The 59,021-nt window shown below is 37.9% G+C and overlaps 1 long non-coding RNA gene across 1 annotated transcript; it reads left to right on the top strand.

Moving 5' to 3' along the window:
• Positions 1-18,254: 18,254 nt before the first annotated feature.
• Positions 18,255-25,988, top strand: LOC110292001. Its single transcript, XR_002377631.1, has 3 exons — positions 18,255-18,351; positions 22,487-22,565; positions 25,698-25,988. It is a non-coding gene; the product is annotated as an uncharacterized LOC110292001 (long non-coding RNA).
• Positions 25,989-59,021: the final 33,033 nt, after the last annotated feature.

Genomic DNA, 59,021 nt, shown 5'->3' with positions numbered 1-59,021 from the left:
CGGGGATTTCCAGCACAGGATGTTTACGAGTTGTTATTGAGGAAATGACTCAGCACAGGATGTTTACGAGATAGTACTGAGGAAATGACTCAGCACAGGATGTTTACGAGATAGTACTGAGGAAATGACTCAGCACAGGATGTTTACGAGATAGCAGCGCTCCACACAGATGTATCATCTTTAAATGAAAAAATGAAAAAGGCAAACTATCAACTATTGGCTCTTCAAAACCACAAAATATGGCTGACAGGGACAAGCTCCCTCTTCTTTTCCTTAGTCCTCTGTGAAAACGAATACAAGAGACTTTGGCAGCAGAAATAACAAAGGAGGATCAACGTGTCTGTCACGTGTCTTCAGTTCCCTGTTCTTCTAAGTTTATGAGGAAAATGCAAACCCAAACACTCAGTTCAGAAAAGCTGTGGCTGTAGAGTAATGCAGACTGTCCACTAAGCTAAAGGATGTTTCCCAAAGCTAAAGAAAAAACGAGGGTGGAAGACCACATTACAATGCAAAATTGCAAAAGAAATAATAACACCACAAATTTGTTTTCTTTAAATGTAGTTTTATTATATATTTAAAATCATGTGCTTGCCATTCAAAAACATTATTTGAGGTATTGTTTTATATTTGTTTAAGATTTTCACAAAAATATTTCACTGATATAAAGTCTACTCCTCTTCCTTTTCCAATTCCTGCAAAGACCCCCTTGCTTCATAAATCCATGACATCTTCTTTATGTTTTCTTTTCTTTAATTAATCATTTTTTGTATACTCTATATTTAATTCCCCTCACCCCAGTCCACCCTCCAACTGTTCCACATCCTACACCTCCTCCCCACCCCCTGTCTCTGGGTGAATGTCCATACCCGACCTGACCTCTAAACTCCCCGAGGCCTCCAGTCTCTTGAGGGTTAGGTACATCATCTCTTAATGAACACAGATCCAGCAGTCTTCTACTGTATGTGTATTGGGGGGCCTCATATCAGCTGGTGTATGCTGCCTGTTTGGGGGTCCAGTGTTTGTGAGATCTCGGGGGTCCAGGTTAATTGAGACTGCTGGTCCCCCTACAAGATCGCCTTTCAGGTTCTTCCAGCTTTTCCTAATTCAACAACAGTGGTCAGCTGCTTCTGTCCATTGGTTGGGTGCAACTACCTGCAAATGACACTTTCAGCTGCTTCTTGGATCTTCCTGAGTACAGTCATGCTAGTTCCCTTTTTGAGAGTGCTCCATAGCCTCAGTAATAGTGTCAGGTCTTGGGACCTCCCCTTGAGCTGGATCCCACTTTGGGCCTCTCCCTGGACCTTCTGTCCCTCAGGCTCCTCTCCATTTCCATCCCTATAATTCTTTTGGGGAGGAACAATTATGGGTCAGAGTTGTGACTGTGGGATGCCCTTCCCTCCCTCATTTGATGCCCTGTCTTCCTGCTGGAGGTGGGCTCTATAAGTTGCCTCTCACTACTGTCAGGCATTTCATCTAAGGCCCCTCCCTTTGAGTCCGGAGATTCTCTCACATCACAGGTCTCTGGTGCATTCTGGAGGGTTTCTGCAACCCCCTATCTCCCGAGGTTGGCTGTTTCCATTCTTTTTGCTGGCTCTCAGGGTTTCAGTACTTTTTCCTCAATGGTGTCAGCGTTCAGAAACTGATTATGGGATATATCCACGGGCATGGCAGTCTCTAGATGGTCCATCCTTTCGTCTCAGCTCCAAACTTTGTCTCTGTAATTCCTTCCATGGGAGTTTTGTTCCCAATTCTAAGAAGGGGCAAAGTGTCCACACCTCACACCAGTCAGAATGGCTAAGAATAAAAAATTCAGGTGACAGCAGATGCTGGGGAGTATGTGGAGAAAGAGGAACACTCCTCCATTGTTGGTGGGATTGCAAGCTTGTACAACCACTCTGGAAATCAGCCTGGCGGTTTCTCAGAAAATTGGACATAGTACTACTGGAGGATCCAGCAATACCTCTCCTGGGCATATATCCAGAAGATGTTGCAACCGGTAAGAAGGACACATGCTCCACTATGTTCATAGCAGCCTTATTTATAATAGCCAAAAGCTGGAAAGAATCCAGATGCCCCTCAACAGAGGAATGGATACAGAAAATGTGGTACACAATGGGGGAGTGGGTGGGGGAGCATGTGGGGGACTTTTGGGATAGCATTGGAAATGTAAATGAAATAAATACCTAATAAAAAAAATTGGAAAAAAAGAAATCTCAGTTTAGTTTTATACCCCATTTTTTGATTGGGTTGTTTGAATTTTTTGATGATTAGCTTCTAGAGTTCTTTATATATTTTGGATATTAGCCCTCTATTGGATGTGAGGTTAGTGAAGATTTTTTTTTCTCAATCTGTAGGTGGCCAAAGTGAAAGGATAGAAGCTTTGAAAACCATTTCCTAATTTTAAGGTTTCCTGATGAGGTTGAAGAGATTTCAGCATGGAAGGAGACAAAAGACCAAGCTGACCTGGACATAAAATATTGTCTTCTACGCAACAATAATTTTTACCTTTTATCTTGTCAAAAATGAAGTATTGAAAATCCTCTTTATTCCCAGAAGACATACATAAGAGAGGATCCCTGCCTCATGTTCAAACAGTTACAGGAGGACAAAGTCAGGGCCAGGGCATCCATTAACTGCATCAGGCATTTTTTATGGTAATTAATAATCACCTTGTTTGTGTGCTGAGGGGAGGGGCAGTATTTAGAGGTTTTGTGAAATCTTATATATTAATTTTTGCAATTTTTAAAAGAATTTATCCCCAAATTTTGAAGTCAGTAAGTAATAAACTACGATTAAAATGGACATAGAAGCCCCTATCTACAGACATAATATTGTACAATAAATTTGGGGAAAAAAAGAGTGTCTTATTGTTGAGTGACACAAAATGATTTAATGTTTCCAGGCAGTGAGTCTATTCTTTCTATCAGGTGTCCATCTGTGTGAGCAATTCTTGCTGACTTCAGCTCAATCCTCTATGCATTGGAGACTAAGTTTTTCTCAGATAATGTGAGAAACCAACAGAGTAGAAACAGCATGCTCATTTATGTGTGAATGGCATCTGTAAGGAAGCATCTTTTAAATGATAACAGCAACAAACTTGGGACAACAGGAAGGCAAAAAGTCTATGCTTAACTCCAATACATTGAAGGCGTAGAAACACAACCACAACCCCCTTAAGTATTGGCTTAAGGGTAGGGTTTAATTAATAATACTTATGGTGGGATTTTAGGTAGAGTTGAGTGCATCTGCTTTAAAGCTTATGTGTTTCAACCTATGTCTATAGCTGCTATGGGTTGCATCCTCGCACAGTGGCAAGAGCTGTAGGGAAATTGCTCTGTGCTGATCCCTTCTGAAGTAGAAGTCATCTCCATCTGTTGGCCAGATCCAGAGTCCCTGCATATGTTCTACTTACCAGGGCTGATCCCAGAGGCTTCAGCTAAAGTGGCTGAGCATGGGGACACAGAGGAGCTGGGGAGGGCTCAGCAGGGGGGATTTTGGGGGTGGGGGCTGTACTTTGAATTCCAGGTCAGCTGGAATGTCTGAAAAATGGATTCCATCTGTTTTCCTGGCTGGATAAGGGAGAAAGGCTGTCACTGTGCACAGACCTGTGAATCAGACCTAAACAAACCCCACAGTTGAGGAAATAAACACTGTTTGGAGAGAAATAGAAGTCCTAGGGAAAATGATAACAAGTGGGGTGAGCTCTCACCAGGAAGCAGGGGACAAGAAAGGGGAACCTGACAGAAATCAGTTCACTTGGTATATTTCAAAGTGAGTGTGTGAGGTCGCAGACCACAGACTCTTTGCTTCTCTAGTCATCCCTCACCAGCAGAGCATGCTGAGTGAGCCATCTCCTGTAGACATTGGGGGAGGGGGTTTCAAATGAGGCCCTGGTTGAGCCTAGGCTGCTTGTTCCATTCCCGGTCCATTCTAAGTCTAGTCTTAGTCATTGTAAAATAGGCTAAGTTTCGCCTTTATTGGGACACATCGTTACTGACTCCTATTACATATGGTGATGGATTCTCATCCACACAAAACCAATATTATCAACAGACCATTCACTTATAACATTCTTGAACATATCTGTCTTAAAACTCATAGGTTAAAGCCCATTTGTAGGATGACACATTAAGAGGCATGGTTTTTTGGAGGTCATGCGCATAAGCCCCATGAAGGTGATTAATGATGATATAAAAGGGACTCAGTATATAAGGACACACCTCAAAATTAGGACAAATATGTGCTGCTTCTGCAGAACAAGAAACTGTTCCTCATATGACATTGTACTGAAGGTGGACATGATGAAGATAAATTTCTATCCATTGTAAGATGTGTGTGTATGTCTCTGAGTATATTTGTGTGTGTGTGCATGTATGTGTGTATGTGTGTGCATTTGTGTGTGTGTTTGTGTGTATGTGTTTATAGAAATCTGTACCATCTAATAATGGTGATTATTAGAATTTTTTCAATGAAATCTCAGTTTAATTTGCATAAATGTGTTCATGCAGTCAAAGTTTGTAGAATAAATATGTCAGCCTTAAAAAAAAATCTGTAGGCAGCATCCTATCATAGACCCACTCTGAGCAGTAGGGAAAGAGGCTTAATGTTTCTTACAAAAGCAAGTGTCTTAGTATGCCATCATTAAATTGCAGAAATGAATACACAAAGCAGACTTCCATTACATACCAGTGACACTTCAGTGAACACAAGGACATCCAGAACAGGGTCAAGAAAGATCTGATGCTTGAGTGAGAAAAATCTAAATTAGGGACACTTCCCCCAAAGCACCTTCTCAGATTATGAAATGAAGGCCAAATCAACATGGGAGAGCTGTCACAGAAGCAAAAGTAGTCAGGGTCAAGAAGCTGTGGAGGCTAGATCTTCACATCTGACAAAGTTATATTTTTATGTTTTATTTTGGTTGCATAAACACTCTGTGCGTGTGGAGCACTAGCATGGTATCCAGTTAGATCAATAGCTGCTTAGTGATGCTGTACATCTGGAACATGCACTTGGGTTAGTCAAGGGCTGCAGCTTTCAGGGCTATCTAGATTCAGATCTGGGTGCTGCATTTACCTAAGGCTGAAAAACACAGGGCTAACCCCAGCTGTTCTCTCATGTGCACCAAAATACGGTGGTTCATGCAGGGACAACTCTGAGCCAGAAGCCAAAGTCTCAGGTATTTAGGTTAAATCCAAATCACTTTAGCCATTAAGTTTGTAGTTGAAATTTAAGATGAAACCATATGAGAATCAACAGTGAATAATCATGGGGAGAAGTGGCTTCTCTGGCTGATAGCTCATCTTCTGTGATGACTGTGTACTCAGGTGCATTGAGTATTACATAGCAAAGCAGATCTCTTGGAGTTTATTAACAGTGATGCTTGTCAAAAGTGGAACTGTTATATTAATGTAGAATCATTGAATATAGCTGTTTATGTAGATATCTTTAATTCATCTTACAATGAGCTTGTGCCAACTGCAAATATTCACCAGATCAGGCTTTGAGGAGTGTGCTGGAACTTTGACTAGCTTAGTCTTGAACAGTCTTCTACAGGCAACCACAGTTGTGTTTACTTATTGCATGAAATAGCCACCTTTTATCCAGAAGTTAACATTTTACAGCTCTCTTCTTACAGTCTTCTCATATCCTCCACTGAGTAGCTGATTGAGTTGTGACTGGTGGGAGGTTGATATACTAGACCCACCCATAGCTGCACACTCAGAGTCCTTTACACTCGGCACTTTGGTCAACTGTCATTCTGTGTGTTAGCCTCCCATTCCTGCTAAGTTCTTTCTCTTACTAGGATATTGGGGATTCCTCCAAATGTTTCTAAGATTTTATGAAACCCTTTACTACAGCAATGAGCAGTTCCCAAATCTAGATGGCCTGAATCTTGTCTTGTTTATAATCTCATGTGCAATAGTGACTATGAGAGATTGGTGACTTTAATCCTTTTCCTGCAGTTGGATTCAACCATTCAGACCAAATTCAAATGCAGATTCACAAGGTTGGTTGTCATCAAACTAAGAAATTAGTGAACAGAGTGATCCCAAAAGAGAACAGTACCCCTGAAAATAGAAGATCCCAGTCTCCTTGAGTAAGCTGGTAAGGAAGTCAATTGCTTCAGACCTTAGGTTAAGTTGCCCAGAACAACTTTACATGGACCCATTACATTTTATTTCCAAACCTTTACTTACTCTTTCTAAGCATTTTCTGCCATTGAGGAGTGAGAATGGCTGATTTGTGAATAACAAATGAAACAATTACATCTGTAGCTAAAGTTATTGCAATTTTGATTTCTGGCATAGGTTGCAAAATGGAAAATCCAGAGCACTACAATTAAGAGGAAACAAGATAACGATTGATCTAAAATGTACTGAGCTGAAATTTAGAAGAAATGCTCTCCATCACTTGTGTTCTTCCTTAAGAGTGCTGACTTTCTCCTGTATAGGAACTTAAATCCAGCACATACGGAGTTAAAGTTTGAAAGAAGCTGAAATTGTCCAAGATAGATTAGCTCATATCCTAGCCTCAGTCCTGCTCTGCCTGGATGAAATCTAGCTGCATTCTAAATAGGACAGTTTTCTCTATTTCTATTTTTCTTTCTAATTTTACAGGAAATTTATGATATGTGTGTATATGCATATACATATATGTATATAAATGATAAATTACATATGCATGTCTAGAAGCCAAGTAAAACTAAATCTTTATGTTATTTTCCTTTAAAAATTACACAATTTATCTGTTATTTTCTCTATCAATCACTCTTATAAACAGACAGGTAGTTAGTAGCAGAAATTGTTTTTGATATATAAAATTTGACTTCATTTTTGGGGATGATTATAATATAAATAAAGAGTAACATAAGATGAGAAATTTATAATTTTATCTTCTTTATTTATACTTAATCGTTACAAACACTGGCTATGTTAGCAATGGCCACTATGGAGAAAGTTAGTATCACTTTGAGCTGTGCATCCAAAGTCCTGTTTTATACTGCATGATTTGTCTTTTTTGAGATTATGGAATATCACTAGGTGCTGATTGTGAAGTAAGCTAGAAAGGATTGCCAAAAATAACCCTGCTTTGACTTTTTCATCCTTTCTCTGATGTCTTTGGCTTACTGTGCCAGGTGATGTGGCCTGGACCCATGGTCAGAGTAAAGACTAATGATTCTTCTCCATGTAAGGGTACTATTGTTCTCATAGGAATGACAGTGTTCCCAGAAAAAAGGGAAGCAGGTTATCAAACTGTTGGGCCAAATTTAATTCTTATACAAACTTCAAAAAAGTATAGCTAGAGACTAATATTTTGTTTGTTCCCACTGCTTAACAAGGACGTGTACTTGGTAGCACTTTGTGTACACGGTGTACACCATGCATATTAGGCTGTATTTATTTCATTGTGAGTCATCCTTTCAAGAAGCTGAAATCAACTCCCTTGATAGTGAATATAGAAGATATTTTACTGAAATAGAACAAACTTATATATGTAAAGATATCAAAATATTTAAATGTAAAATAAGCACTCTGGTGTTTGTTATAATTTTGTGAGAGGTTTAACTTTGAAATAAGCTTCCTATTTTCTTCTATTCTTATATCATTTAGGATTCCTATCTATCATATCTTTTCTCCACCCATCTATATATCAGTCATATGCCTAATAATCACCTGTTGTTATTATCTATGATCTATTTTTATAACAATTTATTAATCCACTATATGTCTATTTATGATCTATCAATTATCTGTTGTCTACCATAACCATCTACCATCTACCATCTATGTACTACCTGTATCATCTATCTATCTATCTATCTATCTATCTATCTATCTATCTATCTACTAACTCTCTACCTATTAATATTCACCTACATATATATCTATCATCTGTCAGTACTTCTGTGTTCCAACTCTCTATCACATTTTATTTCTGTGCCATCTGTACACATATATGTATCCACTATCTAAAATTGTATATATTGATATAAATTGTATTTATCAATTGTCCTTCTATCAGGAAAATCTACAAGAAATATAGTATCATCAAACACATTTTACATATGAACGAAGCAAGGTCCTTAAGATTAAAAGACTTATTAAATGTTGAAAGTATAGTTTAAAAAGTTTGAATTCTAACCCCCAGAAGCCAATTTGATTAACTCCATTCATAATTGTGTGTGGGTAAATTCTTAGAAAGACATAAACATTAAAATTGGTGTTTCATTTATCCCAAATTCCTTGGAAATATTATTAACAGGGACTTAAGAAATTAAGGCAATAGACAAATTAGACATAGAAATTTAAATAAGCATAGACAGAAAATATTTTGGACCTATACAGGACAGAAGAGATTAGAAATGGTCCCTCCAATATAGAGAATAATTATAATCAATAAAGCTCAACATTAAGCATGTTGCATAACAGGTAAATATAGAAAAAGATAAGCTTAGTCCTCTCCTCATCAATAAAATTTCTTTTTGCAACAGATAAAGATCACTACAGAGAAGCACAATTAGTCAAAATGCAGTTTTAGATCCCAGTCCAAATGGACATATCTGTAAAACAATCCCACACCTAAGTCTCAGGGAATATTTTAGAAGAGGGTACAGAAAAAATTTAAGAGCCAGAGGATCAGGGACTTTGCAGTGATATTGTGTCCACCCTAATGTGAGCTAAACAGGAAGGATGTCAGTGAACAAGCCAAACTTCAAGGGGTAAAGTTCAAGATATCTCAACCTTATACAAATAACTACAGGCAATGGAGAAAGGGTGAGAGTGGGAGATGAGGGCCTTTGCAAAGAACACACTAGCTGGTTGTCCAGACCCAAATGGTCAGCCCTGAATATATGCACAGAGATAACATTAGATGGATAAACAGGTCATATTTATGAATGTGCGCGCGCACACACACACACACACACACAGAGTAAGCAAAAAAGAAGAGGCCATAAATTTGAAGGAGAGTAGACAGGAATGTAAGGGATGATTTGGAGACAGGAAAGGGATGGAAAACCACAATTAAATGATAACTTCAAAAATAAATTTAAAAAGAGAGCAAAAGAAAAATGCCAGATTATAAAAATCTATTAAAAATGAATAACTTTCTTTGGTGTTCTGATAATCAGATTTTTTTCAAGGCAATAAAGGGAGCATTCTTCAGAATGTCAGTTGAAATTGACATTGAATCCCTACTTTACAAATGGTGCCTCCATGATAAGGACAGGGTGAAGACACATCAAGGAAAGACAATACTGTGAGCTTTCCTACTGGGAAAATACAGTGGTAATATCTTTTTCAGCCTTGTTCTCAGAAGGAAACATTTTCTGGAGCTGTAGGCTTTCAGACTGGGTAATGCAGAGGGCAGAGAGTGATCTTCCAAAGAGACAGTGACTGTTAAGAGTCTACCTAAATTGACCTTCATTCACACTGGGTGGGAAGGCTTGCATTGTGTACTTTTAATAAATTATCTTTGATTTTGTTATATGTTCAAAATCTTTTGATAGATATAGTTTAGAATAAAACATGAATAAATTAACATGAAAACGAATGAATAAATAATAGTGAAGAACAGAACTGAGGACTTATTTTCCTTCAGTTCAGAAAACTCTCCAAGAAACTGAACCGTTAACCTGGAAAAAAATCAAACTTCTTTCAATGTCAACTTCTCCTACTGGTCTTTAAATGTATGATGCCTTGAAACCACTTGGTTTCAATTTGGTGAAATCAAGGCATTTGGAGCTCTTGGTTCTTATTTGGTTTATAATTAAAGAATGACACAGATTAAGATTGACACCCAAACACAATTTCATATTTGCATAGTTGTTTCATCTCCACCATCAGAGGAGAAGATATTCAAATCAAAGTTGACTCATGCATTCTGAACATGCCAATTTCCTCATTAATGTATGAAGGCAGTGACTTGAGTACATGCCATGGAAAGTGAACAGCTAAGATACAAACAGGAGAGGGATTGGGTTTTGCTTGTCTCTTCTGAGAGGTGCTTTTGGTTTGTGCTTTTGTTGTGATATAACATAGTCATTGTGACTTCACCTTCAGCTGTCATGAAGTCCAGTTCAGCTGTCATGAAGTCCAGTTCAGGAGACCTTTACAATTCCCTTCTCCATCTCATTTACTGTAGAGCCAGAGGTGACCTCATTGCCTATTGCCTTCTTAAGTTAGTCTCAGCTAATGTTTAAAACGTACGCAAGCACTTAGCTGTTAATATATGCATTTACCGTAAAATTTGTTGAAACATAAGGAAAACATATTTCAGTCAGGAAGACATTGCAAACGCATTAGTGTATACACATTCACTTCTGTATGTTTCATGTCTTAATGTTATTGATGTAAAATAAAAACTGAATATATGGCTAGACTTAATATTTAGTAAAAGTACACAAAAATTCTGAAAAGAATGAAGAGTATAAGTTTCACATTATAAAATGAGAAGCAGTGGACCATGCCAGGCAACTTGGTAAGGTCAAGTGGGTTCAGAGACTTCCAGCAAACATCTGAAGACAGTAGGAGTTTCCCTGCTTCCTACCAAACTCCTGGCCTGAAACACGTGACCACACTCTCTACATAGAGATAGGACCAATGGTCAAGTAGTAGGGGTCAGAGTTCTCCATGTTAACGAGGTATCTAGATGGGCTCTGAGGGTTTAGCCAATAAACTTCCTTTCCCAGACATTCCTTCCTGCAAAAGGGATTTGAGCTCTGGTCCACCCTGAAGAAGTTGTATGCACTAATTTTCTACAATAAACAATTAAACAGTTTGGAACCAGGGACTGTCTCTCTCATCAAGAACCACAGTAGGGAACATGGAAGAAGCTATCATCTACAGAGTCTTACAGCCTAAATCTCACACAGAAGGTCCCTCTATGCTCCTGGACAATCCCTGCTAAGCTAAGGACAATCACCAATTTTCAATTTAGCTGGAGTGCTCCCCCTGTTCCGCCCCACCCCCACCCCCAGGCTCATCCTCACATGGCCCTTCCATTCCCAACTTCTCCATGTGTTTTTCAGTACTGTCTAGATACCTGGGAGTTAGGGAACCCCACCTTCAGCCTCAGCCTGTGTTAATTCTCACTTGAGCTGAAGTCTACATCTTAGGCTGCATTTCCCCATCCCCCTGAGGGGTGTATCGGCCCTTCCTGGAAGCCCAAAACTCTATGGTGGCAGAGGGTAAATGCAGTCGAACATTCCTGTTTTGTAAGCCGGGCAGAGTTTGGCTTCAAGGTACAATATGGAACCACAAGACAATCTCCTTTTCTGTTACGTGTCAAAGTTTATTTTCTGTTACCAAATCTCTTTATGATTAGCTCACCTGCCCACATACCTGCTCATGCCAAAGATACCCTTTAGTCTACACTTCAGAAGGAAAGAACTTCATGTAGGTGTTTACATTCAGGTGGAAGCATCCCTGTGTTCAAGGACAATCTTGTACTTGATAATCAAATCCTAGCAAAGGAAAGCATGGGATGTAGCCCTGAAATTTCTGTAAAGCAAGAGAAAATAATGCCAAGACACAAGACTCAAGCATTGCTTGAAGTGCGCTACCACTATCTATCGAGGTGAAGTTTTAGGAGATGTTAAGACAACACAGAGCTCTTGAGTGTAACCTTTTCTCCCATTCAAGAAATGGAAATTATACTTATCAACTTCAAAAATTAACTGACCATCCTCTTGAAGAGCTTACTTGTTATCACCTCAAAAACCAGAGAATAGCCATCCCTCTGCCTGGTCATATAAGGGTAAACAGGGTCATTCTGATGACCTTCAACTGGAGCCAGTTAGTTGGCAGGTACGATGACCTTGTGGTCACATCATTCTGTGCTGATCAACGTATTAGTGACAGGGCATTGAATGGGGTACTGCAGAGACATCTAGTTTCCTATCTCCAAGCCCCAACTTTCTGGCTTACTCTTAAGTGGCACACATGAGCTGTCTCATCTGTTGGCTTATTACAGACAGAAGTCCAAGTAGGAAATTGAGTGGAGGTTCTTTAAGTGGGGGATTGTGTAAACATGTATTGCGGTTTCATGTGAGTCAGACAGCTAAGCTCACCTGCTTTTGCAGGGATCGTATAAAAGAACACAAGGCAATAATTGTGCCTGGAAGCAATGGCTCCAGCTGTCTTTAAGATCTCATTCCCACTGGATTTGTGTGGAACGTGCTGGTGGCTGGGATCAGCCATACACACTGGAACTTGATTAAAGCTGTGGATGGAATAACAAGGCCTTCTGGATCTGCAAAACTGACCCACGGAAGACATAGCAGACTCCTCCACGGAAGGTATACGCTGCCCACTCAGCCTGGATCAGAGTGTGCCTGCATTTCTCCCTTTTTTCATACCATTTTAACAGACTCTTTCTCAAGTCTGTTTCTTTGCTTTTTGGGTTTGGAAATTCGGCTTGTATTACTGAGCTACTGCCTCCTGGCCTGTAAAACAACGGTATTGTTTATCTCCGCAGTATTCCAGTGAGGACAGAGTAGCTCATATAAAATCTAACTGTAGTCTGGAAGCACAGCAGGCCCCTCAACACAGGTGCCTTCTTCACTCTCTTCCTTATGACCAGGATGCCTAACTCAAATTATCCACTAACTTTATCAGAGAGAGATGGGTTCGTATTTAGTCAAAACGTTAACATTAATGGTGAACAAAAATTCTGACCTCCCCATGAACTCGTACCTACATTTCATTTTGAGCTTAGATTTTTATAACTCACATTCAGCTAAGACTATAAATTCCCCTAAAGGTAGCTAATCCAGAGGAAAAGAAATTGATATCTGAGAGTAAAACTAATCATTATAGAAGATTGTTTCTAAATTTTTGCTAAGGAACATTTCTCATCACTGGTGTAAGATACCAGTTTTGGATCTAGGAGCGGGATGAAATCACTGACATTTCTAAGCACATTCTGAGGTTTTACACTCTGGTGACTTTTATTCCTTCTGTTTTCTCTCTCCAATGAGGTGCTAAGTACTACCTCATTAGTACATCTTATCTGTGTTACAGACCTGCTTAGCCTAACTTCCCCCTTTCTCTTTCTTAGTCTATCTACAATAGTAATTGAGTTATCTCCCTCAAGGTCCTGGCTGTGTCCGGCTCTTCCTTACAGGATTATAGGTAGGTCTACACTTGCAGTTACTTCATTCAGGGCCACCCTTTGTTATGACAAAGGAGAATTTTCTAATGAGTACAAAATCCATATTTAGCTCATTATTTTAACATCTATTCCAAATGAGATACTCTGGCTTTTCTAAATTGTCAAAACAAAGAACAAAAACAAAAACAAACAAACAAACAAAAACCCAAAACAAAACAAAAACAAAACAAAACAAAAAAAACAAAAAGCATCTACGTCCCCACATTTTACACTAAGGCCAAGCCAGAATTTCCTGGGGACACATACATCAGGACATAGACACTCATTACTCTGGATCCTGGACTATGAGACTGAGCTGGAATCCTATGATCCTTGATGCCACTCTCTCTGCTTAATCCAGGGATGCTGCTGCTTTCTCCCTGCTCCTATGGGTAGACTTGTTTTGCCATTCTCAGCATTGATGCAAATAGCCCACTGGTTTTCCCAGAATCTCTTGCTGTTAAACCAGTGGTTCTCAACCTTCCAAATGCTGTGACCCTTAATACAGTTTCTCATGCTGTGGTGATCCCCAACTGTAAAATTATTTTGTAACTACTTTATAGCTATATCTGCTACTGTTATAAGTCTTAGTGTAAATATCTGATGGTATTTTCAGAATCTCGAGCACACACACACACACACACACACATGCCTGTCTCTAACCCATCTTTCTTTCTGCTGCAAGTTTAGTATCTTAATATTACTCTATTTTCATGTTTATATTGTCTTGATCTTTAAATATAAACAGATGATAGAGAAAATAATAAACTAGATGTAGCAAATGGAAAGATCTGCTGAGCTTGTGCTCTGTGATTTAATTGCTGTGCACACTTGGTAGAGGGGCTCTCCAGGAGGAGGTGTTGGTCACTGCAGGCTGAGTCTGCAAGCATGCGTTTCTGCCTTTCTCTCTGGACTTAATTTAAGCTATCACAGGATGCTGCTCCTCCAGAGTGATCTATTTTAAAGCCATGTCTTTGCCTTGTGTTTTCTCTTTACACATGTGCCTACCTCTCTTCCTCTTTACTAAGGTAAAGAAACAGGAAGGTTTGATTAGAAGCAGAAAAATTGCTACTGTCATCATTCCAGGCCCAGCATCATGAGCCAAAGGGACCTTTTTTTATTATAAACCACTGCTTCACAAATATTTTCTGATAGTTACAGGGAATGGACAAACACAGGATCCAATGCTGATTTATTAAAATTCAAAGTGCATTTTTTGTGGGGTATTGGTACATTGTAAATCAAGAAATAAGCGAACTCAAAGTAGAATGGACACAGGTGCTCTGTGGTTGATCTGATGGTCACTTATACAAATCAGGCCACTCTACTCTGAGGACAGTTTTCTTCTAAAGAAGGTTTCCAAGGCAGTTTGACAATACAAGAAATGACACAATGAGAAAGGCCTGTAGTTAGACACTTCTGTTGCTCCAGGAAACACTTAAATGACTTCACATTGGGTGGAGCTGTAGATAGCAAGCCCTCCCCAAATGGCTGGTTAAATGTGGTAGGAGATTATTTCTCACTAAAAACTCCGATGGCAAACAGCCCTTGGTCTGGATGAGTGTTGGCTGCCAAGGGGAACGCCCTCACTTCCAACATTCCTTTTTGTCATTCTGAGGCAGCCTTTCTTTCATCCATGCACACCAAATGATTTCAAGCCATTGCCTGTGGCAGAGCTGGTTAAGTAATTTGGAGAGCATGACATGAAATGAACATCCAGGAAACGTCTTTCACAAAGCAAGGGAGAAAATGCAGTTGAAAATACCAAATTTTTGCTTTTCTGGGTAAGATTTGTTGTTATGTCCTCATAAGTAAATGAAAGTCAAAAGTAAGAATGATTACAGCTGAGAAAAAGACAAATTCTCAGTGTTTTTTTTTTTTCACCAGTTTCTAGACTATATTGTTCTTGCTTTAATTGAAATGGTAACTTTTACTTGTGTACCCAACTCATTCAAATCACATAATGCATAGTTTATAGTTCCTAGCTCCTACAACTGGAAACACAGGACACACTGCATAGATCTTAATTGGTTTATTCCACATTTCCAAGGACACAGTGTACTCTACTTTCTTTCTCACTACTGAACAAGGAGAGGCAGGATGGAAAAAGAAAACAAAACCCTGGATTCCTTGCTCTTTGTCTTGCCTCACAGATTATCATTTTCACTTCAGTGTGTGGCTAATAGCATAGGAAAGTGAGTTATGAGGAATATCATGAGGTTCTCTGGTACCCTAAACTTCTTCTAATGCTATGACTTTTTGAATTGGAAACACTCTTAGAATTATGTACCCTCCCAGAGATGCTGGACTCATTTATTCATTAGAACACGATGTAATATGTTGACCTTGCACTCATCCCCTACAAATTGCCCCAGTGGCTTTCAGAAGACTGTGCACGAGATGAGGATGTCCAAAACACATGCAGCATGTTTTTCCTCTACTTAAACACATGTGCTTTGTCACACAGATCCTCATTAAAAGAAACCAAGTTTGAAAATAAAATTAGTAAGAACTTCAATAAAGCTACAACATAGACTGGGGTATATAGTAAAACCATTGGGTTTTATTAAATGTGTTTCATACCTAGGGAGTATGGATGCATAGAGAAGGACAGAGGAACCCCTTCATATCATGCCATAAAGCACCATGTAATACTGTATTCGATCTTCATAAAAATTGTTAATATGTTGTAATTACCTCTAATAGATTGTAGGAATTTGCCTTAACCTAGATGATAAAAATGTTAGGAATACAAAAAAGATAAAGCTATGCCAGAAGAAGTCTTATTTCAAGTGTTACAAGAAAGGGAAAAACACTGGTCAAAAGTTAGTTTTAGATTTTTGCAAATTATTAATTTTTAGATTCTCACTAAAAAGTAATCTATGGGATATTGACTTCCTATTTCAAGTAATCATGCCCATATAAACAAGAAGTTAGTCATTAAATTTTAATATTTTAAATGCTAATTCCTGTAATGTTAACAGAAAACATCGTAAGTCTGATAAAGTTTCAAAGTAACATCATGCCTAGACAAAATACAGAGAGAACACGTGAGCATGGGGTTCTTAGTCCCAACAAATCTATCTTCAGTACAACTTCTGCATTTAAGGCTCACGGGATGTCACAGAAGAGTGAGTGCTCAGAAACACGGTAAGAGCCAGAAGGTAGGGAAGTCTACTGTGAGATTTTCCCCCCTAGAAAAGACAGAAAACTCATGATACCACACCAATATGGTTGCCTAAACAAGACCTGAACAAAGACAACATCAATATACAACGTAATGCAGAAAGAGGGATATTCGGGGAGCTCATTTCTAGACAAAGAACAATGTAGACAATTTGACAGAATGATTACAGCTGAGAAAAAGATAATTAATCTTTCCTAGAGATGTGCCCTAACTCTTTATCAAATGCCAAGTCATCAGCACTAAAATTCTGCACATATAACCAACACTGACTGTATACAAACAGTTTTACATCAGGAAGTACAATGTCCTCTGGTGATACTGAGGAAGGATGAGGAGAGAGGAGCTTGCGAAAGAAACTTAGGAAAGTAAATCCTTACAAGATCAATTTTATTTATTTGTAAGTGAAAGGGTCAATGTGTATTGTACACATGTGACTAAATTCTCCTTCTCTCCTTTATACTATCTGGTCTAATGGACTCATTTATCAGTAATATGCCACATCTTAGAGAACTACTGCCTTGGCCAGTAGCAGGTATATTGTCTTACAAGACTCAAAGTATATGGCCAGGCTTTGCTCCAGCTTGGGTAGTATTATTTTCCTTCAAGTATTCCTAATCCTGCTTGGCATAAGACCACCCCATGAGCCCTGACAGCTTCTGTCAGATTATTAATACTTCCTGTGTATTCTCAGTGGGAGATTTTAAAATCTGCAGAAGATCCTGGCACACATGTGTCAGTTCATTTCAATTTCCCCACTCTGTGTAGTAACTGTGCATTCCTTTCCAGGCCCATAATTGAACATAATTCTGCCAGAATGTCTTAGCAAATTATTATTTACAGGATGGATTTTTTTTTGAAAGTTCTACACCAACATCTTTTCAGAGTGAAAATCCAGGAAGGTGTCTGAGTCACTGTGAATACAAAAGCATCCTGAATTCTAGCACATCAAAGTAGATGAAATAGATGTTCCTATCTAGGCAGAGAAAAAACATTTTTATATCCAGCTGGTTCCTAAATCACTGTGAAATTCTCCTGTCTACTCCCTAAAGATGCAAATTGTCTCCTGAAGAGAACAGCAGGTAATACAGCTATAAATAAAGGCCACAGAATACTCACACTATTGGTAGAAGCTAATGACAATTTAGAAGAAATAATCACAAGTAAACTGGGGAAATTAAGATGTTGATAAGAATTTAGTTACAGACAAAAGCATTTGCTTTGTACTTCCTTCGTCCTCAGCCCCACACTGATTGATTGCCAATCTTGCCAGGATGCTATTTTGATTATGCTAGATGGTATTCAGTGTGAGCACTCTCTTAAGTTTTAGTTTCTGGTTCATGATCTACAAGCTTGAAAGTTGTCAGCCCATCAATAGGAGAACATAAAAGTTGGACAAACTGATAGAAAAAAAACCCTTTTAGACTAATTAAGTAATTTATCTTGGAAGGAATAATGTTTTCCTCATCATGGTAAAACAGGCCGTTGAGGATCAAGAATGACTGCTTAGAGGTAAGGTGTAGAAGGATAAGGCAGAACTGAACAGCTGAAGCCAATTTTGGTAAGAATGCCAAGACTTACTTGATGCATTGCTAGAGGCTTAGCACATCCTAAGCCTATGGCATCTCCCTTCTTAGGGATCCCTGTGCTTCCCCATGCCTCATCTCTAGGCATCCTACCAGGCCCTCACTGTGGATATCTAAGACAAGCCTCCTACTTTCATTAAAGGGCTTCAGTTTGAATGTGAATTGTCCCCATAGGATCTTGTATTTGAAATCTTGGTCGCTAACTCATATGAATGTTTAGAAGGCTGTAGAACTTTTAGGATGTGGAACTTCACTGGAGGAAGTGGTTCACTGAGTGATGGTTCCAGAATTCCAGGAAACAAGAACATCACTTTCAGTTTGGCTGTCATTCATGTCTCCATGGTGATGGATTGTGTTCCTTCTCCAACTGTGGCCCAGAATCAACCCTGACTTCCTGAAGTTGATTTTGTCATTTTACTGATAAAGGTAACTAGTTTGTCAGGAGAGAAAAATCTTGAAATAATATAATTTTCCTTATTATTTTAAAAGGTCTTTTGTTAAGGTTAACAATTTTATGAAAGCCTAAGCAACTGAAATTTTACAGAACCCTAACCAATGTAGAGAGTAGGAGAAATTACAGATTCTTCTATCCCAAGTCTACTGAGAACCCAAGACATATTTGTGAAACTCCTGGACACCACTCATCTTCACACACACACACACACACACACACACATACACACACACACACATTTCAGTACTGTATCCATGTGAGGTTACAAGTGTGGGTCCCATAGCCTTCAGACCATGTGAGAGGTATCAGGTATGGGTGTCAAAGCCTCTTAGTCTGTGTTAGAAACATCAAAACAAATGCATGGCAAATTTTCCACAAAAACTCACCAGGGGACAGGAAGCCCTTAACTCTATAGTCACAGTGGGTAGAAAGTAGTCTGAAGTTGAATCAAATAATGTGAAACCACTGTGCAGCTGTTCTCATGAGTTCCAACTCTCATTTAGTCCATTTGTTGTCTGACCTCTGCAAAATGAAGAGAAACAGTAAACAAAGCATGATGAAAGGCAAAACAGTGTAGGCTGAAGAGACAGAGCAACAGCCAGAAACAATTTCATATGGGACAGGAGTAGGAAGTGGGAATTCTGAAAATAGCTGTGATTAATAAGATGAGAAGAATAACATGGAAAATACGCAACATCAAGAAGAGTGAGCCAGGAGGGTGGAAACTAATAAGGGAATCAGAATAACATACAAAAAAAAATTAAAAAAAAGAAACCTTAAAACTTTGTAACAAAACAAGGGACATATTTTTTGAGCTAAGACTGTGACTCATTCATCTTGAAGGTGTGTTGCCAGAAGCCACCATGATAAGAATGTACATTAAAAAGTGACAGTATGTAAAGCATAAACTAGAATATACATCCCTCAGTCCTGGGTGGATAATGGACCATTCATCACTGATTTAGTGAGAATATCAAAAGAAGAAAGCACACTTGGAACTGAACAGAATGATACTGATGGCTTAGGATGACTCAGAACTTAAAGACAGAGACTCTCTTCAGACCCAGAAAGCTCAGAGAATGCTAAGTAGAACATCCTGGCAAACTCAGTCTGTATACCTCTTGCATGAAAGCAGCCACTTCCTTTTTGTGTGCATTCTGTCAAATGGAGAAGTCTTTCATTTATCATGTTATTAAAAGGCATAAATGAGTTAATGCATAAAGGAGTGAAGGTACTCAGGAGCACAGCCTATTATTCTGAATTCTGTACCGACCGACCATGCCATCTGATAATGTGTGATGTTCTCCTCAAATTTAACAGATAAGCAAAAACTTTTCCATTCTACTATCTCAGTGAGCCTCTAGAAGGGATAAAGGTCAAACTGAATTACACTCAAATATTTGCTCTTGGTTTTCTATGTGTAAGTACGGAAAAATTCTATAAGATTGCCACATTAAAAGATGTTGAAATGCTTTAAAGAGGTGACTCCTAAGAGCAGAAGACGAGAAAAAAGAAAAGCAACATAAACACAGATATAGAGACAACAGACAGACAGACACAGACAGACAGACAGACACAGACAGACAGACAGACAGACACAGACAGACAGACACATAAACCCGGAGACACAGCCAGAAACACACACACATAAACACACACCTGAACAGACACACAAAGACACATATACTTTTCCACACAGAGAGAAACAGATAGACAAGCAAACACACACAACCATTCACTGCAAGTATTTTTCCAAGTTCTGAATCTGATTCCTGGATTTTTTCTACAATATGATATAAATGTATTGTGTTCTCCCAGATGGAAATCTTAGATAAGGTAACTCTACATTTTTTCAAAGTTTTTCAAGAGAGCTAAAAACAATGTAGGATTATGAGGGTTAGTAATGTATGACAGAGGTAGTTGATGGATGGCTTGTAACTAGTTATTCACACCTAAGTGGGAACAAAAGGGCCGGAAATGAATTTTGAAGATTTACAAGATAAATTCACAAACCATTGAAATTGGACCATAGGATATACTAAGGAAAAATAGTCGATTTCACTGATGTAGTAACTGTCATTAATATTCTTCATAAAAATCTGGAGAAACTCGATGACATTAGACTTAGTTTTATGAAAAAGAAAAAAGTTTAGAAAGTCCATCTTTGATTTCTAGGCTTCCTGTTTGTGGTTTCTGAGATTCCAAAGTGTCACAGAGAGTTTCTGCCACCCCTGAAATTGAGCAGATGGTGGCAGGTTCATGCAGTTCAACAAAAAGTTTGAATGCATTAATGCATGATCATTTTTTAAAAATACAATGCATACCCCCAAACTCTGGCCTGAGGCGTCCTTAGTGTTGGAGGTGGGAACATGGGAACCCTGTGTTGACTGCTTGCTCTGTAAATGCTGTCATCTACCATGGAGCTACCACTTTTGATCATTACTTGGCTCCCATGGCATCTTGATATACTGAGTGTACCACAGTCATGCTGTTATAGACCAACACAGACTTTCTGGTGCCAATATATTTTGCTGCTACTGTAGGATGCATGTGCCTTTGATCTACAAAGGTGAAAACAGGGTCTCTGCACCTGGCATCTGAAAAATGTGAAGAATTTGTTATTGTTGCTATTTTCAGCCTTTTGCCTAAAAGCAAAGGGGAAGAAAAATTAAGTCTTGGGTCCTGTTAATTGACAGGCCATCTGATGAGGGACAATATGCTCTCAAAATATTTTTCTTGGTCTCGTTTTCAATGTCTTTTTAGAATACATATGCAGGTTAAACATTAAGCAAGAAATAGAGAGCAAAGTATGTCAAGTACAGATAATTAAATGAAAGTAACAAATTTTCTCTAATTTAAAATAATCTGTATTATGATTATTTCATTTGAAACACCATCCAGTGACTTAGTAAAACTAACAACCTTGGGCATATAATTGAATGGAAATTTGCCCCATTATTCTACCAGAAATTCTTGATCCCCTGTATAATTCAAAATCCTGTACAAAGTTTGAAGATGTAAATCAAATTGAATGAAAGATGTCCCTATAAGAAATAAGCATGCAGTTCATTAAACAAATTTAAAGTAAGTCTACAAAGAGGGTTGCTTCAAGATAGATTATATTAATGCTGTGAGTGAATGGAATAATGATACACATGCCCTCAGATCCTCTGCAATGTTGCTTTCTGTAGTGGGGGAAATGGTGACTTAATGGTAATGGGAAGAATGAGAGAAAGTTATAAAAATGAATATAGGAAAGGCACATTTAAGGTAGGACAAGGCAGCAAACACCATGCTAGAAAAATAGGACAGGAAGAGTGTGGGGTTTTAAAAGATCTTACACAAACTCACTTTCTTATCATGCAGATAGCAAGCAGAAAAATGAATGAAGGGTTTATGAATCAGTGCCACCTGTACTGAAGAAATACACAGAATTCTTCAAATTCATTGAGGCTAAGACTTTTTCAAATAGAATAATAAGCACCTATGATATATCTTTTAAAAATTTTACATGTTGGTGCTTTAAGGGAAAAAATGGGTAAATGTGTGGTTTATAAGTCCAAGCTGACTAACCAAAGAAACAACCAGAGAAGAAATTGGAGACTCATTTAAGTTATCCAGATGAGAAATTATAATTATTAGAATTTGAGTCACGGTTTCAGCTCAGATACAAAAAGAAATAAATTCAATGGGTATCCTGGAGTTTGCTTAGATAGAGGGCACATATACAGTGTCAGTTGTATCAAAATGTATAGGGAAGAAAGGGAAGAGAAAACAAAGGTAGAAACAATCTAAGTTTTATATTCCAGAATGTTTAAGAAACATTTAGTTTATAAAGATATTTAAATATGGAAGGGAAATGCACAGGTGGGCAGAGGTTAAATGTCTTAACTGAACCCTGTTCAAATAAAGTTCTGAAGCACATAGAAAAAAATGTAAGAATGTTTTCAGGGATGAGAGTCATCAATTACCTTGAGTACTGTGTTCCTGGAACACAGACAAGGGGGGGTTCTTAATTACCAGGGTGGCCAGTGTCTCCTGTAGGTAAAATCAAGTGCAGATCATGAAGTGTAAATCTGTCATCACATGCTTTTCTCACTCATGAAGCAGGGAGCCTCTCCCTCCGAAGACCACACCAGGTCACGACTGTAAAGGAAATGAAAACCCATGACACCACCTTGAACAGGTAACTCTGCCGGATACCTCACCACCTCCTGAACACGGGAAAATGACAAATCATTGTCTCTGATGACCACTGGGCAATTTTCAGCTTCAAGCACTCATTGGGTTTGCTTCTCTGCTCAGCTCTTTGTCATCTAACATCTTCATAGATACAACCTAGCATGACTTAGACTTGATGTCTACCATGAAGCACCTGGGTGGCATCCAGGAACCTGGGTGGCATGGACTTTTCCTTTAGATCTCTTGAGAGCTGACCTATCTGCCCTGGCACTGGCTGATGCCTGAGCTACAGGTTGCCTCCCCTCAACCCCCCCCCCTTCCCACGTAGGGAATAGTATTATGCTACAGTTCAGGTCTACAGAATGAAGGGGGATAAGAGCTTACCACACAGGAGAACATACAAAACTCTCACTTATGCTTCCCACATGTGAACTCTCCTTGAAAGAACTCGCTTAGTGCACATGTTTGTATTGTTTAAGTCATGACATTCACCCCTCTATTTTCTCTCAGTTCTGGAAACCAGCATACGGATGTGATAATGTACCATGTGTGCGTTATTACCCTCGCTGTAGGTGTCTATTGATAGTGTGCATTCTTCTATGATTCTAGAATGGAACAGAAATATTGTGGTTAGTCTATAACTTACTTGTAACCGAGGAAAATATTGTAAAAAGATTTTATATTCTTCATCTGCAGATTAATGTTTCCTGTGTTTTAAAAGACAAGTTACCCAAGAGCAGATGAATGGCATAAAACATTTAATTAAAGTCAGCCATAGCCTGCTGGCAAGAAATGACCTTACCTTCAACTCAAGGCTGGGACCAAAAGTATCTATTGTTTTCATTTGAAAGGAATTTAGTGAAGAATACTGTTACTTAGTCCAATTCAGACAACAGTTATTGTGGAGTGGGGTGTTTCTAGGCAAGGCAAGGGATTCCTAGTGTGACTATGAAAGAATTGTGCCTAACAGAGTCCTATGGTCCAGACAAGCCTGTGCCACTGGCCATGACGCATGCCATAGGGGAAAATGGTAGCTGAGGACTAGGTGTCATGTTAAAGAGATATTTGGAAGACTTTAGGCAGGCTTCAAAGGGCAGGCCACATTTTAGCTGGGATGTAAAGAATGGGTTTTATTTCTAGCGGGAAGTAGAACAGTTACTTTCAGCAAGTCCAGGAAATATGTCTAGCTGTGGAGTTCCATTTCCACGTGAGTGAGTACCCCACTTCCTCCTTGCACACATCCTGGTTCAAATGATGGTCTCACTAAGGGAGAGCCCCGATTCTTCCATACTGCTTGTGCCCTCTTCTTTGAATCATTTTTCTCCCACAAAACTTCCTATTAGTAAGCTCAGTCAGTGGCATCTTCAGCCATGCTTCACATCTATCCCCTCTTTTGAAACCTCACCATCTGCTGCAGGCTCACTTTAGTCAGTTCTAATTTCATGCTATATGGCATGAACAATCTCATAAGCCATGTGTCTCTCTTCTAAGCTGCAATTTATTTACTAAATTTGATGGAAACTAGAAGCCTTTCACGCACAAGTATATCTGTGTCCGTGTCCCATCAAAGTCCTTAAATTTGCTTCACAGCTCCATTTCTAACTCTCAGATAGAAAGGGTCCTCTGTGGTCTGGTCTGACTTGTCACCTTCAGGTCTTTCACTCTGTTCCTGTCTACTTATGATCCAGTGTTATTAGTTTTTGCACTGTGATCCTCTTCTTTAGCACACACACACACACACACACACACTCACTTTTGCACACACATATACACATAATTACACATAATTATGTACACAGCTATGCATATACAGGCACACAATTATGCTTAGACACAACTATGAATACACAGACACATACAACTATGTACACAAAGACAAACATACAACTTTGATCACACACATACATACACACATATATACACACAATCATGCATACACACAGATGACATGAACATACATACATGCATATACCCTATACTCACACAAACCTACACACATAGAAACACACATACATACATGCACATACATATACATAACATACTCATGCATGCACATGCAGAGATTAAGACACAATAGACACACACACACACACACATATATACATACATACATACATACATACATACATACATATACATAAGCACACAGACATGCACATGCACACTCAAACATGGTCACATACATTGCACATATATATGAATACACTAATTAACACATAGGTATGAAAGCATATACATTATGTCACACAGTCACATAGATATATGCACACACACATATGTACATTCACATACTCATGCCTAAGCACACATGCACACACATACTCTGTACATGTGTATGCATGTGCACAGGCTCATACAATGCCTTACAACTCCTGCTTGCCATTTCACTGAGCTGACTTCTCTGACTTCTTAAGACTTGCCTGTTCGCGATAAGATAGTTCAAGCAGGCCGAAGGAGAAGAGGGCCATTTATGTGGAAAGATGTTTATATCTTTGATGTCACTTATCCAAGGTGACAGCCACCTTGAGATAAGGCATACTGTCCTTAGCAAGATCCACATATGTGTCCACATATATGATTATTATGTTAAGGGGCAGACATGCTCAACCAGAGCCCCTAAAGCTGGGATGCTTTCTCATGAGACAAATTGTTCTTTGTGCCCCAAGTGGAGAAGGTGGACTTTCATATTACCTGATATGATTCAGAATATTGACTTATTTGTAGAAGTGAAGCTGAAAACACATTTAATTGAGGGCTTCATTATTTTTTCTTTGGTGAGTGAGACAACAAGTGAAGCCACTGGAGTGTTTGGGTAACCTTAAAAGTTATCAAAATGCAGTTACATTTTGAAAGAATCAAATAAAACCAAAGTAAAAGGTAGCTATGAGGCAGCCAGCTCATACTCTCTCAGTGACTGTAGAGAGTAATAGATGACTGTTTTTATGTGCCTTGCATTGGGAGTCTGTGGGAGACTCAGAAGAGAGATATCAGACTGACCCTATGTGTCATTCACACAGTGTCATTCACACAGTGAGGGGGGATTCAATGCACCTCACATTGTCCTGTATTTGTTGAGAATAAAAAGTCAGCACTGTTGACTCAGGTTAACTTGACAATTTTAATTCCATTCTTCAAGCCCAGAAGGACCCATGAAGGCAGTGACATTCCTGTGGTAATCCCCACTGATCCCACATGTGAAACTCTCTCAGTAACCACACGGCATTAACTGACTCTCTGAGGAAGTCAACAGGAAGCAATGTGTTGCTGTCATGATATTAAATATTTCAATTATGAAGACACCAAAATTTTAAATCACTGTGAAGAACAACTGTGGAATGTGTTAAAGCTCTTCTGCATGTCCTGGGCCCCACTGACTAATTCTTAAATAAACAAATGTGCTTCTTTATTTTCTCCCCATCCCATAATAAAAATCATTATTTAGCCTCCATAGAGATTGTTGCAGCATGTGTCAAGACTATAATTGTTTTAAAAATCTCTCTGAGACTTCTCATCAACTGGAATTTAACCTGGAATGTCATCCTATGCACTTCAGATTCTGATTTGGTAAATTAGGTCTATAGTAGACACTAAATAAATCCCAGTCAATGGGCAGAGTGGGAAAAGCTGGAATAGGTGGAAAACCAAATGAAATGGGGAGAATCCACCCATGCTGATATGCTCATTGTGAATGTTGATTGAAAAAAAAAAGTATACATATTTAAGAGTAATTTTTGTGCACTAATTTTCATTTTCAATCAATATAAAACAAGGGTTGTTATTGCACTGTTTTAATACTTGTTTTATGAGTAGAATAAGACCAAGTATTTATTAACCTTTTCTGTGCCCAGAGATAACAGCATCATAGCAGCTTGTAATGGGAACATATCAACATTGTTCTAACTGGCAAAATTGTGTGGGGTAAACTGTGACTCAGTTCATCTTACAGCAGTCGCCAGAGCTGATGAGATCACACATGCATTCTGCTGTCCTGTCTATCCTGGCATGATCTTGCCAACATTAAAGGCACGGGAGGATAGGACAGTGCAGAGGCCCATTATAAATATTCTGTTGCCTCTGCACTCACTCCTTCCCCTCCTGGTAGACTTTGCTGGACAGCATTCTTTGGTAGCCTAGTTGACACTAGATTGCTGACCCCTGCTACTCGAAAAGTCTTTAATGGAAACTTCACCTCATGCTAAGATGAAATGGATTTTTGGCAGCTGTGGTAGATTTTGAAGAATAAGAACAATCACAGTTGGAAGAAGAAGAAAAGAAGTATTCTATACCTTACCTCCCCAGCTGCTTTTCATTATCCACCAAGCCTACATTTATTACAAAGAGGGTAGCCAGGAGACAGACATTGATAGGTCTCTGTGCTCAGAAAGAGAAAGCTTGTACTTGATAAATTCTACTTTTCATCTTGATTGGAGTTCAAATGACCCTTAAATCAGTTTGAATTAAATGACATAGATCTAGGAGTCAACTCAGAAAGACCTCTGACCTTTCTCCTTATCAGATTGTTCTGCCCTTACGTCTATCCTGAGCCTAATGAAATTGTGGGTTTTTCCCCCTACCTCATTAAAAGAAATGAACAGTTCCATGAATCCCTAAAGTTTTATAAATAAAATTTATTTCAAACTGTTTTCATGCTATGACTTACATATTTATATTTAACAAGGTTTGGTCTAATGTCCTGAGAATTTAAAGTGTGTCTAAACAAAGAAAGAGGCCATACCTATGGGCCTGACCTAGGAGCAGTTCTATGTGAGTTTGGTTTTAAAGTTTTCATAGGTAGGAAATAATTGTATTAGAATTCTTTAGCTCATTTATTGTTTCTTTTTTGTGTAGTTTGAGGTACGCTTTCAGCACTGAGGAGATAGATGAAATCCTTGTTGTCATGATTTTCTGAGAACATTCATGTCAACACAAGAGGAAATATTAAACAACAGCAGAAGGGTGGGAGGCCCCTTTCCACATACATACATCAAGGAACTTGAGCAACCATAGACAAATACTGCTGATAAATATCCAACCCCAAAATGTTTCATATTATCAAAATATATAAACATGCTGGGTGATCAGCAAATTTACATAAAAATGCTACACAAATAGTTGTGCAGGCATGGCATATTTGAGTTTAGACATGAATACAAAGGCTAGCTTGTTTGTATGACCCATTAGTATTCAAAGGAAGAAAGCAGTTTTTCAAGGGGGAAGACCCACAGACATTTTGGGTTATGTTGAGAAATTAGTAACACAGAGTAAAGATTAATAGCATTGGGTAAAAAAAAAATTCTATTTATGAAGAAAATGGTAAGGAAACTCTAGATACCTGTCAAGGGACTGTGAAATGTGGTCATATTTGTGCATATGTCAAAAATGTTGATGAATAATTCTATCAAAATTATCTGCCTATCCTTATATTCTACCACATAGAAGCCCATTGTAAAGATAAAACCTCAGGTATTTAGAAGAGTAGAGTAGCTGAAGAGATGTCTCACCAGGTTAAGAGTTGTACAGGGCTGGAAAGATGGCTTAGTGTTAAAGAGAACTTACTGTTCTGGCTGAGGACCTGAGTTCAGTTCCCAGTACTCGTCAGTGGTCAGCTCAAAATTACCTATAATGTCAACTCCTGGCTAATCTAATGCTCTCTTCTGGCCTCTGCACACATCTTCACATAGCTGTGCTCATATACTCACATATGTATGTACATACACATAAATAGTAAAATAATGAATATGCATATCAAAAATAAATGAAAGGATAAAGTATGTTTAAACTTGTATGATTAATTAGTTAATTGTATAGTTAATTGTATGCTTAATACAACATAGATGTGAATAAATAAAACAACAATAGATCCATGAAATGGAAAAGTACAGCAAGAAAAATACAAACCATGAAGTCTCTGTCCTTAAAGCTAGAAACATTTTCTACAACTTTTAGAACAAAACAACCAAAATGTGTATCTATTTTCATCACTGATGAATACTGGAAAGTCATGTCCAGCTACATTAGTTTTATGAAAGCAACACTGGGAGCATTCTGTTTGCATTTTACTTACTAGATCTGAAATGGAATACCAGTCCCATCCATGGAAATCTGTGTGCATGTTACCCATGAGCAAATGCTAGCTGTCTATTATTTCACACACTCAACAGATTCATTTGAAATGCTCCTAACATGGCAGCCAGAGTTGCAGATGCTGAAAAACAGAAGGAGGAATGTGTTAGTAGACTGTTTCCTAGTGAAGCTGAACACAGTTCAGGATGGAAGGGAACAAGAGGTAGAGTGTATGCAAGCATGTTGAAAAAACAAACCAAGGAAGATGTAGATAGCTAACAGAATGATGATAGTTTGAGATTTTAGAAAATTAACAAGGGTCACAGGCAATAATGTCAGATGGTGAGAGATGTAAACATTGGGAATTAATACTACACACAGAGGAGAAGGATACTAAACAAACAAACAAACAAACCAAATAAAAAGAACCTACCTTGATGTAGGGACCATTGGCAGAGGGACATCTCTCAAGACCATAGGCTTCCCAGGTCTTTCTAATCACTCTCACTTTCAGCAAATGCTCACATTGTAACTGAAATAATGGTGAATTTACAGCACACATTGGGAGAGTTGTCTTACCACAGAGGTGTATGTTCTGTACAAGATTAGATTCATCTTTCTGTCATCTTTGCCTAGTGCTTTGTAAGTTTTCACTGTACTACTTGTTAGCTTTTGTGACAATGTTACCAGCTGTGTGTGATGGATGATCAGATTCTCTATGCCATTGTGTCTGCTGGCTTGCCATTGATTGCATATGTTTATTTCTATTAATCAATTTTGCAAGAATGTGTTTACTTCAATCGCTTTGCTCTTGTTTTGCTATGTAATTATTTAGCATTTTCCTATACATATCTCTGCCACCCAAAAATAGTGGCAGTTCACTTTTATTTTTTCCTTTTTAAATTTGTGTTTCTTCTTCTCTCCATTGATCTTTTGACACAAAATTAATTTATCAGAAGACTATCTCATTCTCATAGCTGACTCTTTTGCAGATTCATCCAGTCTGCTGCATGAGGCACATTGCTAAACATTTGGGTAGAACTTAGTGTATTTGATCATTGTAAGGATAAATGTGTCCTTCTCTATTTAATTGATTATTTTACTATAATAAAAGTAATGCTGACTTTCATTAAAATTGTTGAGCATCTCTGAACATTTTCCTGTTCTCTATGCTTCTAACACATTACAGTTGCTTGGTTCCGTTGCTGAAGGTGCTTCTTCCAGTTGTCCACCAAAGGGGTTTTCTGTTTGAGTTCCAGCCATCCCTGCAGAGCACTGCCCTCTGAACCCCAACAGTTTCTGCAGCTCTCAAATTCTAGCCTGACTTTGATGGTTGTCTGATGCTTGCCTTTTCTGAGTCTCACAGGAAGTGCCAACAGGAGGCTTCAAACAAGCAAAGGCAAAGGTTGAGAGTCCTCTGTCAGTTGTTCTTTAATTTGTTCATTTAAACAGAGGAACTTCTCTCACTTAATAGATACAGAAAAATGTTCAAGGCAGTATCTGTGGTTATTTTTGAAGTAGTGGAGCTCATGAATTCAGAGATGTCAACTATTCCTAAGTCCCTAACCTATTGTAATTTTCAGACTTAGACTAATTTAAATAAAATGTAAAAGCCTGTGTGTCTGATATTCAGAAGAGCACATAATCAGGGTTCTTGGCCTCAGAACTTCATGCAAAAAGCAGTTATGAGTGTAGAAGGCAATGCCTTGTTATTCTCACCCTTGTATCCATTACATTCACCTCCATTGTCTGCTGCAAAAGTGTCACACACTCCTACTCTTAGTGATGAAGAGACAATTAGTAGACTTCCATAGAAGGACTGGGTGCAGAAGAATGATCTAGAGTCTGTACCTTGGCTTAGCTATTGTTAAACTTTTGAGTCTTTCAGTGAAGGAAATATGAGATAAGCACTATACAAATCTGTGTATACAATTATATATTTGTATATGTAGGTGCGATGGATGGCAAGGAAGAGTGTGTGTTGGTGTGGGAGAAGGGCATGGGTAGCTCTGGAAATGAATCAGGACCTTGCTCATGCTTATCAAGGTCTCTACCTCTGAGCTACAGTACAATATCCACCACAGTAACTCATATTAAAACTCAGATAATTTCCATTTGAATTTCACATTGATGTGTCAAACATTGTGGGATCTGGTCTTTGTGAATTATACCATTCCTAATTTAATTTTTTTCTTTGTGTGTGTGTGTATGTGTGTGTGTGTGCACATTTACACGAGAGCACATACATGCACACTTATACTCCTTTTTATGAGTAGGGGAATGTATTGGTATGGCATGGATGTAGAGGTCAGACAACAGCTACAGTTGAAGGTCATGACTTTCTGTCTTGTGGGAGACAGGTATAATTTCCTCTGTAGTGTATACCAGATGCCTGGGAATGCTGTGTCTATCTCTTCTTTCCTATAGAAACAATAGGATTAAAGGATGCTATCGGGGAAATATCCCATCACTGAAGCTTCCCCATATGAGGACAATGGTAGAAACAAGAGAAAATAAGTGAGACAATAAATGATCCCATTGAAATTAAGAGAAAAGCATGATGGTTTGTGGTCAAAGATATTGTAACTCTAGAAATATAATAACTAATGAAAGTAAACTGACTGACACTAAACACACACACACACTTAAAATAAGTATTTTAAAAAGGAGCAAAGACCTTCATGAATTCTACCATAATTAAGCCTGTGTTCTTGAAGAAGGAAAACAGAAACTAAACAAATAAGCAAAATCTCCTGATTATTATAACATTTTGGTGTCCCACAAGATACAGATATTATGGCTATCTTAAAATCCTCCCAGACATCCCAACCTGAAATGTATGATAAAATCAACTGCCATTTATCTGCAGCGGATGCTGCCTAGGTCAACCCTAGTGAATATATCATGTCACTTGGGGCAGATGGAAAATCTCCAGATGGTGGGCATGTCGTCTGTGCAATTTCAGGTCCTGAAAAACCATTTATTTTTTAAATGTTTGACATGGTAACTGGTTTGCAGAAATTTCATGTGGATTTTAATTTAATGTCAGTTTGACTTGTGTGTCTGCCTGTTGGTCTCTGAATAAAATTGGCAAGCATTTTCTGTTTAGGAAACTTGTCATATAAAATTATACTTGGAATATAATATATTTCAGCAATCAGAATACATGTACATCTTTACCTCCATTCAAGATTCTTTCATTTCAGTATATCTTAATTCTTCAAGCATGAGGTATTTGACCAAACTGAACAAGAATCACTCTTCAAAGTCTCTACTGTAAGATTTCATCTAAGCCCCAAGTGAAAACTAACAAGCAGGACACTCTAGTGTCCTTTCTTAACAAATAGAAACAGTGTCTCAGCTACTGTAGCTTTTATTTTTCTCCATTTCTTCTAGAAACAAAAGTTGCATGCTCCAAGTTTACTAAATCACTGAGAAGTATAGTGGTACAGATTAAACTTGTTCTTTGGATGTGGAGAGTAAATAGCAGAAATAATTTCTACTGGGTTCCTTAGAAGGGGGAAAAGTAAACTAGGAAATTAAACCACAAAGATCCACACAATACTTGAAAAGTAGACTTGGTAATAAAATAGTCTAAGAAAGAACATTTATCATCAGACATCTTAACAAGCTCATTTTCAAAGATCCAGATTTTTTTTTTAAATTTACAGTGTTTAGGACCATAACCTATACATCAGCCTCAGCTTCTAGAGGCCCCAGCTACCGCAGTACAGTACAGGTTATCAGGCATGTGCAGAAACAAAGAAGAGAAGCCTCAATGCAGTCCTGTGGCAGAATGAATGTAGCTGTAGGTTTTGACAAACTTTTCAGCTATTGGTTACACTAACTCAAAAAACTTTTAAGTAAAAGAATTTCTAAGTCATTACATGTAGTCTATAATTCTTACTACCCCACTTTAAGCTCGGGGTAGACTGTGCTACCAGCCCCACCAAGGTTTCTGTTTGCTATCTCAACACTACTGAACTGAACTGCTGATTTCCTGACCACACAGGTAGGATTTGCTTCAAAGAACAATTTCTAAAGAAGCTCACTTACTCATATCCAAATAGTTTTTCTTTTTCACTACTTCTAGTGGGTGGTGGGCTAGAAGAGAGGTTAAAGCATTTAAGAACCATTTAAGAACTGTTATCAAAATTAGGGTTGAGAAAAATAGAAGAACACACACCTGTAAATCACTTTCATTTTGAATTGAACTAAAAATGATGGGGCAATGAAAGCTGAGCTCATACAATTATCATATAGACACAACGGTTGAAGCAGGCCTGAGATTCCATAAGTGACTAAATGTTCTTTCTTCTTAGATAACTTATACAGGTTGTTTCCATCCTATTTCTCAAAAAATACTGTGCCCCCAAATATCTCTAATTTAGATTTTTAGAAAACAGAGAACTGTAACTGCAGTGTCTCTGGAGGTCTGTGTGGTGCTGCAAACATCTGCATCCTCTCCCCAAAGAAGAGCTGGATAAAACACTCCAGCTATGCTCTAAATAAATCTCTGTGCTGACAAAAATGACAACATTTAAGCTATAAACCCACAAATGTCAGTAATTGCACTGCATATAAACAGAAAATATAGTCAACTGTAGGACAATGCATTTCTACTTAAAATTCAAGAGTGAGAAATTGTGCAGCCACAGCACCTCATTCTGTGCTTGTTCAAGCAGCATGGGTACGGTGGAGGGGAGCGTACTTATCAGGCACGATTGTGGCTCTGGGTTTCATCCCCAGCACCACAGAAAACAAGGAAGAGAAAAGGTCAATGAAAAAGTTGAAGTAAAGTAGGGAGGGTCAAATCTTATCTACTCACACTCAGATCTGAAATGTAAGATCACAAACTTGAAATAACTGACATGGAAAGCTAGTGTTCAAGCAAGAGTTTGTATTATTTTCAAGCATATAAGAAGCCTTCAACCAAACAGATTCAATGCTTTGGTTGAAAGGAAATCTCAACCAATTTCAACGTGAAGCATTAGGGAAAGTCTTTTCTCTGATGACTGTAGACAGATCTAAAAAAAAAAAAAAAAAATAAGAAAAAACGAAAAACTAAATCAAATTTAATGTTAAGTGTTCAAATACTTTGGTATTTTGATTCTTAGAAAAACTTGTAAAAAAAAGAATAGGAAGATATATATATATATATATATATATATATAATTAAATAAAGAATAGGAAGAAATATTTATATATTATTAAATAAAGAATAGGAATATATATGTGTGTGTGTATATATATATATTATATATATTTATATATAATAGAGCAAATGTCAAGATTGCATGATGCCAAGTAGAAGGTACATTTAACAAAGACATTCATAAATGAAACAATCTGCAATCAAAAAATTAGAAAACTGCATAAGTCACAGTTCCCCAGAGAAACAGAACCAAAAGAATAAATCTCTGTGCATTAAAGAGGGATTTATTAGAATGTCTTGCAGGCTTTGGTCTGGCTACTTCAATAAATGGCTGATCCCATAGGGAAAGACTACGAATCCACTAGTTGTTCAGTCCATAAGACTGGATGTCTCAGCTAATCATGAAGACATGTTGGAATTCTGAAGAAGCAGGTTGTTACAACCAGTGAAGAAATTGACTTGCTAGGGAGCATGAGGTCAAGTAGGTAAAAACAGCAAAAGCCTCCTTTCTCCATGTCTATTTATATGAGCTACCACCAGAAATTTTAGCCCATATTTAGTCCATATCTTCCAACTTCAAAGGATTCAATCAAGAAAAAATCGTTGATGTCAAAACAAAAAGAAAAGAAGGAAGGGAGGAAAGAAGGAAGGAAGGAGAGATGGAGGGAAGGAGGGAGAAAGAGAAAAAAAGGAGGAGAGGAAAGAGGAGGAGAGGAAAGAGGAGGGCAAAAAATAAAACATCAAATATTATTAAATTTTAAAAAAGAATTTTCCAGGCAGGACAGCATTGCAGAACAAAGGATTTGTATCTGAGTGCTATTTGTGTTTGTCTTTTGGTATCCTGCAGAGTACCTTCCCATACCAAAGAAGAGAACACAAGGATAGTTTTGACTTGCATTTCCTTGATAGCTAAGGATGTTGAACATTCCTTTAAGTGTGAATAAGCCATTTGAGTTTTCTCTTTTGAGAATTCTGTTTAGATTTGTACTCTAGTTTTTATTTGATTATTTGTTTTGTTTCTTAAATTTTTTAGTGGATATTTTCTTTATTTACATGTCAAATGCTATCTCCTTTGCTGGTCCCCTTATACCATCCCTTTTCCCCTGCTTCTATGAGGGTGTTCCCCTACCTCACCCACCCACCAACTCCTACCTCCCTGCACTCCAATTCCTCTACCCTGGGGGTATCCATCTAGCCTTCACAGGATTTCTTTGTAGGCATCAGCTAAATCTCTCCATGTTCAATGAGATCTCTGGGTTTTGTCCTCTGTATTTGTGCCCCACTGTCAGTTTGTGAAGAGCAACCATTGTCTTGGCAACAGTCTCAGTTGTTTGGGAATTTCCATGGGATCTCTGGCCAGCAACTCAAATGGATATAACCCAGTTCTGATCCTGGAAGTTTCATTTGGTAACAAGAGATGGCCAGTTGGTGCTTTGTCTCCTATTATTTGGAGGCTTCATTAGGATTGCCTTCATATAGCTTAGGAAGTTTCCATTGCACTGGGTTTTGATAGCATGCTTCCAAATCCTCTGAGTTCTATTCTCTCTCCACAAATGCCCCTCTCAGTTTCATCTATCCTACTGTTCCCCACTTGATCCTCCTGTTCCCATCCACCTATCCTAGTTAACCCATAAGATGGATTCTATTTCCCACTCTCATGGAGATCAATGCATATAGTCTAGTCCCTTTCTCTATACCTAACCACTCTGGGTGGATTGTAGCTTGGTTATCTTTTACTTCTTGGATAATATACACATGTAAGTGACTACATATCAAATTTATCTTTCTGAATCTGGACTACCTCACTCAGGATGATTTATTTGTAGTTCCTTCCATCTGCCTATGAATTTCATGATAGCATTTTTTAACAGCTAAGTAATACTCCATCCATTATGTAAATGCACCACATTCTCTTTATCCCTTCTTCTGTCGAAGAACACTTAAGTTGTTTCCAATTTCTGGATATTATGAATAAGGAGCAATGTACATGGTTGAGAAAGTGTCCTAGTGAAAGGATGAAGCATCCCCTGAGTGTACAATTAAGAATGGTATAGTGGGATCTTGGAGTATATTGATTCCCTTCATTCAGAGGAACCATCACACTGACTTCTATAGTAACTAAATTTTGTACTCCCATCAGCAATGAATTAGTACTTGACTTATTCCATATCCTTGCTATCATGAGCTATCACTCTTACTTATTCTTATAGACATATGATGAAACCTCAAAGTATCTGAAAATGTCTTCAAGGAAACCATAAAAGAAAACTTTCCTGAGCTAAAGAAAGAGATGGACATAAAGGTACAAGAAGCCTATAGAACACCAAGTAAATGGGATCAGAAAAGAAAATCTTCTTATCACATAATTATCAAAACACTAAATACACAGAGCAAAGAAAGAATATTAAAAGCTGCAAGTAGCATACAAAGGTGGACCTATCAGAATTACACTAGACATCACAACAGAGACTATGAAAGCCAGAAGAACCTGGTCAGAGGTCATGCAAACTCTAAAAGAAAACAAATGCCAGCCCAGACTACTATACCCAGCAAAACTTTCAATCAACATAAATGGAGAAACCAAAACATTACAGGACAAAACCAAATTCAAACATTATCTATCTACTAATCCAGCCCTACAGAGGATCCTAAAAGGAAAACTCAGACACAAGGAAGATACCTGTACCAAAGAAAAGACAATATATTAAGCATCTCACAACAAAGTCAAAAGCAGAGAGCCATAACAGTCATATCTCTTTAATATCTCTCAATATTAATGGACTCAACTCACCTATAAAAAGGCATAAGGTAACAGTCTGGATATACACACAAGACCCAGCATTTTGCTGCATACAATAAACACACCTCAACAGCAAAGACAAAACTATATCAGAGTAAAAGGATGGAAAAAGGTCTTCCAAGCAAATGGTCCCAGGAAACAAGCAGAAGTTGCTAGCCTAATATCCAATAGAGTAGACTGTCAACAAAAAGTTATCAAGCATGATGAAGAAGAACACTTCATATTCATCAAGGGGAAAATTCACCAAGAGAAAGTCTCAATTCTGAACATCTATGCCCCAAATGCAAGAGCACCCAAATTCATAAAAAAAAAATTCTACTAAAGTTCAAAACATTCATTGAACCCCACACAATAATAGTGAAAGATTTCAACACCCCACTCTCACCAATGAACAGGTCATTGAAACAGAAACTAAACAGAGACACAGTGGAACTAAGAGAGGTTATGAATCAAATTGATTTAACAGATATCTACAGAACACTTCACCCTAAAACAAAAGAATACACCTTCTTCTCAGCACTTCCTGGTATCTTCTCCAAAATCGAACATATAATTGGTCAAAAAACAATTCTCAACAGATATAAGAAGATTGGAATAATACCATGCATTCTATCAGATCACCATGGCCTAATGCTGGTCTTCAATAAGAGCAAAAACCACAGAAAGCCCACATACAGGTGGAAACTGAAAAAGTCTTTACTCAATGATAACTTGGTCAGGGAAGAAATAAAAAAAGAAATGAAAGACCTCCTGAAATTTAATGAAAATGACACATTGTACCCAAACTTACAGGACACAATGAAAGCAGTTCTAAGAGGAAAGCTCATAGCACTAAGTGCCCTGGTAAAGAAGCTGGTGAGATTTTGCACTAACAACTTAACAGCACACCTGAGAGCTCTAGAATAAAAAGAAGCAAATTCACCCAGTAGGAGTAGAAGGCAGGAAGTATTCAAACTCAGGGCTGAAACCAACTAAATAGAAACAAAGTAAACAATACAAAGAATCAGCAAAACAAAAGCTGGTTCTTGGAAAGAATCAACAAGATAGATAAATCCCTAGTCAAAATAAAGGGCCAAGAGGCAGTATCCAAATTAATAAAATCAAAAATGAAAAGGGGAAATAACAGAAATGGGGGAAATTTGAAAAAATCATCAGATCCCTCTATAAAAGCCTATACTCAACAAAACTGGAAAATCTAGATGAAATGGATGGTTTTCTAAATAGATGCCATATACCAAAGTTAAATCAAAAGCAGATAAACTATCTAAGCAGGCCCATATCATACAAAGAAATAGAAAAATTCTTTAAAACCCTCCCAACCAAAAAATCCCAGGGCCAGATGGACTAAGTGCAGAATTCTACCAGACATTCAATGAAGACCCGATACCAATTTTCCTTGAACTATTCCATAAAACAGAAACAGAAGAAATACTACCCAACTCATTCTATGAAGCCACAATTACTCTGATACTTAAACCAAAAAAAGGACCAAACCAAAAAAGAGAACTTCAGACCAATCTTGCTTATGAATATTGATGCATGTGGAGAGCCGTAGTTGCAAATGCTACAATCGCCATTACAAGATGGCGCCAATTTCCACTGTGCCCTTGAAAGCTTAACTGATAAACAAGCAATGTGCGAATGTGCGAAAAGGTGTTCGCGCCAAGTCACAGCCCGTCCTGGGGCGTGGTAATGAGGTGATGAGTGAGCGACCAATCAGGCATGGACACGCCATGCTAGGGTGTATATAAGCAGTGCCTTTCTGGGGCTTGGGGTCGTCCTCCTCTTCATCGTGCTGAAGCTAGCGTAATAAAGATTGACTGCAGAAGGATCCGGTTGTCCGCGTGTGTTCTTGCTGGCGAGACGATAGTTCGTGTGACAGATGCAAAAAATACTAAATAAAATTCTTGCAAACCGAATCCAAGAACACATCAAAACCATCATTCACTGCGATCAAGTAGGCTTTATCCCAGGGATGCAAGGTTGATTTAATATATGAAAATCCATTAATGTAAACCACTATATAAACAAACTCAAAGAAAAAAAATCATATGATCATCTGCTTAGATGCAGAAAAGCATTTGACAAAATACAAGACCCCTTCATGTTAAAAGTATTGGAGAGATGAGGAATTCAAGGCCCATACCTAAACGTAATAAAAACAATTTACTGCAAACCAATCACTAATATTAAATGGAGACATACTTGATGCAATCCCACTGAACTTGGAGACAAGACAGGGATGGCCACTCTCCCCATTTTTATCCAGTGCCACCTAGAACAATAAGACAACAAAAATAGATCAAGTAGATACAAATTGGTAAAGAAGAAATAAAGGTATCACTATTTGCAGATGAATTGATAGTATACCTAAGAGACCCCAAAAATTCTATCAGAGAACTTCTCCAGCTGATAAACATCTTCAGCAAAGTAGCCAGATATAAAATTAAGTCAAATAAATCAGTAGCCTTCCTTTATACAATGGATAAACAGGCTGAGAAAGAAATTAGGGAAACAATTCCCTTCATAATAGCCAGAAGAAAATGGAGATATCGCCCATGCTCATGGATTGGCATAATTAACATACTAAAAATGGCCATCCTACCAAAGGCAATCTATAAATTCAATGCAATCCCCATCAAAATCCCGACAAAATCCTTCAAAGACATGGAAAGAGCAATTCTCAAATTCATCTGGAAAGGCAAAAAAAAAAAAAAAAAAAAAAAAACAGAATAGCAAAAACAATTTTTAACAATAAAAGACCTTATTTTTGATAGCCAGAATCTGGAAACAACCTAGATAGATGTCCCACAACAGAAGAATGAATACAGAAAATATGGTTCATTTACATGATGGACTATTACTCAGCTATTAAGAACGAGGACATCCCGAGTTTTACAGGCAAATGGATGGAACTAGAAAATATCATTCTGAGTGAGGTAACTCAAACAGACGCAATAGGACATGCATGGTATGTCCTCACTAATAAGTGGTTATTAGTTTTTTTTTTTTTAAAGTACAGAATACTCAAGATACAGTCCACAGAACTCACAAACCTAAACAAGCTGAAGTGACCAAATGAGAACACCTCAGTCCCACTTGAGAGAGAGAGAGAAGAAAGCAACCATAATGGGTGAGGGAAAGAACCCGGGAGAGGGGGAAAAGTGGATGGGATGGGGGGTAGTGGGGGTATTAGGTGAGGGAAAAGGACTGAAGCCCTGAGGGCCAGAAGAGAGAATTGAAACTGACAACCTCGGGAGATAGGAGGTTGGGGGGACCCTACAGAATGCACCAGAGACCTGGTTGGTGAGAGACTCTCAGGACTCAAAGGGAGGGACCTTAGATGAAATGCCTGAAGTAAGGAGAGGGAACTTATAGAGCCTACCTCTAGCAGGAAGACAGGGCCATGTCAATGGCCTTTTCAAGTCAGAATCAGGAATCAGATGCCCCTGTCTGTGGGGAGGAGATTACTGTGACTCACATTGCTTAGTGGAGAGAAAATTCACTCTTCCTCTGTCTTTGGGTCTCCTTTGCCTGCATTGCCCTGGACTGTTCCTCCCTACTTAAGGAGGGAAATCTGTTTTATTTGGTCCACTAACTCATGTTATAATCATTATAGGAATATTGGGCAGTATTTCTACAGAGTTCTGGGTCTAGTCAGTAAGACACTTCACATTAGGTATTACAGCCAAGAGTATGTGAAGATTTCTGAGATAAGATGCATTAAACATTTTCCCATATATAGTCATAAAGTAGATAGTAGCCCCAAATTCAAACAAACTAAAATAAAAATTCTCATTAAAAACAGAAAATAAATGGCAAGACCAGATACTAGAGAAATGGCCATAAAACAAGTGTCGGTACAGAGCATTGTCTGGAGCACTGGTCTTTTAACAGCAGAAATACAATGTGTATAATGATAAAATGATCCCTCACATATAGAGTATGGCATTTTATGTAAGATGATGGAACAGGACTGTAGAGAAATTTTAATCCAACCATATGGATGTTCTGATCACATCCAAAGACCTACAAGGTCTTTGTGAACTGGCAAAAATGCATACATGCCCTAGTACACATTGTTATCCCTTTGGCTAGAATCCTTAGGTGCACACTTTTAATCTCAAAGAATGCCATCTAAATGAGCAGCACACTAAGTGATGAGCCAGAGAAAGATTTGACCAATTGAATCCGAGATAGAATGTTCCCAACTTTCAGAAGAACACCTATTTAAGAGCAGCACAGGGAGAGAGAGTCCATACATTCAATTCAGTTGAGTTTGGTAAGGTGAGTTGGGAGTCGGTTAGGTAGGAGACATTGCAGTTAGTGCAGTGCAGTGGAGTTGAGTTCTTCCATAGCTTCATACAGTTCAGTGCAAGTCACCAATGGTGCACATGAAGCCAGAGCATGAGAAGGAACCAGAAAATTAGAGCAAATTTCCATTGCAGAGCAATTCAGTGAGAAACCAAGAGAAGCCAGATTGAATCAGTCATCTTAAAGAGAAATGTGAGCCAGAACAGCTAAGTTCAACCAGCCAAACAGAATTTAGAAAGAGCTAGAAGGGTGAGCTTATCCAACAGTAATCCTCTGAGACAGTATTATTACTCTGTCAAATCAAATTACTTTTACACAGGGCAAACCATAGCACTTTGTAAGCCAATATTGATGGGCATAAAAACCCAGCACATACTCCTTTTGATAGCTAAAGCTGATGATGAGAAGTCTGAGGATTTGGGACCAACAGCTTATATTGTGGGAGAGAAACCAAGTGTGTACTATAAAACATGTTCTTCCAACAGCAGCACCTGTGCACTAGGTCAGGCAGCCATTGAGATTCACTCACCTACTGAGAAGAACAAATAGTTCTGGGGACATGACTCATAAAGCACTGCCAAGAGGCTTGCTCCAGTGTGCCAGTGCAGGCTTGGACACCAAGACAGGAGAATTACTGCAAGTTTGAGGTCAGCTTGTTCCACACAGCATGTTTCAGGCCAACCAAGATTACACTGTGGCTTTTGCATGAAAATAAAAACAAAATAACGAAACAAAACCAGGATTATTTAAAAATAAACAAACAAGAAACAAGTCCCAATGTACATTAGTAAATATTCTCTGAAAGATCTTTGTGATAAGACAACTAAACCTCATTGAGAAGTAATTGAATCATCTAATTAAATCAATTATAAAACTTAATCTCAGATCATATGGCCAGTATATACTGCATGAATACACAGGTTTTGCTGTGTTTGTTTGCATTTACAAAGAGTGGAATGTATAAGGAGAATAAGAGGACTTGTGTGGATGGTTGGACAGGGTGGAGACTCTGAGTTGGGTGGTAAAGCCAGGAGGAATTTCTCGTATGTCAAGTGCACCACAGGTGTGTGCACTGGTCAACATGTGCATTGTTTAATGGCAAATAGACCTATGCAGGGAAGTTATTGTGGGCATTTTATTGTTTTTTTAAAGTTCTCCTATAACAATGTGATTAAAATATGTATACTATTTTACTATTTACTATATTTAAATTGCAAAACAAACTCAGTAAATGGATGTATAAGGAATATTAGATTGGGCTAAATTGCTTACAGATATGTATAAGCTGTTAATTGACACTTTTTCTCCACTTAAAAATTATCACAGTACAATATTAACTATTGTGGACAGAGTGAATGATATTTGCAGCATTGAATTATTTCTGATACAACCGAGGGTGACAAAGGACAGAAACCAATGTAATGTACACAAAGGAAGAAAGCAAATTTCAAGAGTCTATATATCGGGATATAGAGGAAAAACACTACAGGTATTGATAAGTGAATTCAGTAAAGTTGTTTACAGAAAACCTGCATAAGTAACTATGCTTTCATGAACCACTCTAAAAGTGTCAGAGAAAATATACAGTATCTACAAAAATATATCAAGCTTATGTAGTCTTTCATAAACTCAACAACATTTAATAGTTAAGGTAGAGACCTTTGGAAATGCCACAGGAAAGGTGTCTACTCACTTGAGTCTCTCTGCGAAGGGACCAGTGTCTCAGCCAAAAATCACAGGTTGATTTCTGAGAAAACTGAGAAGCTGATTTTAAAATTAATATGGAAATATAAAATACTATGGTTTTTAATAGCCCTGATGACAAAGCCATTGAAACTGAAGCACTAGGCATTGGGGTTTATTTTAAAGTTGCAGTAATCAAATTATTATGATAAAGCACAAGCTTGGGCCATTTGATTTATGGTTAAGTATGGATACCAAATTACACAAATCATATGTGACTTAGAACAACATGAATGTTATAAAGAACTGAGTAAAATATGGTCCTTTCATACAAGGCCCACAGTCATGGAGAGAAACCATAAATCTTGAAGGGTACATAGCAACATACAAAACTTTTGGTAACAGATGGGTTGTATCTCTAAGTAAAAGGATAAATACAAAGTTCTACAGACTAAACCAAACACTTCTGCCCTTTTGAGGCATGCTGGGCCATCTTAATATGAACAGCACTGTTGGTCGTCATTACAAATGTGAAGTCTGGGATGATCTTCTGCATCAATTACACTAAGAACTCTGGTTCTCAGAAGCAGCCCTGAAGTCATTGCCTGTATATTATGTGTTTCGTGTGTGCATTCTTTGTGTATATACTTTCTGTCTGTGTATAGCATGTGCAAGTTCTGTGCATATATATCCACATATAAATATATGTATGTATAGGTTTAATGTGTGCATAAGTATATAGTGTGTGTTAAGTGTGGAGTGTTTTATGGAGTATATTTTTATGTTGTGTGTTCAGTGTGTATTTGTAGTGTGTGAAGCAGGTTGATGTGTGTATAGTGAGTCTATGTATGTATATATTTAGTATATACATATATTGTGATGTGTATAGAGTGTGTTTGTTGTGTGTGATGTGTAAAGTGTGTTTGTTTATGTAGTGCATATATATATATATACATTGTGATGTGTATAGAGTATGTATGTACAGTGTGTTTGTATGTTGTGTGTGGTGTATGAAGTGTGTTTGCTTATGTAGTGCATATATGTATGTAGGTATGTAACTATATTGTGTGTATTATATATATTTTATGTAGTGTTTATGAATATATATGTACTGTGTTTATTATGTGTGTAGGACATCATATAGTATGTCTGTAGTATGTGTGTGCAGTATTCATGATTTGTATGTGCCTCTGTGTGTGCAGTATGCGTATGTGTGTTTTTAAGACTCATGGACACAATGAATACTGAACTGGTCTTGGTGTTGAGTCTTGGGAGAAAGTATCTTATGGCCAAAGAGAAGGGTTTGGACTCTGCCCTTGGAGTCAGTCATTCCAAGGAAACAATCATGCCTAAGCTCAATGAGACAAAACTCAGTGTTTAGAAGGTGCCCTTGGACGTGAAAGAACAAAATAGAAGAGAGGGAGGTAACATTAAGGCACATGATGTGAAGTCACTGCCATCCTGGAAGCAAAGAGGAGGGCCAAGCCTCTGTCCTGGACAGAGAGCTTTGCCCATAGAAAATTATTCTTTGTAAAACCCAGCCTTTTCTCACATTAACCAAAGGATGTGCCCCCTCCTCCCACACACTGCTCATTCAGGAGTTCTCTGGGAGGTTGTGCTTGTAATTTCCATAATTACTGTTTTCATTCATTTCTGCCAATTGAGTCAAGCACCATCACAGAGAATAAAACATACAGTATTTGGACACAGAAAACATTGTGCTACATAAATTTAGTGGCATAGCTTATTTTTTGATTTTCCATTATTTTGAGAATCAGTTAATTATAATGAAGTTACAACAGCTGAGAAAACAAACTTGTAATTTCTTTATGCAAATTGTCTTATATCAGACACTGTAGATTAGCCTCTGCAGATGGAACTCACAAGATCTGGTCTCAAGTGGATTATCTTCTCTGATCCTTATCCTAACAAACTACTGCCTTCAACAACTGCACACTGAATGAATAAAAAAGTTGGTCTATCACTTGATGGATTTATATACTTTCTATATTTCTATGCAGTTTCTACTTTTCAGTGAATCTCAGAAGGAATGGGGCTACTTACCACAGGGTCATTTTAGTAATAACACAAAAATCTTAAGGGCTAAATGTACATCTTCATTTATCTTTATTTCTCCCATCAATCCTAAATGCAGAGAGACTCATGGAATAGGTTGTGTCTAAAGATAGTTTCAATGCAGGGAAGCTGTAGGATTATTACATGAGGGTGTCTACCAACTGCAACTAGAAGAACCTGAAAATTGCACTTTGCATTTAACAAGAGCAAAGGAACCAAAGAGTGCATTTTAAAAATCCATTAAGTCATGCTGGAAAAGGCAGTAAACACAGCCACAGATGCAAGAACCCATTTGGCTATCAGTAGCACTTGTGATAATGTTTCCGTCAATGTACACATTGGCACTCTGCTCTGCAGCCTCTGCATGAAACATAACTCACACAAAGCACTCTGCTTCGTTCCTAAGGAGATGCTTGAGAGGATCTGATGTGACAACCCACTCAGCATTCAGAGCAGCAACCTTTCCTATCAGCATCCCTTGGGGATGTACTCCTGTTCTGCACTGGCTAGAAACTGGTTTACAGCCATGAGTCTATGGGAGGATCTTAAGAAAACCAAATCACACTTGTCTTGCTTAGGGTTTTACTGCTGTGAAGGGATATCATAACCAAGATAAGTCTTATAAAAGACACCATTTAACCTGGACTGGCTTGCAGTTTCTGAGGTTTAGTCCATTATCATCATGAAGAAACATGGCAGAATACAGGCCATCATAGCGCTAGAAATGGAGCTGAGACACCCAGACAGCAAAGAGAGACTGTGTTCCATGTTGGGCATTGTTGAGCATAGGAGACTTTAAAGCCCATTCACACAGTGATGCACTTTCTCCAGCAAGGCTCCAACTGCTCCAACAAGGAGCCTCCTAACAATCCCACTCCTTATGGCCAAGCATTCAAGCACATGGGTCTATGGGGTCCATACCTATTCAAACCACCAGGGCGCTACAATGATTCAGCTTCATGCCAGGCCTTTCAGAGCAGCTACTTACAAAAAGATAGGATATAGCATCGGTAATTTCTATGCATAATGATACATAGAATTTGAAACCATATGCGGTTACTGAAATTTTTACTGAAATCACCTGGATCCTAAACATACATCTCATTAAACAGAAATGACTGTTCTGGTAACACATTCTTTCTGGGCATATTATTTCTCAACCCATAATAAGATGACCTTAACAATACTAACAAGATTTTAAATTGCCTTAATTTGATCATAAAGTAACTCAGTAAATGTTTTAAATTTTTACAAGCAATAATGGCCTGTGGTCTGAATGAAGCATGTCTGACATTCCAGAGTGTGTGTTGCTTACTGAAAAAATTGCTTCCACATGATTTAAGTCTTAAAGCCTAACTTAATAGTCATTTTTGTCAAATGGAAATTTATTTTCTGAAATTTTCATTTCTGGTTCTAAAAATGTCAGTTTCTCGTGTCCCAAAAAAGCAGTGATTCTGATGGCTTTGCTGAGATTAATATGGCACTGGGGAGGAACCCACTACAAACTTGTGCAATTCTGTAAAGTCTCAAACGTGATGAAATGCAGCCATGCAGGCCACAGTTAGTACACAAACATTCACCAGGAAAGGTGTTAGTTACTTCGTAAAGGCTCAGGCTTTCCTTTGCTCCACAGGAACAGAGGCAGGGATTGAGTAAAAATAACAATCTAATGTAACATGAAGTCTTACTGCATTGTATAGACTTCTAGAGATGAAAGCATAAAACAGAACAAAATAATTATGTTCTGCATCTTAAAGGGCATAGCCCATTTATTCTAATTTGGGGTTAATAGTGATATACGTATGAGTAAACAATATATACATGGTCCACAAATCAGCCAGCATTGTAAATGGCTTCTGATATCTTTTGATGTAATATAAATCACATCTTATGTATGTATCCTATATAATTCCTCTCTGTATTTTGCATTTAAGTCAACCATTCATCTTATTTATTTACTAATACTTTTATAACCTTTTGAGTCAATGAGAACTGACACCTGTTAGGGTAAGCACCCATTATACCACATTGGAATATAGTGTGTGTGAGTGTGTGTGTGTGTGTGTGTGTGTGTGTGTGTGTGTGTGCGTGTGTGTGTGTGTGTTAGAGCATTTACTATTTGAATCTATGCTGATATGTTATCTATGTTTTATGTAAGTTTTTAGTTTATATGAAAACATTATTTTTATTATTGTGAATATAATTTCTTTTTAAACTTTCATTCAATTAAACATAGAGGATAAATAACAAAAATCTCTCCCTAACTAATCAGATGCTTTTGATACGTGAAAGCTCATTCTATATGAATTCATAAAAACTGTATTTATTAAATTAATAAATTACTGATGAGAGGAATGAAAACATTTGGCTTTACAGTGAATATTAGTAAACAGGGCAGATACTATGTAAATATAAAAAAATCATTATTCTAACAAATAGTTATTACCTTCATGAGTAGTTAGAAATTTTTCTATTGTGGATTTAATTTTTATATATTTACTTAATTAACTTTATCCAAGAAAAGAGATTAGTTGCCTGAAGAGATTTGAAGATTATATTATGGAATAAAGATAGAAAGCACAGATATTTGTATTTGTATTTTATTATATAATATTTTCATTTTCCAACTCCATCATTAAAGTTAGCATCTATCATGTGAACTGCTGAGATGAAAATGGTAGATGTGCTACATTTGATGTCAATAATTTATTCCCAATACAATGCGTCTCAGAGCATGAGCTGAGATAAACCATGCGGTTTTCTTAAAAGAAGTAGGCTGGCTATGAGAAGGAATACAGCCTTGAATCCCAAGGTGTTACTCTCTCATGTATCCTTTGTAGTTTGCATATAACCTGACAGACTTGCCTGTGAGATGATATTAGACATGGAGCCATGGGGACACAAAAGAAACTTTAAAGGATACAGAAATCTTCAGTTCTGGGCCTGGAGTCATGAGTCCAGGCTCTAAAGTTCTGACTCAAACCACTTCTCAAACAGATAATTTTCAGTTGACAAATCACACAGCTTCTGGACTGTCCCAGTGACTGTGCATCAGCATGTATGAATGTGTGGAGCCTGTGATAATATGAGCCAGTGTATATTGATGTGTGTGTGTGTCTGTGTATGTGTGTGTGTGTATGTCTGTGTATGTGCATATGTGTGTGCATGTGTGTGTGCATTCATGTATGTGTGAGCATATATATGTGTGTTGGATAACAAATTATTCATAATACTATGGATTACAATGTTATTTAATGAAAATATTCATGACTTTTAAAAGTGTGTCACTATTTAACATGAAACAATAGCAAGGAATATCAATTTCATGGTAAAAGTAAATAATCTTTCTACATATAGGATTGATTGTGCTCATAAAATGATGAACTTCTACACTCAACTTCAGAGTGACTGATTTTTAAACTTATGCCTATTTTTTAGGATTCATTTATTTTTGTTTCATGTATATGGTTGTTTGCCACATATGGCTACACATCATGTCGATGTAGTGATATCAAAGGCAGCAAGAAGGCATTGGGTGCCCTGGAACTGGGTTATGGACAGTTGGGAGCCTCCATATGGCAGTTGGAAACCAAACCCTGGTCCTCCGTAAGAAGAGCCATTGCTCTTAATTGCTAAGGCATCAATCCAGCCTCATACATCCATTATTTTGTATTCATCTGTTGATGTCTATCTGACAAGGAATTCCAAAGAACAGTAGATTAGGTGGCAACAATATCTCACTCAAATGTAAAACTGAAGCACAGGATGGAATACTTTTTGTCACTCCTGGTGACCTCAGGCTTCAAAGACTCTGTGAATTAGAATGATCTTGGAGGGGGGGAAAAAAAAAGAAAAACAATGTTTGTTAAGTACTCTTTTGCATCAATCACCCCAAAATAAATAAATGATAAGCAAGGAAGAAGATGTTAAATAGATAAGCACCTAATCATTTGGGTTTTCACGCAACTGTTCATTGCTGTAACACAGAAAATTCTCACCTTAATAGAGGTAATTAAATAAATCTTAATAGAGATCATAATAAAATATTTTTCCCAACCAGATATGTGGCATTCTGGAATGCAGTCTCATGGGAAGGCTTGTATGGCATGCAGTAATTTGCCTATGACAGAATGTAAGTGGTTCTGATGTGGCCTCACCTTCAGAAGCAGATCTGCCATCTGTTTCTGCTTTCTCTGTGGCTCCTGTACAAAGATGACCTCACAGGATCACTAGCAGAGACACTCTCCCTGCTCACTTTAAGCACCTCAGCCACTATCATTCCTTTTGCTCTTCCAATTTCATGGATTGTTAAAAAGGGTAAGCAGTCCTGGGCATGTGGTGGGGGCGTTTGCTTAAGGATGATATTCCATAAATGAGAAGAACTCTAGGTTCATAGTGAGTATGTAAGTCTTCTTGTGTGGACTTTCATGCTGGAGAAAAATATTAATTCTTTTTTAATACAACATTTGTCTTGTTTCTCTGTACTACATGGCCTAAACTTTAGTTCAAATAGCTCAAAATCCACATTTTATTGGCAAAATATTCATCATCATCTTGCATGTCTTACTCACATTTTATTGGATGCAAATTTTAAAATATATTGAGATAGTAAATTCGATCTCTCAAATTTCAGGAGCAACATCCCAACAGCATGAAAAATTGTGAAACTCATGACAATTATTATTTTAAAGACAAGCAAGATTTTGCTGAAAGGACCCAGATATAGCTGTATCTTGTGAGACTATGCTGGGGCCTAGCAAACACAGAAGTGGATGCTCACAGTCAGCTATTGGATGGATCACAGGGGCCCCAATGGAGAAGCTAGAGAAAGTACCCAAGGAGCTAAAGGGGTCTGCAACCCTATAGGGGGAACAACATGATGAACTAACCAGTACCCTGGAGCTCTTGACTCTAGCTGCATATGTATCAAAAGATGGCCTAGTCGGCTATCACTGGAAAGAGAGGCCCATTGGACTTGCAAACTTTATATGCCCCAGTACAGGGGAACACCAGGGCCAAAAAGTGGGAGTGGGTGGGTAGGGGAGTTGGGGGGGAGTGTATGGGGGACTTTTGGGATAGCATTGGAAATGTAAATGAGGAAAATACCTAATAAAAAATATTTTTAAAAATCATTATTTTAGTGGAAACCATGTTAATTCCCTAATGTGTTAATTTCTTTTTTACTGGATAAAAAGAAAATCAGATAACCAAACTGATTTTGAGCTGACCTCTTCCTGTTAGTTTTCTTGAATCTGAAAACTTGGTCATACTGCTTTTCTCAGCTTGAGCCTTTTTTTTTTTTTTTTTTTTTTTTTTGAGGCAGGGTTTCTCTGTATAGCCCTGGCTGTCCTGGAACTCACTTTGTAGACCAGGTTGGCCTCCAACTCAGAAATCTGCCTGCCTCTGCCTCCCAGAGTGCTGGGATTAAAGGCATGCACCACTACCACCCATTGTGACTTATTTTTAAAAATATTACAGTCTTCATTGAACAACACTGTATAGCTTTTTAAATGAGTAAGTTCATGTCTGGGAGTAACTGCTTTCTTAAATATTTGGGACTGATATCCGGAGTTCAAATATGATATTATTTATGAACTATTCTTTTAACAACTATGACTTGGGGCATAGACACTTTGATATATAAAGAACCAAATTAAAAGGGTTCTTAATGTTAGTATATCAGAATATATAAATAAACTAGGGTCCATTCTAGGGAAATAGAAGTAGTCATTAAAAGTCTCCCAACTCTCCCCTCTCCAAAAAAGAGCCCAGGACCAGATAGTTTTAGTCCAGAATTCTACCAGACTTTCAAAGAAGAGCTAACACCAATCCTTCTCAAACTATTCCATGAAATAGAAACATAAAAGTGCCAAACTAATTCTATGAAGCCACAGTCACTCTGACGCTAAACCACACAAAGACTCAACAAAGAGAGAATTTCAGACCAATTTCTCTTATGAATATTGATGGAAAAATACTCAATAAGATGCTCACAAACCAAATCTAGGAACACATAAAAAACATTATCACCAGGATCATCTAGGCTTCATCCCACGGTTGCAGGGATGGTTCAATATACGAAAATCCATAAACATAATTCACAATATAAACAATATGAAAGAAAAATCACATGATCATCTCATTAGATACTGAAAAAGCCTTTGACAAAAACCAATATTCCTTCATGTTAAAAGTTTTAGAGATATGAGGTATACAAGGTGCATACCTAAACATAAAAGAAATATATAGCAGGCTAATAGTGAACTCCAAAATCTATAGAAACTTAAAACAATCCCATTAAAATCAGGGACAAGGCAAGGCTACCCACTCTCTCCACATCCATTCAATATAGTACTCAAAGTTCTAGCTAGAGCATTTAGAGAACAAAAGATCAAGATTGATGCAAATTGGAAAGGAAGAAGTCAAGGTTTCACTATTTGTTGATGATTTGATAGTATACATGAGCAATTGCAAAATTTCTACCCGAGAACTCCGACAGCTAATAAACACCTTCAGCAAAGTGGCTAGTTACAGAACTAACTAAAAAATATTAGTAGCCCTCCTTTATACAAATAATAAACGGTCCAAGAAAAAAATTAGGAAAACAACACCCATTACAATAAAACATAAATAATATAAATAATTAGATACTGAAAAATAGATACTGTTTGGTATTACTCTAAACAAGCAAGTGAAAGACCTGCATGAAAAGAACTTCAAATCAATGAAGAAAGAAATTGAGAAAAATATCAGAAGATGGAAAGATCTCCCATGCTCATGGATCAGCAGGATTCATGCAGAGGAAATAGACACCTAACAGGATCAGTCTACAGATTCAATACAATCCCTATCAAAATTCCCACATAATTTTTATAGACCTTGAAAGAGAAATCCTCAGTCTCATATGGAAAAATAATAACTCCAGGATAGCTTAAACAGTCCTGAACACTAAAAGAACTTCTGGAGATATGAACATCCCTGGCCTCAAGGTGCACTACAGAACAATAGTAATAAAAAAATGCATGATATTTTTGTAGGAACAGTCAGATTGGTCAGTGAAATCGAATTGAAGACCTTGAAATAAGCTCACATACCTATGGACACTTAATATATGACAAAGAAAGCAAAACTATAAGGTGGAAATCTTCAATAAATGATGTTGGTTTAACAGGATTTCTGCATGCAGAGTAATGCAAATCAATTCATGCTTATCAACCTGCATATAGCTCAAGTCCAAGTGGATCAAAGATCTCAATGTAAAACCAAGTACACTAAATCTATTGGAACAGAAAGTGGGAAATAGCCTTGAACTCATTAGTACGAGAGACAACTTCCTGAACAGAACACCAGTGACTCAGGCTCTAAGATCAACAATTGATAAATGGGACCTCATGAAAATGAAAAGCTTCTGTAAGGCCTTTGCTTTACTGTCCATAGGGCAAAATGGCAGCCTACAGATTGGGGAAGCATCTCCACCAACTCCATATCTGGCAGAGGGCTATTATCCAAAATTTGTAAAGAATTCAAGAAGCTTAACACCACCAACCCAGATAAGTCAATTAAAAATGGGGTACAGAGCTAAACAGAGAATTCTCAACAGAGGAATCTCGAATGCTGAGAAACAGTTAAAGAAATATTCAAAATTCTGAGTCATCAGGGAAATACAAATTAAAATGACTCTGAGATTTCATCTTAAACCTATGAGAATGGCTAAGATCAAAAACTCCAATAGTAGCGCATGATGTCAAGGATGTTGGAGCAAGGGGAGCATTCCTCCATCAGGGGTGGGAGTGCAAATTGTACAACTACTTTAGAAATCAATTTGGCAGTTTCTCAGAAAACTGGGAATAGTTCTTCTGCCTCAAGATTCAGTTGTATACTCCTGGGCATATAACCAAAATATGCTCCACTATTCCACAAAGACACTTGCTCAACTATGTTCATAGCAGCTTTATCCATAACAACCAGGAACTGGAATCAACCTTGATGTCCCTCAGCTGAAGAATGGATAAAGAATATGTGGTATGTCTGCACAGTGGGATATTATTGAGCTATTAAAAACAGAGCATCATGAATTTTGTAGGCAAATGGGTGGAACTTGAGAATAGGTAACACAAAACCTAAAGGACATGCATGGTATGTACTTATTCATAAGTGGATATTGGCCATAAAATACAGGATACCCATTCTATACTCCACGGACCCAAAGAAGCTAAATAAGAAGGAAGGCCCAAGAGAGGATGCTTGAATCTCATTGAGAAGGGGAATAAAATAGTCATAGGATGCAGAAGGAGGAAGAGAACTGGGTAGAGAGGGGATAGGGAATAGAATGGGAGAGTTCAGGATCAGGTGTGGGGAAGGACAGAAAAGCTGATTAGATGTCCATGAGAATGAATAAAAACCTGGAGCAGTCAGGGGGTGGTGGTAAGGGGCATCTTCAGGATGTACTAGATCCTTGGGATAAGAGAGATTCCCAAGAATTAATGAGGGTGACCTTAGTTAAGACTCTCAGCACTGAGGATATGGAAACTAAAGAGGCCACCTCCTGTAGCTAAGCAAGAACCCCAGAGGAGCGATAAGGACACCAACCTATCCACAACAATTTCAACCCAAATTTTATCCTGCCTACAGTTAATTCAGGGACAGGAGATGGAGCAGAGAAGCCTGGTCTTCATGTGAGTACTGAACAACTAGAGCAGGGGCTGTCCCAAAAGCTGTTGTCTGTCTGTGGAATCCATTTCCTCAATTCAGTTGTCTTTTCTGGTCTCCGTGGGAGAAGAGACTAGCCCTACAGAGACTCGACATGCTAAGGTGAGGGTTATTCACAGGAGGCCCTCTATTCTCTCAGAGGAGAAGGGGAGGAGAGAGGACCATGAGAGTGGACACCAGGATGTAAAGTGAATAAAACAAACAAACTAGGGTTTATAAAGTATCGATTAAAGTAATGTCGCAAAACATTAGTGCAAGGAAAATTGGATGCAATTTAATACCCCAGGAGATGTGAGTGAAAATGGGGTGGTGATTTAGAAAATGGTAGCTGAAGAAGACATGCCCACAGCACAGCCATCTGAGTAACTGGAAGCAACAATTGCATAGGCACATGGTGCCATGAGCTTTGCTGAGATGCAGAAACACCAGAATCCCTAAAAAGAAAGGAAATGGGACAATCCCAGGCCATCTATGTCTAGACATAGCTCCGAGATTTCTACATGTTGATTCTGAGAGTAAGCTGGAATCTTTCAGAATGATGTCTGGCTTCAGTAAGATTGGTTCCTAACAGAAAACGAATAATGTCTCTATTAAGTGTGAGCTCAAATAAATGAATATAAATAAAGAAACAAAACATCAATAGAGTAAGGGTACTAGAGATTCCTTTCTTTCCTATGTGTATGCATGTGTATATGTGCCTTTGTGTGCATGTGTATACATGCGTGTGTGTGTGTGTGTGTGTGTGTGCATATGTGAGTGTGGATTTGAGTGTATTTGCCACTGAACGTATGTAGAAGTCAGAGCAGCACCTCTAGGTGTCCGTTATATCTTTCTACCATGTGGACTCAGGCTTGGCAACAAGTGCCATTACTCTCTAAGCCATCTCACAAGCCATTTAGTTATATATTAATAGCTCAAGCTAATAAGTTCCCAGATAGGCCAGCAAAATAGGAAATTACCTAGAGGAACATTTGTAAAACACCAATAACCAAAAGTGAGAAAGGCAGATTTATACATCCAACAACCCAGATGGAAATCATATTTCCACCACTGAAAGAACCCAGCCATCAGGAAATACAGTCCAGTGATTTCAATTCTGTTAGTGCCACATATCAGCAAATGGTCCTATCAGAAGTCAGGAGAGAAAGTAAGTCCCTGAAGGGCTGAAGTTATTGATGAGAACCTGACATAAAAGATGCCTGTCCAATGCTTCAGCATTCTGCCTCTGCCTGGCTTGGGCTGCAGAGATGTATGATATGCCATAAATGATTGAGCTGTAATATAAAAACTCTGTGGGGGATTTTTATGTGTGATTTACATTACATTACACCAAAAAGTCTAAAATACTAAACTCTACAGTAATGACTGAATTTGTTCTAGGTACTAAAATCTTGGGGTTTTGTTTGTTTGTTTTCCCTGACAGCAATTTCATCGCAAAGTGTCTAATCTAACTGAAGAAGAAAACAATATATTCTGTTAACATATAAGGGTTTCTATAGCTAACAGGCCTGCAAAGGAGAGATTTAGAGTCCACATCAGGGTTGTTGCAGTTGTATTTCATTTTGAGATAAATCGAATTACTGGCATGTTATATTCCAATGTTGTTGCTATAATTTTACATAACTCCTGATTTTCATGTCAAAGTTTGGGGGTAAAATTTTGTACTTTGGAGGCAGTCTGCAATTCATAAGGGAACAGGCAATTCTTTTATTTTTTCTGTCCTGTCCTCATTCTGCTCATCCTCCGACAGGTACAGGCTTGTTATCATGTTCAGAATAATTTTCCAGAACCCACCAGTATATTAACATGCCTAGAGACAGCCTGATTCCCACATATCCTGGTATTGCTTGGTATGAAGAGAAATGTTTTTGTTTGTTTTGTTTTTGTTTTTGTTTTTATGTGGAACCCTTTATCCCATTTATTCCAATGAGCTTGCTCACTATCATTTCTCCAACAGGAGTCATCGCTCTGAGCTCCTTTTTAAAGATGTATTCTCAACATTCTTTTAATTAAGCATACACTTGTGCCTAATTTTTAATTTCCTCCACAAAATCAAACCAAAAATGCTACACTTTTTTTTTGTAAGCTGCCAAACTTCAACAAAGACCTAGGAGGGATAGAATTGTGGGCCAATATAAAGATTTCAGCTGATCATTTTGCCCCAATACTGATCTCCTACTTTCACATGATGTACCATGGTTAGTGGAGTGCTGACACTGAAGGAGGCTGGAAATGAATGTGATAAATACTCTACATTAATTAAGGACTATTCACACAAATCTGTAAAGACATCTCCAGAGTACAGTGTTAATAGATGTTGACAATCTTACTGTCTATGCCTTACAAAAGCATTTTCAAGATTGATGCCATCGAGTTAAAGAAATTAAATTGGAGAAAGATGGGTATTACCAGGTCAAGTGGGTTGTTTCTCTGAGCTTGTGGATTTATTTCTGTGTTTCTCCTGTCTTCTCCATAATAGTTAACTAAGGAAGGACGCACAATAACATGCAAATGCATGGACATATAGCCTATAGCTTCTATGTTTACTGTATTTCGTTCTGGTTAACATTTCTGGGCTGAAGTATTGTTTTCAAAGCAGAGACACCTAGCATAGGATTATTCTTCTCCACCTAGCTCTTGATCACCCCACAAAATCCAGCTTATTTCTGAAAGATTGAATAATTCTCTAGAGAGTTTGAGTAGTGAATGTCAAGTGGTAATGCCTTACACCTTAAAAATAGCAGATATTCAGAAACTGCCAGTTTTGCCTTTGTTAGAACCAGTTTTGTCAACTCAACAAACAAACAAACAACATCCCTCTAATTATAAAATGATGTAGACCAATCTTGCATTAATGTGTTCATACTAACTCTGAATGACTAGCTCTCCAATAGGGCTGTATATATGTTTCCTGCTGAACAAGTAGATTAGAGGTAGCATGAAAATTATAAACTGTATCTTCTTCAGTCTGGTTAAGAGATGAATCATATTAATAATTCAGTTTTGATCATTATATAATAGTGGTTGTGGATTCCAACAGTGATTTTATAGGTATAGATAAGATAGAGGTGGGTATGTAAGTAGATAATAATAATAATAATAATATAATAATAATGTATGTGTGTGTGTAAGAGAGAGAGAGAGAGATGAACAAGTAGAGACAGGCAGACTCATAACTTCGTGGAGGGGACATTGAAATCAACCATTGAACACAGAAATCCTGCAAAATTACAGAATCTTTTACCCTTCTCTTGGAAAACATTAAAGAACTATGGAAATCTGGTTCATAAATCTGCTTCTTGCTACCCTCATGTCTAGTAAGGGTATCTGTGATAAACTTTTAACAATGAGTAATTAATGAAAGATGATGTAAGGAAAGACTCTCCTGAACATAAAAAGCTGTTTCTTGACAAAAATGGCTACTGGCTTAAAGCACTTGCTGGACAAAGCCCCTTCTGTGCTGGTTCTCATTCGAATTTCTCACCAGTTTTATTTCTAAGGAAGGGCACTGGATAACATTTACTCTTGATCTCTGTGTATTAACAGTATCTTATTGCTAAAAGCCATTTGATGAAAACCAGAGTGATAACCCTTTCATATGTATATATTACTGTTGTCTTATCCACACAGATGTCTAAGGTTTTGTTTCAGGCATTTCTGCTTATGTCTCTTTAAAGATAAGTTCCTTTAAAGCCAGGGAAATGAAGAAAATCAAACTTTGTTTTGGAAATTAGATTAGGAAAAGAGAAACAACAAGAACCTCATTTGCTATTTGTCTTAATAACCAGCATAAAGCATGAGTACACGTCGCTTTGAAGTAGACTGTGTGCAGTGACATTAAACATTTTACAGTGCAGTCAATGTAAGCACACATTGACCTCATCCGTTGGCTGTGTTCATAGCTATGTCTACATACATCCAAAACACTCGTTCGATTTGTTTCACTCATCTGCTGCTTTAAACAACTCCATTGTTTTGGTGCAGTGCTTGCGGCCTGTGCCACAGTTAAAAGTCAACATCCCTTTGGCAAAGCCTAAAGCGTTGGTAACATCTAATAACAGATGCTATTTCTAACAGAACCTTTTGATCACATCTTTCACTTGCAGTGATCTACAGTGTGGACTCAAAGGAAGTATCCTGCTTAGCCTCTGTTCTCCAAACGATAGAGCTAAGAAGCCCAGTGTAGAATCTTGAATTTTCCATGTTTTTTTGGAAGGACTTTTCTGTGTTCTCTGCATTACTAGATAAATGCTCCAAACTTTCAGACAAAATATCCCTATATTCAATAAATCATCCAATGTAAGGATACCCTGATAAATGGAAGAATTACTATTTTATGGTGCTTAGTTGTTTTGCAAGAGAAAATTGGAGCATGTAGAAATGAAAACAAACAAACAAACAAACAAATCAACAAAGAAATTTTGGATTCTGAAGTGTCTGTTGTAAATCTCACCAAAACGATCACATCAACTATGGACAATGATAATTAACAGAATTTAAGTAAAGGTAAAGTTTATATAATTTTGCAAAAGATGATCAAATAATAATTTTTACACAGCTACATTTGGATCAGTAGTATTCTATACAAGTGAAATTTGTTGACTTGTAGATTTTTATTTAAAGAATAGGATGTGCACCTCATGTACCTGAGTGGTAAGGAACTCTTCCGAAGTGTGGTGTCTTCTCTTAGGCTGTGAATCATGGATGCCATGTAAGGGGTATCTGGTGTGGCACATTAAATCATCTGGGCTCATCTTTCCTTAGAACACTCTTTGTTTATTTGTTTGTTTGTTTTAGATATTTTTAGATTTTTTTAGATATTTTCTCTATTACATTTCAAATGCTATCCCGAAAGTTCCCTATACCCTCCCCCGCCCTGCTCCCCTACCCACCCACTCCCACTTCTTGGCCCTGGCATTCCCCTATACTGGGGCATATAGAGTTTGCAAGACCAAGGGGCCTCTCTTCCCAACGATGGCCAACTAGGCCATCTTCTGCTACATATGCAGCTAAAGATATGAGCTCTGGGTGTACTGGTCAGTTCATATTGTTGTTCCACTTATAGGGCTGCAGACCCCTTCAGCTCCTTGGGTGCTTTCTTTAGCTCCTCCATTGTGGTCCCTGTGTTCCATCCAATAGATGACTGTGAGCATCCACTTCTGTATTTGCCAGGCACTGGCAAAGCCTCACTCAAGAAAGCTATATCAGGGTCCATTCAGGAAAATCTTGCTGTCATATGCAATAGTGTCTGGGTTTGGTGGCTGATTATGGGATGGATCCCTGGGTGGGGTAGTCTCTGGATGATCCATTCTTTCTTTTTAGTTCCATACTTTGTCTCTGTAACTCCTTTCATGGTTGTTGTCTTCCCTATTCTAAGGAGGAATGAAGTATCCACACTTTGGTCTTCCTTCTTCTTGATTTTATTATGTTTTGCAAATTGTATCTTGGGTATTCTAAGATTCTGGGCTAATATCCACGTATCAGTGAGTGCATATCAAGTGACTTCTTTTGTGATTGTGTTACCTCACTAGGGATGATATTCTCCAGATACATCCATTTGGCTAAGAATTTCATAAATTCATTGTTTTTAATAGCTGAGTAGTACTCCATTGTGTAATGTACCACATTTTCTGTATCCATTCCTCTGTTGAGGGACATCT

This window comes from Mus caroli, chromosome 3, assembly GCF_900094665.2.
Source record: "Mus caroli chromosome 3, CAROLI_EIJ_v1.1, whole genome shotgun sequence".
NCBI lineage: Eukaryota > Metazoa > Chordata > Mammalia > Rodentia > Muridae > Mus > Mus caroli.
This window is presented reverse-complemented; position numbering and strand designations above follow the sequence as displayed.